General features: G+C 45.2%; 1 long non-coding RNA gene across 1 annotated transcript; it reads right to left on the bottom strand.

Moving 5' to 3' along the window:
• Positions 1-5,735: 5,735 nt before the first annotated feature.
• LOC143804191 (uncharacterized) lies at positions 5,736-29,628 on the bottom strand. Its single transcript, XR_013220992.1, has 3 exons — positions 29,547-29,628; positions 6,857-7,098; positions 5,736-6,278 (listed from the first exon to the last, which is right to left on the bottom strand). It is a non-coding gene; the product is annotated as an uncharacterized LOC143804191 (long non-coding RNA).
• Between the last annotated feature and the right edge of the window lie 42,461 nt (positions 29,629-72,089).

A 72,089-nucleotide genomic window follows, 5' to 3' on the forward strand; every position in this document is an offset into this window, starting at 1 on the left:
GAGGCTGGACAGACATCGGTCTGACATGGTTTAGTGACTCCTGCATTGAGCAGGGGGTTGGTCACGAAGATCCGAGAGGTCCCTTCCATCTCTAACATTCTAGGATTCTATGATTTGATTTGTTTTGCCGTTCTCAGGTGATTTCAGATGAAGACATGAATCCTAATGTGGATTGGCGGGGTTTTATTTGAAATAGCGCACAGGAAATAACACAACACACTGTGGAATTTATTCCATGATACATGCAATGAGTAGGATCATCTGATAGAAACATGTCTCCCCGCCATTTTAACCTTTTTATCATGAAGCTGCAACTTCTTCAAATCTAATTAATTTGTATCAGGAAAAATTTGATTTTTAAGAGGAGATTTTGAAAACTGGTTTCTACCTATTTTTCTACTATAATACTGCCTCCTATGTTCAAGAATATAACTATTATAATACTTCTCCCTATATACAAGAACATAACTACTATAATACTGCCCCTATGTACAAGAATATAACTACTATAATACTGCTCCCTATGTACAAGAATATAACTACTATAATACTGCTCCTATGTACAAGAATATAACTACTATAATACTGCTCCCTATGTACAAGAATATAACTACTATAACACTGCTCCTATACACAAGAATATAACTACTATAATACTGCCCCTATGTACAAGAATATAACTACTATAATACTGCCCCTATGTACAAGAATATAACTACTATAATACTGCTCCTATGTACAAGAATATAACTACTATAATACTGCCCCTATGTACAAGAATATTACTACTATAATACTGCCCCTATGTACGAGAATATAACTACTATAATACTGCTCCTATGTACAAGAATATAACTACTATAATACTGCTCCCTATGTACAAGAATATAACTACTATAACACTGCTCCTATACACAAGAATATAACTACTATAATACTGCCCCTATGTACAAGAATATAACTACTATAATACTGCCCCTATGTACAAGAATATAACTACTATAATACTGCTCCTATGTACAAGAATATAACTACTATAATACTGCTCCTATGTACAAGAATATAACTACTATAATACTGCTCCTATGTACAAGAATATAACTACTATAATACTGCTCCCTATGTACAAGAATATAACTACTATAATACTGCCCCCTATGTACAAGAATATAACTACTATAATACTGCCCCCTATGTACAAGAATATAACTACTATAACACTGCTCCTATACACAAGAATATAACTACTATAATACTGCCCCTATGTACAAGAATATAACTACTATAATATTGCTCCTATGTACAGGAATATAACTACTATAATACTGCCCTATGTACAAGAATATAACTACTATAATACTGCTCCTATGTACAAGAATATAACTACTATAATACTGCTCCTATGTACAAGAATATAACTACTATAATACTGCCCCTATGTACAAGAATATAACTACTATATTACTGCTCCTATGTACAAGAATATAACTACTATAATACTGCTCCTATGTACAAGAATATAACTACTATAATACTGCTCCTATGTACAAGAATATAACTACTATAATACTGCCCCTATATACAAGAATATAACTACTATAATACTGCCCCTATGTACAAGAATATAACTACTATAATACTGCTCCTATGTTCAAGAATATAACTACTATAATACTGCCCCTATGTACAAGAATATAACTACTATAATACTGCTCCTATGTTCAAGAATATAACTACTATAATACAGCTCCTATGTACAAGAATATAACTACTATAATACTGCTCCTATGTACAATAATATAACTACTATAATACTGCTCCTATGTACAAGAATATAACTACTATAATACTGCTCCTATGTACAAGAATATAACTACTATAATACTGCTCCTATGTTCAAGAATATAACTACTATAATACTGCTCCTATGTACAAGAATATAACTACTATAATACTGCTCCTATATACAAGAATATAACTACTATAATACAGCTCCTATGTACAAGAATATAACTACTATAATACTGCTCCTATGTTTAAGAATATAACTACTATAATACTGCCCCTATGTACAAGAATATAACTACTATAATACTGCCCCTATGTACAAGAATATAACTACTATAATACTGCTCCTATGTTCAAGAATATAACTACTATAATACTGCTCCTATGTACAAGAATATAACTACTATAATACTGCTCCTATATACAAGAATATAACTACTATAATACAGCTCCTATGTACAAGAATATAACTACTATAATACTGCTCCTATGTACAATAATATAACTACTATAATACTGCTCCTATGTACAAGAATATAACTACTATAATACTGCTCCTATGTACAAGAATATAACTACTATAATACTGCTCCTATGTTCAAGAATATAACTACTATAATACTGCTCCTATGTACAAGAATATAACTACTATAATACTGCTCCTATATACAAGAATATAACTACTATAATACAGCTCCTATGTACAAGAATATAACTACTATAATACTGCTCCTATGTTTAAGAATATAACTACTATAATACTGCCCCTATGTACAAGAATATAACTACTATAATACTGCTCCTATGTACAAGAATATGACTACTATAATACTGCCCCTATGTACAAGAATATAACTACTATAATACTGCTCCTATGTACAAGAATATAACAACTATAATACTGCTGCTATGTACAAGAATATAATTACTATAATACTGCTACAAGAATATAATTACTATAATACTGCTCCTATGTACAAGAATATAACTACTATAATACTGCCCCCTATGTACAAGAATATAACTACTATAATACTGCTCTTATGTACAAGAATATAACTACTATAATACTGCTCCTATGTACAAGAATATAACTACTATAATACTGCTCCTATGTACAAGAATATAACTACTATAATACTGCTCCTATGTACAAGAATATAACTACTATAATACTGCTCCTATGTACAAGAATATAACTACTATAATACTGCCCCCTATATACAAGAATATAACTACTATAATACTGCTCCTATGTACAAGAATATAACTACTATAATACTGCTCCTATACACAAGAATATAACTACTATAATACTGCTCCTATGTACAAGAATATAACTACTATAATACTGCCCCCTATATACAAGAATATAACTACTATAATACTGCTCCTATGTACAAGAATATAACTACTATAATACTGCCCCTATGTACAAGAATATAACTACTATAATACTGCTCCTATGTACAAGAATATAACTACTATAATACTGCTCCTATGTACAAGAATATAACTACTATAATACTGCCCCTATGTACAAGAATATAACTACTATAATACTGCTCCTATGTACAAGAATATAACTACTATAATACTGCCCCTATGTACAAGAATATAACTACTATAATACTGCTCCTATGTACCAGAATATAACTACTATAATACTGCCCCCTATATACAAGAATATAACTACTATAATACTGCCCCTATGTACAAGAATATAACTACTATAATACTGCCCCTATGTCCAAGAATATAAATACTATAATACTGCCCCTATGTACAAGAATATAACTACTATAATACTGCTCCTATGTACCAGAATATAACTACTATAATACTGCCCCCTATATACAAGAATATAACTACTATAATACTGCCCCTATGTACAAGAATATAACTACTATAATACTGCTCCTATGTCCAAGAATATAACTACTATAATACTGCCCCTATGTACAAGAATATAACTACTATAATACTGCTCCTATGTACAAGAATATAACTACTATAATACTGCTCCTATACACAAGAATATAACTACTATAATACTGCTCCTATGTACAAGAATATAACTACTATAATACTGCCCCTATGTACAAGAATATAACTACTATAATACTGCTCCTATGTACAAGAATATAACTACTATAATACTGCTCCTATGTAGAAGAATATAACTACTATAATACTGCTCCTATACACAAGAATATAACTACTATAATACTGCCTCTATGTACAAGAATATAACTACTATAATACTGCCCCTATGTACAAGAATATAACTACTATAATACTGCCCCCTATGTACAAGAATATAACTACTATAATACTGCCCCTATGTACAAGAATATAACTACTATAATACTGCCCCTATGTACAAGAATATAACTACTATAATACTGCTCCTATGTACAAGAATATAACTACTATAATAGTGCTCCTATGTAGAAGAATATAACTACTATAATACTGCCCCTATGTACAAGAATATAACTACTATAATACTGCTCCTATGTACAAGAATATAACTACTATAATACTGCTCCTATGTACAAGAATATAACTACTATAATACTGCCCCTATGTACAAGAATATAACTACTATAATACTGCCCCCTATATACAAGAATATAACTACTATAATACTGCCCCTATGTACAAGAATATAACTACTATAATACTGCTCCTATGTACAAGAATATAACTACTATAATACTGCTCCTATGTACAAGAATATAACTACTATAATACTGCCCCTATGTACAAGAATATAACTACTATAATACTGCTCCTATGTACAAGAATATAACTACTATAATACTGCTCCTATGTACAAGAATATAACTACTATAATACTGCTCTGTGTGGACAGGATTAGCGGTATGCGAGTATTTATTTTCCTAGGGGATACAGTGTTCTTTCAGGCTTTATTCCTCTTTCAGGACAGTTTGTGTTCATGTTCTTTTATTTGTTTTTTTCCCACTTCACTACATCGTGGTTATGAAAAATGTTGTGCAAATGACTTTATGTTCTTCTTATTGTTCCTGACCTCCTCTTTTCAAGGTTGCCCTCTGGCAGTCCATTCTTAATCTTTACATTCCTTTTTCCTCCAATGATCTGGGAATATCCTTCCAGATGCCGGCTAGATTGCAGAGAGAGGATGTCAGACGTACAATCTGCTTATCCGCATTGTTTCTAACTGTTATTTCAAAATATTTACATGTCCCTCATCGAGAATCGTCCGTCATATCTTCTGATCTTTTTTTCCCAAGTGAGCGCTCTGCAGGTTTTCGGTTGAGTTTTGCCTCATTTTCTTGTTTCTTCTTTTATGATCAATACATAGAAGAAATGACGGAATTAAGCCATTGCGAGATGATGACATGGGTGACATTGTGTCATATTTTGTGGGCATATCCAAGTTCGTACTTTTAGGAACCTCATTTTTTATGAGAATTTGTTCAGAGATCGCCATTGGGGAAAACATGCACAAGAGACCACAAAAATGCAGCAATAAAAACGCAGCAGAAAAAAACTTTTGTAAGCAGCTTTTTTACTGCCCAGAGAGCAGTGATGAGCGAATATACTCGTTGTTCGTGGTGGTCTCCGAGTATTTATGACTGCTCGGAGATTTAGTTTTCATCTCCCCAACTGGATGATTTGTGGCTACTAGACAGCTTGATTACATGTGGGAATTCCCTAGCAACCAGGCAACCCCCACATGTAATCAGGCTGGCTAGTAGCCGTAAATCATCCAGCTGGGGCGATGAAAACTAAGTCTCCGAGCAGTCACAAATACTCGGAGATCACCAGGGCGTGCTCATCACTAATTGCTATACAACAGTGAAGCTTTCTTTACACCAACATTTGGGTTTCAGTAATTGGGCATTCTAAGTCCCCCATATACAGCCCCTGGCAAAAATTATGGAGTCAGCAGCCTTGGAGGATGTTCATTCAGTTGTTTAATTTTGTAGAAAAAAAGCAGATCACAGACATGACACAAAACTAAAGTAATTTCAAATGGCAACTTTCTGGCTTTAAGAAACACTAAAAGAAATCAAGAACGAAAAATGTGGTAGTCAGTAATGGTTACTTTTTTTTAGCCAAGCAGAGGGGAAAAATTATGGAATCACTCAATTCTGAGGAAAAAATTATGGAATCACCCTGTAAATTTTCATACCCAAAAATAACACCTGCATCAAATTAGATCTGCTCGTTAGTCTGCATCTAAAAAGAAGTGATCACACCTTAGAGAGCTGTTGCACCAAGTGGACTTCAAAAAATTAGACTCCAGCACACAATAATAGTGAAAATAGTTCAGTCATGAATTTATTAGGAATTCCAATAACGTTTCAATGACGTTTTCCGTCTATATACACCGCATACGTAGAAGAAAAAAATTGTTTCAATAGTATTCAGCACTTTCGCAGGTAATTATTTCAACGTTTCGGCTAATTAGCCTTTTTCAAGTAAACCTGTACATGTATCTGTAATGATATTAGAATGAAGATATTAAATACGTAAACATCAAAAGAAGTATAGAAACATGGTAGGAGTAATTATGAACACAATAGATATCTCAATATCGTCACGAGAATGATCCCTTTAAATTATGTAAGACCACATATCGTATATTGGAATGAACCACAAAGTTACGACGAGACCGGGTAAGAACACTGAAACCATCGGTCAAAGCCGAAGACCATTACCAATGAAAGAAAAAAAAGGAAAGAAAGAAAAAAAATGAATGAAAAAATGAATGAAAAAATGAAAGAAATGAAAAAAATGAAAAAAGTGAAAAAAATCACAAAGATGGTGATAAAAGTATATCTCTCTCTGAAATAAACTGGCCAAAAAAAATACACCTATTAATGATGCAGAAATAAGTACACTGCCAAAAGTAAAATGCCAAAAGATAATAGCAAAAGATAATACCAAACCTGGTTGTAATGTCAGCAGGGTAAAAGTGAAAGTGAAACCAAAGGGGTAAGAGACCACAGCAAAGGGGAGAAAGGGGAAAACCAAGTATGAGTGCAAATACCATAGGGATGTAAAGAATAGTTACCAGTGCCATGAATCCAGCTGTACGTGGTCCGTAGTGCGGTGAAGTGAGGGGCGCAGAGCCGCGCTTATATGTGTCAGAACGCCACCGTGAGTGAGGGAAGGGGAAGGACTTCCGGGTGCCAGGAAGGTCGAGGTCCACAGTGCGCAGGCGCCGGAGGAGAATAAGGGCGCTGCGTGAGGACAAAAAGAACCAGGCGATGTGCGTCATTCGCGCATGCGCAGTTAGCGCAAATCGGAGCCGGCCTGCAGAAAGAAAAGCAGAGTACATATTAGAAGGAAGGAACCAAAAAAGGAATTAAAATAAGAAAGTAAGGACACTGATGGCCAGTAAAAGGAAACCCAGGGGACAAAAGAGGAATTAAAAAGGGAATTAAAACAAGAAGAGGGGAAAGAAACGGGAAAAAACGGGAAGAAAGGAAAAAAGAAAACAAATATAGATATCTGAAAATAAAAATGAACATGATAATAGATAAAGATAACAGACAATTACATTAATAGTGAACTCGATCAGGGATAACAAGCACAAGTCTATAATAATCATCAATAAGTGATATCATAGTCTCTGTTGAGGCCAAGGGGAAAAAGTGTCTGCAATTTATGAATCCAATATGATTCACGAGCCTTAAGCTTTTTAATCCTATCACCGCCTCTTCTGAGCAGGGGAACACAATCAATGACCTGAAAACGCAATTGTGCGATAGAATGTCTATACTCTAAGAAATGGGCAGGAATAGGAAGTAGGCTACGTGAACACCTAATGGTGGACTTATGCTTAGAAATGCGGTCCCGGATATGCTGGGTAGTCTCACCAACATATCCGAGACCGCACAGACATTTAATGAGGTACACCACGTATGTAGAATCGCATGTAAAATGACCCTTAATCTGAAATCTTTGTCCAGTACGTGGATGTGAGAAGAATTCTCCCTTAATAACATTGGAGCATTGTTGACAACCTAAACAGGGAAATGTCCCTTTGCGTGGAGTGCTCAGAGTACGTTGTCGCGGTGAAATTATTGCTGAACCGACATCTGCTCTAACGAGATGGTTCCTGAGATTGTCAGATCTCTTATTGCAAATCAATGGCAATGTTTTAAATTCAGGGATATCGGGGTAAGCAGTCTGTAAAATGTTCCAATGTCTAAATATACTCTGATGTATTGGTCGTTTAAAAGGATGAAACATATTGACAAAAGCCAACCTTGGGCTCCTACTTCTATCAGATATCACTGTATCGGTACTGTTTCTTACTCTAGAAATAGTTGAAGGGTAACCCCTGTCCCGAAATTTTAGGTCCATCTCAAGATGTCTGTGGGAACGAACTAATGGATCTGACACTATCCTCCTAATCCTCTCGTGTTGTGATTTAGGTAAAGCCGTCTTCACGTGCTGAGGATGGCTACTAGTGTAAAGAAGTAGGCTGTTTTTGTCAGTTGGCTTTACGTATAGGTCAGTCTCAATAGAACCATCTGCCTTTATCAGTACCAATGTGTCTAAAAAATTGATGGAATGACAGTCATGTTGAATGGAGAATGAAATATCTGGTGTACAGGTGTTTAGGTCACTATGGGAACCAAGTAGTGTCTCTACTTCGCCTGTCCAAATCATGAACACGTCGTCTATATATCGTTGCCAAAAAAGCACGTGAGATATAAACATGGGATGACAGTAGACAAACGTATTCTCGAAAAAATCCATAAATATGTTAGCATAAGGTGGCGCGACGTTAGATCCCATCGCGGTCCCCTTCTGCTGCATATAATACTGGTCCTCAAACAGAAAAAAGTTCTTAGTAAGAACTAGTTAAAGTAAATCCTGACAAAAGGACAATTGATCGGTTGTAAAGGTCGTATGTGTTTGTAAATATCTCATAACAGCCTCAATGCCTTGTTGATGCCCAATGCTGGTATATAGGCTTGTCACATCCATTGTGACTAGAAATGAATTGGGGGGCAGAGGGCCCAGGTCTCTTAGTAGTCTAAGGAAATGTGTAGTGTCCTTTAGGAAGGACTTCATATTGGGTACCAGTGGTAATAGAATTTTGTCCAATGTGATAGCCAAGGGGGACAGAAGAGAATTGGTGGACGCGACTATGGGTCTACCCGGAGGTCTCCATAAATTTTTGTGCACTTTCGGAAGCGTATACAAAACTGGCGTGACCGGATGCATGTTGACCAAAAAGTCGCCCAACTTGGAGTCAATGGTCCCCAACACTTGATAATGAGTAACAACTCGTTTGATCTGTTTCGCTATCTCAAAGGTAGGATTACATGATATTGGAATATAAGTTGTAGTATCACTTAATTGTGAACGTATCTCTTCGATATAGTAGGTCTTATCTAGCACCACTATTGCTCCCCCTTTATCGGCGGGCTTGATATCAGGAATAATAAAAATCTGGTTTTCAGAAAGAGACCTGTATTCTTCCTTCGATAGATTATTTGTAACCTTCATATGTCTCTTATCGATGGAGTCCAAGATTGATGTAACATCTCTCTGTACTACTGAGATGAACGTCTCGACAGGATGATATGAACGTGGTGGTTGGAAAGTGCTGCCCACTCTAAGACCCAGGGACTTAAGAGAAAAACTGGTTGGTATAACTGTGGATTCAATTGCTTGATCATAAGGACGAACAGCAAAATGGGCTTTCAATCTTAAGATCCTGAAGAACCGGTGTAATTCTTGATCAACCAGAAAGGAATCAAAACGGGGGACTGGACAGAATGTGAGGCCTTTTTGCAGGAGTGTCATGTCAGCTGGGGAGAGGATCTGTGACGAGATGTTATAGACGATGTTATTGGATGCAGTAGTCTCCTTACCTGGGATCTCGTAGTCATCCTTTGTCGATCTGCGTTGCCTCCTTCCCCTCCGCGTCTTCCTCTTTGGGATCGAACCCGGCGATTTGCTATATATGCACCAAGTGGACTGACACGAATCATGGCTTCAACACCAGAGAGGTCAATTGAAACAAAGGAGAGGATTATCAAACCCTTAAAAGAGGGTAAATCATCATCCAATGTTGCAAAAGATGTTGGTTGTTCACAGTCAGCTGTGTCTAAAATCTGGACCAAATACAAACAACATGGGAAGGTTGTTAAAGGCAAACATACTGGTAGACCAAGGAAGGCATCAAAGCGTCAAGACCGGAAACTTAAAGCAATATATGTCACCAAAACAGGAAATGCACAACAAAACAAATGAGGAACAAATGGGTGGAAACTGGAGTCAACGTCTGTGACCGAACTGTAAGAAACCGCCCAAAGGAAATGGGATTTACATACAGAAAAGCTAAACGAAAGCCATCATTAACACCTAAACAGAAAAAACAAGGTTACAGTGGGCTAAGGAAAAGCAATCGTGGACTGTGGATGACGGGATGAAAGTTATATTCAGTGATGAGTCGCGAATCTGCATTGGGCAAGGTGATGATGCTAAAACTTTTGTCTGGTGCCATTCCAATGAGATTTATAAAGATGACTGCCTGAAGAGAACATGCAAATTTCCACCGTCATTGATGATATGGGGCTGCATGTCCGGTAAAGACACTGGGGAGACGGCTGTCATTACATCTTCAGTAAATGCACAAGTTTATGTTGATATTTTGGACACTTTTCTTATCCCATTAATTGAAAGGATGTTTGGGGATGATGAAATAATTTCTCAAGATGATAATGCATCCTGCCATAGAGCAAAAATTGTGAAAACATTCCTTGAAAAAAGACACATAAGGTCAATGTCATGGCCTGCAAATAGTCCGGATCTCAATCCAATTGAGAATCTTTGGTGGAAGTTGAAGACAATGGTCCATGACAAGGCTCCAACCTGCAAAGCTGATCTGGCAACAGCAATCAGAGAAAGATGGAGCCAGATTGATGGAGAGTCCTGTGTGACCCTCACTAAGTCCAGGCCCCAGAGACTGCAAGCTGTTAGAAAAGCCAGAGGTGGTGCAACAAAATACTACTGATGGGTTGGAGGTTTTTTTGTTTGTTTGTTTTTCATGATTCCATAATTTTTTTCCTCAGAATTGAGTGATTCCATAATTTTTCCCCTCTGCTTGGTTAAAAAAAGTAACCATTACTGACTTACACATTTTTGTTCTTGATTTTTTTAGTGTTTCTTAAAGCCAGAAAGTTGCCATTTGAAATGACTTTAGTTTTGTGCCATGTCTGTGATCTGCTTTTTTTCTACAAAATTAAACAACTGAATGAACATCCTCCGAGGCCGGTGATTCCATAATTTTTACCAGGGGTTGTAGAAAAGATAGTTGTGGCGATACTTCTCTGTTCCCTCCAGACACTTCTGTTCACTATAGACACGTGTTTTCCTTCCAGACTCCTTAGTCCCCGGGAGATCCCGCTATTCTCCTCTAGGTTCCCCCATTCTCCTCCAGACTGCCCCGTTCTCCTCCAGGCTCCCCAGTTCTTCTCTAGGCTCCCCAGTTCTTGTTGAGGCTCCACTGTTCTCTTCGAGACTCCCTCATTCTCCTCCAGGCTCTCCCATTCTCCTCTAGTCTCCACCATTCTCCTCCAGACTCCCCCGTTCTCCTCCAGACTCCCCCGTTCTTCTCCAGATTCTCTTGTTCTCCTCCAGACTCCCCTGTTCTCCTCCAGACTCCCCTGTTCTCCTCCAGACTCCCCTGTACCCTCCAGACTCCCCTGTACCTTCCAGACTCCCCTGTACCCTCCAGACTCCCCTGTTCTCCTCCAGACTACCCCGTTCTTCTCCAGATTCTCTTGTTCTCCTCCAGACTCCCCTGTTCTCCTCCAGACTTCTCCGTTCTCCTCCAGACTCCCCCGTTCTCCTCCAGAGACTTCTCCTTTCTCCTCCAGACTCCCCCTTTCTCCTCCAGACTCCCCCTTTCTCCTCCAGACTCCCCCTTTCTCCTCCAGACTCCCCCTTTCTCCTCCTGGCTCACCCACTCTCCTCCAGACTCTGATGTTCTCCTCCAGACTTTGATGTTCTCCTCCAGACTCTGATGTTCTCCTCCAGACTCTGATGTTCTCCTCCAGACTCTGATGTTCTCCTCCAGACTCTGATGTTCTCCTCCTGTCATGAATCCCAATGGCTAGGGATAGCACAGGACAAGCAAAGTACAAATATATTACGGACGAGCTCTAGGGTGATGGAACCTGGGCTGACCGCTGCCCTACGCCTGACAAAACGCAACTAGAGATAGCCAGGGAGCGTGCCTACGTTGGTTCTAGACGCCACGCACCAGCCTAAGAGCTAACTAGCACAGCAGAGAAAATAAAGACCTCACTTGCCTCCAGCGGAATGAACCCCAAAAGATATAGTTGCCCCCCACATGTATTGACGGTGAAATGAGAGGAAGGCACACACATAGAGATGATATATATAGTTTTAGCAAATTGATTCCCGCTGTAAACTAGAAAGCAGAACGATACAAAAGGGGACTGAGCGGTCAGCAAAAAACCCTAATCAAAAAAACCATCCTGAGATTACAAGAACCCATGTGCCAACTCATGGCACATGGGGAGAACCTCAGTCCACTAGAGCTACCAGCTAGCATAGAGACATAATAAGCAAGCTGGACAAAAAAACCAAACAACTGAAAATCAGCACTTAGCTTATCCTGAAAGATCTGGGAGCAGGTAGGCAGGAACCAAACAGAAAAAAGCAAGAACATGGAGTACAAAAATCCCAAAATTCATAATAAAAAATTACTTTATTAATACAATATAAAAAAATTCTTTTATAACAAACAACATAGAAATTCAATTATAAATAATTAATTAAAGACACAAATGCACCAATAAATATGCATATATGCACCAAACAGATGAAGGCTAAGGAGAAATACTGAAGCAGTACAGGTGAACATGGGGAGCAAAGCATGTATCCGGTAGGTAAGAATAACAATAATGGTATGTGGCCATCAATATAATCACTTACACGCTTACCAATTGCGTGCTTTCACCACTGACAACGCATATGGGATGAATGCTCGGTCGCTACATACATATACAATGGCCACTGCAGTGCTTACCCATGAATGTGCCGGACAGCTCACCCACAGCGCACCAGGAACCCCTTGACGCGCGTTTCGCCGCCAAGCTTTTTCGAAAGGGGATGCTGATCAGCTGTTCTAATGCCTTAATGTAGTGTCAGCGCCGGAAATGCCACTGGGCTGCCGACGCATGCGCTCCTGGATCCGGGCACCGTATCAGCAGCGGCCGTCACCGATGTGTGAGCATTAAGGCGGAAGTCCGCCATATGACGTCATGACATGCGCACACATCGGTTCGAGATAGCCCTAGGGGAGGCGGAGATAACCAAACCAAAGGAGCGCATGCGTGCCCAGAATAGCCTTACAGGTAGAAATAACAATTGTAGTCCCGCTATGAGGGACCCATCTATAGACCTACAATGAGTGTGATAAAAGCGGCTGATATAGAATCAAAAAACAACAATCATTCATACCGCAGATAACAGGTTAATCAATAACCCGAAAGTGATACAAACAAAAAATAATGATGATAAAGTGACACAGTGAAGACACAATGAATATAATGTAATAATATACTACAGTATCAATTATAACTGTCTAATACAGACAGAAATACATCACTAAACATAAACAATAAACATGATAAAAAAATATATATAACACATAATTTATTGTGCAATTGATGTGAGAGGTGAAGTGACAGAATTCAGTATGATGGTACCATAGGGGCAACTCCTCAATAGCGGAACAGAAGGGTGATCTCTACCAAGTTCTATTATCCAGCAAGGCAAAAACTAATAAAAAACAAGGAAAAAAGAACAAAATTAGTACATAAAATCATGTTAAAAACAAAGCGGGAATAGACCCAAAATAAACATTTGGAGAGGATGAGGACTCAAACTACACAGCCCAATACCCCAACTGTGTCCATACCAACACCTAGGATAGGACCAGAAAGGGTAAAAAACTCATAAGAATGGGGCAAAACTAATAGACTCATTTAAGCCCTTGGGGGTTATGGTGTCAAGGGTGACAATCCACTTACATTCGCGTTGTGCCAATATTCGGCCTAGATTGCCACCCCTGATACCACCATGTATTTTATCAATACCCCTAACTTTAAGGCCACTGGGATCAGAACGATGAAACTTCCTGAAGTGCTTCGGCAAGGTCTTAAGTAGTGTCACATCCACGACATCTTTACCAGCTATAATGTCGCGGACGTGTTCGCGCGTCCTAACCTTAAGTTCCCTAGACGTGAGACCTACGTAAATGAGGGAGCAGGGACATGTAGCATAGTAAACAACATGGGTAGTGCTACACGAGATATAGTCTCGGATTTTATATTCCCTGCTCCCATCAGATGTAGTAAAGGTCCCACATCTAAGGATGTTAGGACACGCGACACATGAACCACATGGGAAACATCCAACGCGGGGAGGGCAGTTAGTCAGTAGGGGTTTTCTTGCAGCCACATAGTGGCTATGCACCAAATTATCCCTAAGGTTCCTCCCTCTACGTTGTGTAACCAATGGGACCTGTGGTAGTTGAGCCGCGAGCACGCTGTCAGTTTTCAAAACTGACCAATGTCTAGTCAAAATTTTACGCATCCGATCCCAGTGGCAGTTGGAGGTGGATATAAATCTAATTTCAGATCCACCCGTCACCCTCTTCCTTGTGGACTTGTTGAGGAGATCCTCCCTTGCTGTGGCTCTTGCCCTTCTGTAACCCGCCTTAATACATCTCCGACTATATCCTCTATTCCTGAATCTCTCAGCAAGGGCCAGCGACTGTCCCTCGAAGCGGGCACTGGTAGAACAGACCCGCCTCCCCCTCAAGAACTGACCAACCGGGATGGCTTTAATGACAGAGTAGTTGTGTGCCGAGGAGGCATGCAACAATGAGTTGACAGATGTCTCTTTTCGGTATAAGTCCGTTTCGATGGAGCCGTCCTCCGCGACACACAACGTAATGTCAAGGAAATTAATTTCCTTCTGATGCCAGCAATAAGTAAACTTTAAATTAAAACAATTATCATTAAGGCACCGCATAAATGTGGATAGGCTGGTCTCGTCGCCGTTCCAAATCATCAATACGTCATCGATGTATCGAAACCAGCCCACCACTTGGTCCGCGGCATGTGCCCCGTCATCCTGGAAGATAGTTCTCTCCCAGTATCCAAGAAATAGATTTGCATAAGCCGGGGCACATGCCGCGCCCATTGCGGTGCCTTGTAACTGTAAAAAAAAAAAAAAAAAAAACACCTATCTTTAAAAACAAAATAATTATGAGTTAACACAAATTGAATCAAATCCAAAATAAACTCAGAAAAATGACCATCCCAGTTAGTCATCTCAAGGAAGAAGCGGGCCGCCCTAAGACCATCCTCATGCTTAATAGAGGTGTACAATGACTCAATATCTATGGTCACCAATAACATGCCCGCCTCGAGGGACAAACCATTGACCCGAGTCAGCACGTCAGTAGTGTCTCTGACATAGGAGGGGAGGGTTTCAACCAATGGTTTAAGATAATAGTCAATAAACTTACACACCCCATCACTCAACCCTCCTATGCCAGAGACAATAGGACGCCCAGGAGGATTAACAATATCCTTGTGTACCTTTGGTAAAAGGTAAAAAGTCGGGATTTTTGGAAACTTGGGCAAGAGACCATTCAGGACCTTTCTAGGAACAATACCAGACTCGCCAGCATAGGACAAAATTGAATCCAACTCCCTAAGAAAAGTTTGTGTGGGATCATACGATAAATTCTGATAAGTGGTTTTATTTCTCAATTGCCGGAAGGCCTCTCTCTCATACTTATCAGTTGGCCAGATCACCACATTCCCCCCCTTGTCCGCCGGTTTAATAACCACATATTCAAGTGCCTGCAGTTCCCTCAAGGCCCTCCTCTGTGGGCCTGTGAGGTTCTCGTTACATCTGTGTCCAGGGATTTTTTTCAAATCCTCCGTCACGAGCCTGCAAAAAATCTCCACCTGTGGACACAGGGACAAGGGGGGGAAGGTAAGAGATCTGGACCCAACGGGAGTAGGAAAGTTACCTATACCTTCAGTGTCTTGTTCCTTCAATAAGTCCTCCAATGCTTTAAGAGCCTCCTGTTCCATGTCATTAGAGAGATGTACATCTCCATTCTTTTGATGATGCAACTTCTTTAAAATAAGTTTACGACAAAAAAGATGTGTATCTTTCACAGCTGTGAAAAAATCAAAAGCAGTGCATGGAACAAAATTAAGACCCAATCTCAATACCTCTAGTTGTGTTTCTGATAATTTATGTGAGGAAAGGTTTATTACCTCCAAATTTGTGTTAGTAGTTTTACGGTCATAACTAGGGGAAGGTTTCCTCTTGTTGTTATATTTCTCCTTGGCAAATCTTCCTGGCTGTTGTTTTCTTTTTTTAGGACCACCTGCTGTCACAGATACATCGGAGGCTATACTCGATTCGTCTACAGATGTTAGTGATGATGTAGAACCTGACCTTGTCTGGAATTGAGTCGGGCGGGTCTTTTTAATGGCCCTCCAACGATATACTTTATTTTCTTTATAGTCCATATTATCTCTTTGCAACTTCTTAGTTTTCACAGCTCCTATATCTTGCTCCCACTTAGAGAAATCTTTCTCCAACTCCCCGTTAAGTTTATCTAATGCCTCTACTGTCAAGTCATTTTTAACTGTTAGCTGGATATTATCTATCTCCTTTTCGATATCCACCAGTCTTGTCTCGTCAAATTTGATCAATAATTCCATAAACCCACGGGAGCATTTAGTAGCCAAGTCCTCCCATTCCTTTTTAAAAACCTCATCCTCTACTGGGAATGACGGGAAAATTTGGATCCTTAGACCCCTTGGGATTAAGCTGCGAGTCAGATACTGTCCCAGAAAGGCCCTATTCCACCATAATTTCGTCCGCTTATATAGTAAAGTTTTGAGTCTCTCAATCCTCTCTCTTGAGTCTCCACCGCTTAGTGTTAAAATACCACCAGAATCCTCCTTAAAGACCTCCTGTAATCGAGATAACCAAGTTTGGTCTCGGGTGCGATAATCCATTTGCCTCACTTCAGAAGCTGTGGAAAACACAGATATATAACTATTCAACAAACAATCATGAAGCACATAGACAGTATATGGCCGAGAGCATTGAAGTGTAGCTCTCCCAAACGTAATGCCCAGATATACTGGTTTGCTAGGGCTACTCCAAAATACATAGAAAAAAGCAAGAACATGGAGTACAAAAATCCCAAAATTCATAATAAAAAATTACTTTATTAATACAATATAAAAAAATTCTTTTATAACAAACAACATAGAAATTCAATTATAAATAATTAATTAAAGACACAAATGCACCAATAAATATGCATATATGCACCAAACAGATGAAGGCTAAGGAGAAATACTGAAGCAGTACAGGTGAACATGGGGAGCAAAGCATGTATCCGGTAGGTAAGAATAACAATAATGGTATGTGGCCATCAATATAATCACTTACACGCTTACCAATTGCGTGCTTTCACCACTGACAACGCATATGGGATGAATGCTCGGTCGCTACATACATATACAATGGCCACTGAAGTGCTTACCCATGAATGTGCCGGACAGCTCACCCACAGCGCACCAGGAACCCCTTGACGCGCGTTTCGCCGCCAAGCTTTTTCGAAAGGGGATGCTGATCAGCTGTTCTAATGCCTTAATGTAGTGTCAGCGCCGGAAATGCCACTGGGCTGCCGACGCATGCGCTCCTGGATCCGGGCACCGTATCAGCAGCGGCCGTCACCGATGTGTGAGCATTAAGGCGGAAGTCCGCCATATGACGTCATGACATGCGCACACATCGGTTCGAGATAGCCCTAGGGGAGGCGGAGATAACCAAACCAAAGGAGCGCATGCGTGCCCAGAATAGCCTTACAGGTAGAAATAACAATTGTAGTCCCGCTATGAGGGACCCATCTATAGACCTACAATGAGTGTGATAAAAGCGGCTGATATAGAATCAAAAAACAACAATCATTCATACCGCAGATAACAGGTTAATCAATAACCCGAAAGTGATACAAACAAAAAATAATGATGATAAAGTGACACAGTGAAGACACAATGAATATAATGTAATAATATACTACAGTATCAATTATAACTGTCTAATACAGACAGAAATACATCACTAAACATAAACAATAAACATGATAAAAAAATATATATAACACATAATTTATTGTGCAATTGATGTGAGAGGTGAAGTGACAGAATTCAGTATGATGGTACCATAGGGGCAACTCCTCAATAGCGGAACAGAAGGGTGATCTCTACCAAGTTCTATTATCCAGCAAGGCAAAAACTAATAAAAAACAAGGAAAAAAGAACAAAATTAGTACATAAAATCATGTTAAAAACAAAGCGGGAATAGACCCAAAATAAACATTTGGAGAGGATGAGGACTCAAACTACACAGCCCAATACCCCAACTGTGTCCATACCAACACCTAGGATAGGACCAGAAAGGGTAAAAAACTCATAAGAATGGGGCAAAACTAATAGACTCATTTAAGCCCTTGGGGGTTATGGTGTCAAGGGTGACAATCCACTTACATTCGCGTTGTGCCAATATTCGGCCTAGATTGCCACCCCTGATACCACCATGTATTTTATCAATACCCCTAACTTTAAGGCCACTGGGATCAGAACGATGAAACTTCCTGAAGTGCTTCGGCAAGGTCTTAAGTAGTGTCACATCCACGACATCTTTACCAGCTATAATGTCGCGGACGTGTTCGCGCGTCCTAACCTTAAGTTCCCTAGACGTGAGACCTACGTAAATGAGGGAGCAGGGACATGTAGCATAGTAAACAACATGGGTAGTGCTACACGAGATATAGTCTCGGATTTTATATTCCCTGCTCCCATCAGATGTAGTAAAGGTCCCACATCTAAGGATGTTAGGACACGCGACACATGAACCACATGGGAAACATCCAACGCGGGGAGGGCAGTTAGTCAGTAGGGGTTTTCTTGCAGCCACATAGTGGCTATGCACCAAATTATCCCTAAGGTTCCTCCCTCTACGTTGTGTAACCAATGGGACCTGTGGTAGTTGAGCCGCGAGCACGCTGTCAGTTTTCAAAACTGACCAATGTCTAGTCAAAATTTTACGCATCCGATCCCAGTGGCAGTTGGAGGTGGATATAAATCTAATTTCAGATCCACCCGTCACCCTCTTCCTTGTGGACTTGTTGAGGAGATCCTCCCTTGCTGTGGCTCTTGCCCTTCTGTAACCCGCCTTAATACATCTCCGACTATATCCTCTATTCCTGAATCTCTCAGCAAGGGCCAGCGACTGTCCCTCGAAGCGGGCACTGGTAGAACAGACCCGCCTCCCCCTCAAGAACTGACCAACCGGGATGGCTTTAATGACAGAGTAGTTGTGTGCCGAGGAGGCATGCAACAATGAGTTGACAGATGTCTCTTTTCGGTATAAGTCCGTTTCGATGGAGCCGTCCTCCGCGACACACAACGTAATGTCAAGGAAATTAATTTCCTTCTGATGCCAGCAATAAGTAAACTTTAAATTAAAACAATTATCATTAAGGCACCGCATAAATGTGGATAGGCTGGTCTCGTCGCCGTTCCAAATCATCAATACGTCATCGATGTATCGAAACCAGCCCACCACTTGGTCCGCGGCATGTGCCCCGTCATCCTGGAACAGATGACACAGAGCACATCTGAATACATTGATAGCCGGCAAGGGAATGACAGAAAGGCCAGGTAAAATAGGAAACACCCAGCCACTGATGGACAGGTGGAAACCAAAGGCCGCAACCCACCAAAGTCACCCAGTACCAGCAGTAACCACCAGAGGGAGCCCACAAACAGAATCCACAACAGTACCCCCCCCTTGAGGAGGGGTCACCGAACCCTCACGAGAACCCCCAGGGCAATCAGGGTGAGCTCTATGGAAGGCGCGGACCAAATCAGTCGCATGAACATCGGAGGCGACCACCCAGGAATTATCCTCCTGACCATAACCCTTCCACTTAACCAAATACTGGAGTTTGCGTCTGGAAACACGAGAATCCAAGATCTTCTCAACATACTCCAATTCTCCCTCCACCAGCACCGGAGCAGGAGGCTCAACCGAAGGAACAACGGGCACCTCATACCTCCGCAACAACGACCGATGGAACACATTATGAATAGCAAACGATGCTGGGAGATCCAAACGAAAAGATACAGGGTTAAGAATCTCCGAGATCCTATAAGGACCGATGAACCGAGGCTTGAACTTAGGAGAAGAGACCTTCATGGGGACAAAACGAGAAGACAACCACACCAAATCCCCAACAAGAAGTCGGGGACCCACGCGGCGACGGCGATTAGCAAACTGCTGAGTCTTCTCCTGAGATAACTTCAAATTGTTCACCACCTGATTCCAAATCTGATGTAGCCTGTCCACCACCACGTCCACTCCAGGACAATCCGAAGGCTCCACCTGACCAGAGGAAAAACGAGGATGAAACCCCGAATTACAAAAAAAAGGAGAGACCAACGTGGCCGAACTAGCCCGATTATTAAGAGCAAATTCGGCCAGTGGCAAAAAAGCAACCCAGTCATCTTGATCAGCAGAAACAAAACACCTCAAATAAGTTTCCAAGGTCTGATTAGTTCGCTCCGTCTGGCCATTCGTCTGAGGATGGAATGCAGACGAGAAAGACAAATCAATGCCCATCTTGGCACAAAACGTCCGCCAAAATCTAGACACAAACTGGGATCCCCTGTCAGAAACGATATTCTCCGGAATCCCATGCAAACGAACCACGTTCTGAAAAAATAAAGGGACCAACTCAGAGGAGGAAGGAAACTTAGGCAAGGGCACCAAATGAACCATCTTAGAAAAGCGGTCACACACAACCCAGATAACGGACATTTTCTGTGAAACCGGGAGATCAGAAATAAAATCCATGGAAATGTGCGTCCAAGGCCTCTTCGGGATGGGCAAGGATAACAACAACCCACTGGCCCGAGAACAGCAAGGCTTAGCTCGAGCACACACTTCACAAGACTGCACAAAGGTACGCACATCCCTAGACAAGGAAGGCCACCAAAAAGACCTGGCCACCAAGTCTCTAGTACCAAATATTCCAGGATGACCAGCCAACACAGAAGAATGGACCTCGGAGATGACTCTACTGGTCCAATCATCCGGAACAAACAGTCTTTCTGGTGGACAACGATCCGGTTTATCCACCTGAAACTCCTGCAATGCACGTCGCAAGTCTGGGGATACGGCGGACAATATTACCCCATCCCTAAGGATACCAGTAGGCCCAGAGTCTCCAGGAGAGTCAGGCACAAAACTCCTGGAAAGAGCATCTGCCTTCACATTCTTTGAACCTGGCAGGTATGAAACCACGAAATTGAAACGAGAAAAAAACAACGACCAACGAGCCTGTCTAGGATTCAAACGCCTGGCAGACTCAAGGTAAATGAGATTCTTGTGATCAGTCAAGACCACCACACGATGTTTAGCACCCTCAAGCCAATGACGCCACTCCTCAAATGCCCACTTCATGGCCAAAAGCTCCCGATTACCCACATCATAATTGCGCTCGGCGGGCGAGAATTTTCTAGAGAAGAATGCACATGGCTTCATCACCGAGCCATTAGAACTTCTCTGTGACAAAACCGCCCCCGCTCCAATCTCGGAAGCATCAACCTCAACCTGAAAAGGAAGTGAAACATCTGGTTGACACAACACAGGAGCAGAAGAAAACCGGCGCTTAAGTTCCTGAAAGGCCTCCACGGCCGCAGGAGACCAATCAGCAACATCAGCACCCTTTTTAGTCAAATCAGTCAAAGGTTTAACAATACTGGAAAAATTAGCAATGAACCGACGATAAAAATTAGCAAACCCCAAGAACTTCTGAAGGCTCTTAACAGATGTAGGCTGTGTCCAGTCACAAATCGCCTGAACCTTGACGGGATCCATCTCAATAGTAGAAGGAGAAAAAATGTACCCCAAAAAAGAAATCTTCTGGACTCCGAAGAGACACTTTGAGTCCTTCACAAACAGAGAATTGGCCCGCAGAACCTGAAACACCTTCCTGACCTGTAGAACATGAGACTCCCAGTCATCAGAAAACACCAAAATATCATCCAAATACACAATCATAAACTTATCCAGATATTCACGGAAAATATTGTGCATAAAGGACTGAAAGACTGACGGAGCATTGGAGAGTCCAAAAGGCATTACCAAATACTCAAAATGACCCTCAGGCGTATTAAATGCGGTTTTCCACTCATCACCCTGTTTTATCCGCACCAGATTATACGCACCACGAAGATCTATCTTAGTGAACCACCTAGCCCCGTTAATGCGAGCAAACAAATCAGTCAATAATGGCAATGGATACTGATACTTGACTGTAATCTTATTCAGAAGGCGATAATCTATACAAGGCCTCAGGGAACCATCTTTTTTTGCCACAAAAAAAAAAAACCTGCTCCCAGAGGGGACGAAGATGGACGAATATGTCCCTTTTCCAAGGACTCCTTAATATAATTCCGCATAGCAGTATGCTCTGGCAGTGACAGATTAAATAAACGACCCTTAGGGAACTTACTGCCAGGAATCAATTCTATAGCACAGTCACAATCTCTATGCGGAGGGAGCGAATTGAGCTTAGGCTCCTCAAAAACATCCCTATAGTCAGACAAAAACGCAGGGATCTCAGAAGGAGTAGATGAAGCGATAGAAATCGGAGGTGCATAATCATGAACCCCCTGACATCCCCAGCTTAACACAGACATTGTTTTCCAGTCCAGGACAGGATTATGAGTTTGTAACCATGGCAGACCAAGCACTAGTACATCATGTAAATTATAAAGTACAAGGAAGCGAATCACCTCCTGATGAACGGGAGTCATGCGCATGGTCACTTGTGTCCAATACTGCGGTTTATTCATAGCCAATGGTGTAGAGTCAATTCCCTTCAGAGGAATAGGAACTTCCAGAGGCTCTAGACTAAAACCGCAGCGTTTAGCAAATGACCAATCCATAAGACTCAGGGCAGCGCCCGAATCCACATAGGCATCGACGGAAATGGAAGACAGTGAAAAAATCAGAGTCACAGACAAAATGAACTTAGGCTGCAGAGTACCAATGGCAAAAGATTTATCAACCCTTTTTGTGCGTTTAGAGCATGCTGATATAACATGAGCTGAATCACCACAATAGAAACACAATCCATTTTTCCGCCTATAATTTTGCCGTTCACTTCTGGACTGAATTCTATCACATTGCATAGTCTCAGGTGCCTGTTCAGAAGACACCGCCAACTGGTGTACGGGTTTGCGCTCCCGTAAATGCCGATCAATCTGAATGGCCATAGCCATAGACTCATTCAGACCTGTAGGCGTAGGGAACCCCACCATAATATCCTTAATGGCCTCAGAAAGACCATTTCTGAAGTTTGCAGCCAGGGCGCACTCATTCCACTGAGTAAGCACCGACCATTTCCGAAACTTCTGACAATATATCTCCGCTTCATCATGCCCCTGAGAGAGGGCTAATAAAGCCTTTTCAGCCTGAATCTCCAGGTTAGGTTCCTCATAGAGCAATCCCAATGCCAGAAAAAACGCATCCACACTGAGCAATGCAGGATCCCCTGGTGCCAATGCAAATGCCCAATTCTGAGGGTCGCCCCGCAGGAAAGATATTACAATCTTGACCTGTTGAGCAGGGTCTCCAGAGGAGCGAGATTTTAAAGAAAGAAACAATTTACAATTGTTCCTGAAATTCAGGAAGGTAGATCTATCTCCAGAAAAGAACTCTGGAATAGGAATTCTAGGTTCAGACATGGGAGTGTGAACAACAAAATCCTGTATGTTTTGAACTTTTGCCGCGAGATTACTCAGGCTGGAAGCCAAACTCTGGACATCCATGTTAAACAGCTAAGATCAGAGCCATTCAAGGGTTAAGAGGAGGTAAGAAGCAGCTAGACAGCAATTAAGGGCTAGGCAGCAAAACTCTGAAGGGGAAAAAAAAAAAAAAAAAAATTTCCCTTAAACACTTCTCTTTCTCCTGCTTCAGCCTAAACAATTAACACTTTGTGGCCGGCTATACTGTCATGAATCCCAATGGCTAGGGATAGCACAGGACAAGCAAAGTACAAATATATTACGGACGAGCTCTAGGGTGATGGAACCTGGGCTGACCGCTGCCCTACGCCTGACAAACGCAACTAGAGATAGCCAGGGAGCGTGCCTACGTTGGTTCTAGACGCCACGCACCAGCCTAAGAGCTAACTAGCACTGCAGAGAAAATAAAGACCTCACTTGCCTCCAGCGGAATGAACCCCAAAAGATATAGTTGCCCCCCACATGTATTGACGGTGAAATGAGAGGAAGGCACACACATAGAGATGATATATATAGTTTTAGCAAATTGAGGCCCGCTGTAAACTAGAAAGCAGAACGATACAAAAGGGGACTGAGCGGTCAGCAAAAAACCCTAATCAAAAAAACCATCCTGAGATTACAAGAACCCATGTGCCAACTCATGGCACATGGGGAGAACCTCAGTCCACTAGAGCTACCAGCTAGCATAGAGACATAATAAGCAAGCTGGACAAAAAACCAAACAACTGAAAATCAGCACTTAGCTTATCCTGAAAGATCTGGGAGCAGGTAGGCAGGAACCAAACAGAGCACATCTGAATACATTGATAGCCGGCAAGGGAAATGACAGAAAGGCCAGGTAAAATAGGAAACACCCAGCCACTGATGGACAGGTGGAAACCAAAGGCCGCAACCCACCAAAGTCACCCAGTACCAGCAGTAACCACCAGAGGGAGCCCACAAACAGAATCCACAACACCTCCAGACTCTGATGTTCTCCTCAAGGCTCTCCTGTTCTCCTGCAGACACTCCCGTTCTCCTCCAGGCTCCCCCTTTCTCCTCCAGGCTCCCCCTTTCTCCTCCAGGCTCCCCCTTTCTTCTCCAGACTCCCCTGTTCCCTCCGGTCACCTCTTTCCTCTCTTTTTCTATGGCAGCGGTTTATCTCCCAGAGATAACAAAAATTCAATTGTAGAAACTGAGGGTGCTTGAGTCTCCCGTACTGACTAGGCTCTGTTCACATGTCCAGTAATGATCTTTTTTTTTTTTGATTGCTTGATTCGATAAAAATGGAAGACAACAGATGACTAATTAATGGCTTTGTTTTCCACAGCCTTCAGTGTTAAAAATGACGATGCAGTTGAAATCAGTATTTTTCTGAGGATTACTGGACGTGTGAACAGAGCCTTACATTGTCTGCCGATCCCAGCGATACTGTCGGGATCCGCTGACACTGCCGTGTGTACGGCCGTCCCTTGTCTTGTATGGTAACGTTTATCGTGTGCTCTCAGAAACCTCCTTCTATTAGTGATGCCGCTGATCAATCCCGAATTCTTAGGAAATATTCACACATCGCATTTTTGCCTCAAAAAAATGCTGCATTTTACTGTCCCAGCAAAGTGGATGAGATTTCTGAACTCCCAGGCACTTGTTGCTTACTTTTTCCTTGCAGATTTGAAGCAGTTTTTTAATCAATTTGTTTAGTATTTTTGCAGCGTTTTTCACCCATATTAATGAATAATAAAAAAACACATTAAAAAAATGGATAAAAAACGTTGCAAAAACGCATGTATTTATGTAGAGTTTTTCCTGCCAAGAAACCTGTTTTTGATACAGAAATTTCTGGACATTCACACAGAAAGGAAAATGATTTCCAGCGTTTGGCATGGACGTCCATCATTTCTTCCAGTAGACGTCATGTTACCCAGATAATCATGGTTCTCGTCTTCCCCATGATTTCATACCAATTAATCAGCCCTCAGCTTCTGTAAGCGCCGCGCCGCTCGTACAGTCCTTCCCTTTCATGTGTGCGGCGGTCCAGTCCTCTTATCTTATGGTGACAATAGGGGCCCTGTCTGCGAGCGCGCCGCCATGCAATGTCATTTACGTGTCTGCAATTATATATATTATAGGGCCGTCTAATAACCTGGAGTTACAGACAACGTGGGCGCTTTTATTAAAGGGATACAACGTGACCCAGCGGTGCTGATGGCCGGCTGCTGGACGCGCGCTGGGCTGTTCTGTTCTATCGCTGAGGCTTCGGGAGAGATGGCGGTAACGTCTCTGCTTGTATGTAACATGAAAAACTGTCCTTGTGCAGGGGGCTTTTTGTGTCTGTGTCCGCTCCTGGGGATTTCAATATATTTCTCAGGGTGTCCAAAGACTTTAATTTGAAGTTCAGGAGAGAATAGTTTTGGCCACAGCCGACCGCGCAGCATCGCAGCCGAGAACAGAACCGCTTACTGCACACAACAGTTTACATTGCAGTGAATGTTTGATGTGGGCAAAGGTGAAGATTTTACTTAGCAAATAATTTTTTTTGTTTTTTTAATCTCTTTTCAAAGAAAAAAATACATTTTATTTCTCCCCATTTCACTCTCGCTTTATGGATTATATCAAGATACAACGTTTTAATATGAAAAAATGTTTCTGTAAAGTTTTCTTTTCAAACAACAGTAACATATACAGTAAGAAAAAATGAATAAATATAGAAGCAAAAAAGTATCCTTGTTATCCTGAAGCCACTTTGTTACCATTTTGTCAGTATGCTTCGGGTCATTGTCCATGTGGAAGAGCCATTTCCTCCCAAGCTTTACTTCCCGGCTGATGTCTTGGGAGCCCATGTTGATACAGTATTCGTTTCACTGTGGATATTGACACTATCTTACCAGCTTCCGCCATCATCTTCACAAGGTCTTTTGCTTTTGTCCTTGGGTTGATGTGCAAATGTCTTATCAAAGCACGTTCATCTCTGGGACACAGAACCCATCTCCTTCCTGAGCGGTATGATGGATGGACACTCCTATCTTGTTTGTACTTGCATATAATTGTTTGTACAAATAAACGAGGCACAATCAGGTATCTTGAAATTGTAGCCAAGGATGAGCCAGACTTGTGCAAGTCCGCAATTCCGCAATTTGCTCCCTGATATCTTGGCTGATTTCTTGAGACTTTCCCATGATGCTACACAAAGAAGCAGTGTGTTTCAGGTGTGCAGTAAAATTCATCCACAGGTGTGTCTCTAATTAACTCAGATGTTGCCAAAAAAACCTATCAAAAGCTTCTAAACACATGAGCTCATCATATGGGCAGTCCAGAATTGTGTAGAGGCATAGTAATCTTAGTGTATGGAAACTTTTGACTTTGCAGTAAGTAATAAAAATGCCTTAAAACCTTATCTCTCTCTCTCATTATTCTGGCATTTGGCAAATATTAATAATTATGGTAATCCTAATTGTCCTAAAGCGGGAAAGGTTTATTCTGATTTCATGTCAGATATTGAGAAAAACCTGCAGGTTCATCGCCTGAGCTACAAGGTAGCCTAAATAATTGCACAGGACATTAGGTGTGACTTGCTGACTTTGTTCTTTGCGGCGATACGCGCGGGGGACTAACTCTACCTGTGGGTGACCCCCATATGGTACTTTGATATTCTTCGCAAATAAGATGATATACTCACATTGGTGGTGCCGGTACTGTATATTGTCATTGTATATGCAATAATTCAGCTTATAGTGGTTCACTTATGACCTACAGGAGTTTCTCACAATATTAGAATATCATCAAAAAGTGAATTTATTTCAGTTCTTCAATACAAAAACTGAATCTCCTATATTCTATAGAGTCATTACACACAGAGTGATCTATTTCACGGGTTTATTTCTGTTAATGTTGATGATTATGGCTTACAGTCAATGAAGACCCAAAAGTCATTATCTCAGTAAATTAGAATACTTTATAACACCAGATGGAAAAATGATTGTAAAATCTGAAATGTTCCCTACTGAAATGTGTGATCAGTAAATGCCCTCAGTACTTGGCTGGGGCTCTTTATAGTGTATGAAATCATGTACTAATGATCTGTATTAATATGTGTCATCAATTATACCCATAATATATAGGATTATTTGTATAATTGTATCTGGTGTCTGCATATGGCACCTTGTATATATGCATTGTATATATACAATGTATATAGATACACTGCCTGTAATATACTCAGCGCTTCATGCTCTACGTCTCATGCTTTGTGAGACACGTGGACACCACCCAGGTCCTATATAGACCGGGATGATTTTCTTTCCATCATGTTGTGCTTTTTAATTCTTTTTATGCCTTGTTCAATACAATTATTTGCAGGTGGTCACTAGTATCTTATACATCTCCACCTTCTTTTGTGCGTCAAAGAAAAAATTTGCAGCGTGCACAATCTGCCTCCGAGGATCTGATGGTACGTCCCCCATTCAGCTGTATGGGTTGGATTTTCGCGGACTCACATAATAGAGAAGGTGGAAAATCTTTTTTTTTTCTCTCTATCTCCCGAGAAAATTGGATGACACTCCGATCAGAGTCTCGGGTGGAGTCTTTTCTCCATCCATCAGTTATCTGCATCTGTCCTGAATGAGCTTTGAATAAGTTTTTTGCGTATTTTCAAGAAAATGCTAGTAATCTATTTTACTTAATGGCTGCAGAAAAATCTGCAACCTCAGAAGCTCCTGGTGTGAACGCAGCCTAAGAGATGGGGAAGCGTCAGCGCTGCCGTCCTCGTGATTACATGTAACAGATCCGGACGACCATCGCTACAGTCTCACTTAAAAATACTTGTTTTTTCAGTTTCCGAAGAAGTCGTGAAGTTTCCTGGAGCGTAATCTGCAGCCCACTGATAGGACGGCGCCTGATGAAGGGCAGTTACCATTAGTCGTCCCCTCACTGACGTGACGCTCGCACCTTTCTCCCACCAATCATTTGTATATCTGAAGCAGCAAAAAATATCAACAGCAAAGTTTCCTTAAGAATGAAATGGAAGAGTTTTCCAAGCTTTTAAAAGTGTTTTCTTTCTTTAAGGAGGATTTTGCGATGGATTGGCTCCAAAAATGCCTTTAAGAAACTGTGTGTGGACAAGCCCCAGGGCTCAGCCTACTTGAGGGGGTCCGTACTAGACCCTGTCAAATACAAAAACTGCCTCGGGAAAAAAAGCAGCTTCAGGAAAAAGAAAAACTTCTCCAAAAAAGCAGCATTTATATTAGTGGATTCTGCTTCAAAAACTCAACATTTTTGAGTCCCCCAAAGACTCCGGCTCAGGACTCCATTTAGTTCCCGCTGCCGTGGGACTTGGCTGCAGCTGATTGCTGGGGGTGCCAGGTGTCAGACCCCCACTGATCTGACATTGATGATCTATCAAGGCCCTGGAGACCCCCTTATTTCCAGGCATGGCTTTGTGCAGACCGGACCCTGCCGTGCCGTGGTACCGGGAGCACGTGGACTCTTCTGACGGACCGTAATACTGAAGAGCTGACTGGTGTCCGAACACGTGATAAGAAGAGAAGAAGCGGCTCATAATCACATGCCGCACATTCCTGGCCGAGGACGACGCTTCCCGTGAAGAACAGTTTCCACTTAAATCGACCCAGAAGAATTGCAGAATGTAAGAAGGAATTGATGGAGTCGGGAAACGTGAGTGTCTGGAAACCCAGGGATGGAGGGCGGCAGCGAGCGCGGCGGCACGGAATGGAAACTGCACTATGGAGCCACGGAGAGGGCCCCACATTATTAGAGGGGCTCTGAGGGTCCAGAACCTCTTACCGTCCAGTGTAAACCCCGGGAAATGCTGCATTCTGGGACTGCACGATACTCCGGGGGTCCTCATGTCATCGACCATCTGTGCAAAGAAAATAATAATCGGAATGCGAAGTATATTCACTGCGGAACGAGCAGAAAACAATAACAGGGAAGTAGGAAACTGAAATATCTGACGCCCGTGGCGCTTGTTTTCTTACCCTTCTAACAGACCGCAGATAGAGCAGAGCTGCAGTGTAAAGCAGCAGAGAGGAATGTCAGGGCACCATCGCTCCTTCACAGTCTCAGACACGATAACAAAGTGCGGCAGTGCAGGGATTTCAGAAAGAAACGTCAGACATGGCGGACGACGCTAGAGCTGTTACAGGTCCTTCAGCCTAAGCCTCTGGTCAGACCAACAGTGAGTTTCACACTTCACTAGACTTCCACTGACCGAGGCCGTGTTCAGACCTGCAGTGTAAAGCATGAGGGACAGAGCCGCAGTCTGAGTCTGTGATGACTTTGCCGGTCCGCCCTGGATCATGGAGCAGACAATCCCAGAAATATCTGCACACGCTCCGTCCCAGCAGGGGATTGGACATTTCTGCCAAGGGTCCGTCAGTATGACAAGAAATATGACATTGCACGCAGCCCTGTTCATTCTGCGGAGCCATCAGACGGCATCACTCGGGGGTCAATCTGTAGGTTTTACATTCAGTAATATGATGAAGATGATGGCGGAGAAGACACTGGCAGACCCATCGAGGCTGCGCAAGATCCATCCTCCTTAGAAACATTACTGGAACTGAAGCCGAACTGCTGAAAATCTGCTGGGAAACATGGTCTCACCTCGGGGGCACAGATGTGGTGCCCCAGGGTCCTGGTCGTTGCAGTTGCATTGCTTTCCTCCAGGGGAGAGTGATGCTACGTTCGTAGGCAAGGAAGGATAACTGCATCCAGGAACCACAAGCATGCAACACATTCATACTCCAGGCCACCAGGGGAAGCTTTTAATCCTATTTACTAGGTGACTCCCCATATATATATATATAACTGGTAGTCTGTAGGGAAAGTGAGTTCCGGACAGAGTCAGTTCTGGAAGGAGTGAGTTCCAGACAGCCATCTGAGAAGGATAGAGGGTTCACGGAGCTGTGCATGCCCTAAGAGCTGCAGCTCCCAGAAAGAGACACATAGAAAGCCGAATATGTTGCAGTGAGCATGCAGGAAAGCAAAGCACATTAGAGGATATCAGAAGGGGACCAGCCCCGAGCAGGCTGCCTCCTTCTGAGGCGCAGAACACCGGTAGCCGGAACACCGAGGTAGTAAGGACCTCTACGCCTTACATCAGAGACTGGCAGAACAGCTAATTTCACGTTACCTGTCCACACCTACACCCAGGAGGCACAGTGACACCCCACAGAGCCGGGTTATCTAAGCGACCCTATAAACAGGCTCAAGTCACCAGTCATACGGGTTTTGTCCTATCCTATACGGGGGACAGAGAGAGTGAGAGAAACACCACATCTGTGAGGACCTTATGAGAGGCTTAGCAGTAAGGGACTACACCACTACAGCACAAGGGAAGGCTATTGATTTCCACCTGGTCAAGGCGACTCTGGATTTGCCTCCAAACCAGCCGGACCCTACCTGCCCTGTCATCTGGTGCCCTGGACTGTGGATGCTGAAACCAATAGTAAACAAGGTAAAGAGACTGCAATCCTGTGTCCTCGTTCTTCACTGTACCCCTCACTATTCTACTATCTACATACTGGGAAGCCCTGGGGATATACTTCACCTGTGGGAAGGTATACCATCTTGCTGCCATAACATCACCCCAGTGGACCCCTTAAAGCAGCGTCGGTCCCCACTGACCGAACCCCACAGCTGGCATCACGAACAATAGACTTTATCCATTTAAAGACCTTTCCCTTTTACATAGGTGCCCTGGGCCATGGACTGGGTCACAGCCACCGTGATATCCCCCTGTGAACACCGGACCCGGTACCGAGTACCCCACGGCCCTGGCAGGCGACTCACAGGCATGACCTCAACTTGGGGGCACACACCTGACCTAACCTCAGGGGCACACACATGGCCTCACCTCAGGGGCACACACATGACCTCACCTCGGGGGCACACACATGGCCTTACCTTGGGGGAACACATGGCCTCCTCTCGGGGGGAGCACACGTGGCCTCACCTCAGGGGCACACACGTGGCCTCACCTCGGGGGCACACACATGGCCTCACCCCAGGGGCGCACATGTGGCCTCATCTCGGGGCGCACACGTGGCCTTGCAGCGCCCCAGAGTCCTGGTCGTTGCAGTACTGTGGCTCCGCCACTAAGGGGAGCTGTGGTACGTCCGATGGCACTGAAGGAGTTCATCTGATCAGGTATCACAGACACCAATACATTTCACAGTCGGGCCTCCAGGGGGAGCTAAGGGTTCTATTCATTAGGCCACTCCCCACCATAGTGGGTAAACTGGGGGTCAGGCAGGAAGTTAGAGGAGAAAGCTGACTGGGTTGGAACCAGGCAACACCTTGTGGCAGAGGGTGTTGTGGGGGAAGATACAGTAGGGTCTCTGTCAGGGGTGGGATCCTGACAGAGGCTTGGCAACTTGAACGAACGTAACGGGACCGTGCCTGCTCAGGATAGCGGCGGTGCCCAAGGAAGGATTAGAAGCGAGATAGATTGTGCTGAGTGAGAAACGAGATCACGCAAAAGGAGAAATACCAGTAGGAGTCATGCTGTAAGACCGAAGCAACATCCTACTGAGGCGCACTACCGGTGGCCGGAACGCCGAGGGAGTATCATAACATTCAGCTTCAAGCAATACTCCAAACAGCAGCAGGACAGTCAGTCTAAGGCGGGCTGTCTAACTTTAATCACCTATGCAGTCTTGGGGGGCAACTTGTGGAGAGGGGCGACTCTAGGGTCCCGGAAGAGCTCCGAGCCTACCCGTCAAACGGGTGCCGTCCCAACCAGAACACCAGGGAGGGACGGAGGATTAGCAGAACATCATCTAATCGAGTTGTGAGGGAATTTAAGAAACAGACACAACAGTTGTGGGGACTTTCTGTAAGCACAGCAGGGAAGGACCACAACACATAGCGCTAGAAGGAAGGCACAGATTTCCACCTGCTAAGAGAACTCCGGAGGTGCCATTGGGCCGGCCGGACTTGCGCAGCCTGGTTATCCGGATTCCGGACTGAGGACCCAGAGATCTTCAGTAAAGAGGTAAAGAGAATGCAACCTGGTGAACTCGTTATTTACTGCACCGCACCACCACAGCCTCACCACCACCATCATCCGTCACATCTTTCACTGTGCGCCCCTCGGTAGGGTCACGGACTGGGCCTAGCCACCGTGACAACCCCAGAGCAGAGACTCAGAGGCCCGGTACCGGGTACTCCTCGGCCCTGCGGCAGTGGGGGCGCTACAATTTTGGCGTCACGAACAGGATCTACTTAAGCCTGAAGAATCAGGTCATGTGTGCCTTGGAACTGTGATTTGTTGTGCTTGGACTGTACTTTATTACAAAGACTGTGCTGCGCCATTTACCGCCAAAATCCGCCGCCATTACAGCGCTGAGGAGAGCGCAGGAGAAGAAGAGGGGCGTGGAGTGGGCGTAGGCAAGCTGAAGAGCGCGAAAAACAATGGCCGCCCAGTCTAAATATTTCTGCACCGTGAGGACGTGTCCGTCAGCAGCAGAGATCCGCCTCCTAATCCTCAATGGAGGGCGGAGACCGAGAAAACGACACCGCCCACGAAGGAGAGAGCGGGAAAAAGACCAGGAAGTGACCCACGTGGAGGACGCTATGGCCAGCAGCTCCGAACCCGACAGTGGGGTTGAAGTGGAAGTCTCCCCCAACTACCCGGATGAGCACAGCAGCCCGTTCTCCGTGGACAGCACTGAACTTCTGCGGGTCGAGATGGAGAGCCTGATCGACCAACTCCTCCAACTGAACATGAAGGCCCAGGCTCCGCACCAGGCAGCGCCGGAAGAAGGTCCTCAGGCGTCGGATCCTGCACCGTTACCGGAGCAACCGCTGAGATCCTCGTCGACACCGCCGGAGGAATCGGCCGCGGAGGAGGCCCCTGCATCGGCTGGTGAGTCCGCCGACCCCGTCCCACCGGCCGAGGGCTTACTAGTAGGCCCCGTTGCGGCACCCCCTCTCCCTGGAACCCATAGACTCCAACGCCTGTTACCCTGGGAGGAGGCCACGGGCATGGAACACCGCATGAAGGCCCCGATCGCGCCAACCACCCTGCTGTGTGAAGTCCGTGCAGAGCGCACAGTGTGTCGCTGGGTGAACCCAGGATCTAACCTTATGGGGTTCCCCGGGGTGAAGACCCAAGAGGGGGAGATGGTACAGGCCCTAAGCTGGGAGGAATACCGGGTCCAGCTAGAACAACAGTGGAAAGAGGAGGAGAAAACATACCAGGCCGGGCTGGAGGCCCACCATCAAAAAGACTTGGCGGTCAAGGACCGGGCCCGCAAGGATCCCACTGCTCAGCAGGCCCCGCGCAGGCAGGGCACCGTCATTGACTTTAAGCTCCGTGGCGGCTGGGGCTTTATAAAGGAGCCGGGTCTATATGCCGAAGTTTTTGTTAACCGGCGGGATGTAGAGTCGCATCTTAGAGAGGGCCACCCAGGCCGGGATCTTTATCCAGGGGATGATGTCATTTACACCCGGCACCTTGGAGAGAAGGGGTGGTTTGCCCTGAACGTCCACAAGAGGCACAGTCCCATGACCCCCTTGCCTAGGGTGTCCGAAAAGTTGTCCCCCGTGGCCAGGGTGCCCCCTTGTGACCGGCCCACGATTACCACTGAGACCACCGTGGTCACCCCAACAGGCACAATTGTGAAGACCACGACTTGCCGCGTCATGACCTCCACCGCTGTCGTGGCCACGCAGGCACCTCCTCAGGTGACCAGCGTGTCTACTGCCCAAGGACTGAAGACTGTGGGTACACAGACCCCCAGATGGGACGACAGACCCCCTTATGCAGTACCAGGCGGCTCGCAATACCCAAAGGGGTTGCCCCCGCCGGTGCTGCCCCCTGGGTGGTTTGAGTAGATGTTCCCGTATTCTGAATATGTACATAGTTTCTTAACTGTTTGTTTGTTTCCTGATTTTGCTGCTAAAACCCGTTTAGGGTTAACTCTTAAGGGGATCCCTATTGTTTTGTTTGTTTTTTCTAAGTTTTGCACAAGTTTCCAGAACTGCCGCAATCATGAACAGTGCATGATACAAACTTTTTGTACATAGTTTGCACCTTATTAAAGGTGCTCCCTACTGGTTTTACTTCAAAAAGGACTCTTTGTGAAGATACCACACTGGAACCTTTGCTGAGTATGGACTGGTAGCTTGAGAAGATATGCTACCTCATAGAGACTTGGTTCCCTCTTAAAGGGGATGTTCATTTGTTGCACATAAAAGGTGATATTGCTTTAAAGGCTAAGAGATAGCAATAATGTTTGATGAAAGAAAGTGATGATAATGTTTATATGAGAAAGTTATATGTATCCAACTAGTTAATTGAAAAGAAATGCTGATGATGTTCTCCGAAAGAAAGTGAAAGATAGAAGAAGGATGCAGTGGGCCCGTAGGGATAGATGTGGTGTCCAGCATGCATGTTAGTGAGAAAGATAATGAGAAGGTTTAATGTTCGATAGAAAATGTTTTTGATAATGTTGATAGATAATGGGGATAGAAGGTGAACCCTGAGTCCTCAGAGGAGTCCTGTAAAAATGGCTCGGTGCTCTTAAACTGAAAGTAATGTTATGCTCTATACTGTGTATAGTAGTTGAAAAGGCAGTAGGCCCGGGCTGAACGGGGCGGTCCTGCATAGAAAGGAGAGGCAGTAGGTCTGGTGCCGATAGGACAGGCGGTCCTGCAGATTTAAAGAAGGAGAATGAAAAAGTTAAATTGCCTTATAATGTGATTATAAGAAGGTCTTTAGTGGATGCAGAGTGTATGTCCTTAAAGGCAATGTTAAATTATTGTTCAACAATTTTGCACTTAGTAGAATACCCGGTTGGGTAAAAGGAAAGTTAATTATAGCATGTTGCTATGATATCTAACCATGTTTGTAACGTTCAAGTGTCCTCACCTCCCATAAAGGGAAGCTCTGTTTAAGTATACTTATTGTTATTGCACTCAACAAAACTGTATGTCTTTTTGCTGACTTGTATTGTTGTTTTCTTCTCAGTCCCGGAGTACTGTGTTTAACCAGGGGGGAGTGCAGCGCCCCAGAGTCCTGGTCGTTGCAGTACTGTGGCTCCGCCACTATGGGGAGCTATGGTGCGTCTGATGGCACTGAAGGAGTTCATCTGATCAGGTATCACAGACACCAATACATTTCACAGTCGGGCCTCCGGGGGGAGCTAAGGGTTCTATTCACTAGGCCACTCCCCACCATAGTGGGTAAACTGGGGGTCAGGCAGGAAGTTAGAGGAGAAAGCTGACTGGGTTGGAACCAGGCAACACCTTGTGGCAGAGGGTGTTGTGGGGGAAGATACAGTAGGGTCTCTGTCAGGGGTGGGATCCTGACAGAGGCTTGGCAACTTGAACAAACGTAACGGGACCGTGCCTGCTCAGGATAGCGGCGGTGCCCAAGGAAGGATTAGAAGCGAGATAGATTGTGCTGAGTGAGAAACGAGATCACGCAAAAGGAGAAATACCAGTAGGGGTCGTGCTGTAAGACCGAAGCAACACCCTACTGAGGCGCACTACCGGTGGCCGGAACGCCGAGGGAGTATCATAACATTCTGCTTCAAGCAATACTCCAAACAGCGGCAGGACAGTCAGTCTAAGGCGGGCTGTCTAACTTTAATCACCTATGCAGTCTTGGGGGGCAACTTGTGGAGAGGGGTGACTCTAGGGTCCCGGAAGAGCTCCGAGCCTACCCGTCAAACGGGTGCCGTCCCAACCAGAACACCAGGGAGGGACGGAGGATTAGCAGAACATCATCTAATCGAGTTGTGAGGGAACTTAAGAAACAGACACAACAGTTGTGGGGACTTTCCGTAAGCACAGCAGGGGAGGACCACAACACATAGCGCTAGCAGGAAGGCACAGATTTCCACCTGCTAAGAGAACTCCGGAGGTGCCATTGGGCTGGCCGGACTTGCGCAGCCTGGTTATCCGGATTCCGGACTGAGGACCCAGAGATCTTCAGTAAAGAGGTAAAGAGACTGCAACCTGGTGTCCTCGTTATTTACTGCACCGCACCACCACAGCCTCACCACCACCATCATCCGTCACATCTTTCACTGTGCGCCCCTCGGCAGGGTCACGGACTGGGCCTAGCCACCGTGACAACCCCAGAGCTGAGACTCAGAGGCCCGGTACCGGGTACTCCTCGGCCCTGCGGCAGTGGGGGCGCTACAGCCTCACCTCAGGGGCACACAAGGCCTCAACTCGGGGGTGCACACGTGACCTCATCTCGGGGCGCACACGTGGCCTATCCTCGGGGCGCACACGTGGCCTCACCTCAGGGGCACACATATGGCCTCACCTCAGGGGCACACAAGGCCTCAAATCGGGGGCGCATACGTGACCTCACATCGGGGGCGCACACGTGGCCTCACCTTAGGGGCACACAAGGCCTCATCTCAAGGGCGCACACGTGACCTCAACTTGGGAGCGCACACCCGGCCTCACCTCAGGGGGAGCACATGTGACGCCCCAGGGTCCGGGTCATCACAGTGGCATTGCTTTTCTCACAGGGAGAGTGATGTCACGCTTGGAAGCAAAAGAAGATCTCTTTCACCAGGTAATCACCATACACACAACACGTTCACACTCCAGGCCAGAAGGGGGAGCTCTGAACCCAGATTAAGGGGAACTTCACTATATTCTGGTCTAGAGGGAAAGGAGGTCAGTCAGTCTGTCAGAGGACAGAGAAGAGAGCAGTCAGACCTTGAGTGTCGGAAGGACTGAAGGGGCCGTGCAGCCAGAGTTGCTGCAGCTCCTGGAGAAAAAGAGAGAATACGAAAAGAAGAATATTGTTTAGTGAGCGTGCAGGAGAAGGAAGCACAGGAGAGTGACTCCCTGGCTGAGCGCAGATTCCGGTAGCTGGAAGACCGAGGTTGTGTCGGACTCTAAGAGGCACAGCAGAAACCGGCGGTGGCAGGACACCTGGATTATTACACATCACCTGTCCGCCCTAATACCCAGGAAGCACAGTGGCGCATAAAGCCCGGGTTGTGTAGAGACCCTATAAAAAGGCTCAAGCCATCTGTCATATGGGTTTGTGTCCTAACCTATATGGAGGACAGAGAGAACTTGAGGACCTTGCCAGAAGCCATAGGCTGTAAGGGACTAAAACACCACTGCGCTATGAGCAAGGCTTTCATCTCCACCTGGTAGAGGGGACTCTGAATTCACTTCCAAGCCGGCCGGACCCTGCCTGTCCTGTGATCTGGTGCCCTGGACTGTGGCTGCCTGAAGCCATTAGTAAACAAGGTAAAGAGACTGCAAACCTGTGTCCTCGTTCTTTACTGCACCATTCACCATCCTCATCTACACACTGGGAGCCCAGGGGACCTACTTCACCTGTGGGAACTTATACCATCTAGCTGCCATAACATCACCCTAGAGGACCCCTTTAAGCAGCGTCGGTCCACACTGCCCGAATACCACAGGTGGCGTCACAAACACGAACTCTATTCACCAATTCCCTTGAAGACCTTTCCCTTTAATTGGGCGCCAAGGGCCACGGACTGGGTCGCAGCCACCGTGACATCCCCTTTAAGTGCCGGACCCGGGACCTAGTACCCCACGGCCCTGGTGGGTGACTCACACACGTGACCTCGCTGGTGCTGTATCTGGCAGTCTGGCTGCATTCTGTCAATAAATGACCACTGTCTATCAACAGCTGTGCAGAAAGGCGGATACTGAACGTCGGCTCCAGGGGGGAAATCTGCAGGACAGATGAAGGGGAAACATGCTCACTCCCTCCCGATAATAAACTCCCCCCTTGTTAATTCCCTTCCTGTATGTCCCTTACTCATCACTCAAGTCAAGATCTTCCTGCAGATACAGCGCCCCCTTTTTTTTTCAACCAGCTATAGCGCCATTCTCATGGTAGTGGCCATGCCTGGTACTGCAACCTACTGGGCACAGTCACTATCAAAAGTTCAAAGCTCGACCAGGTAAACATAAAAACGGGCACAACGCTCAAGTTAGACCATCACCGATCTAAAGCTGATAGCCTATCCTAACAAACCAATGGCAAATCTGGCGTAGTTGTTTTTAGGTCTTAAGGTTTTTTTTACATTGTTCCCTAAATTGTATGACTTTTTTGTGTGATAATGTTTTATTATTCTTGCATAATTTATTGTGTGCTGTTTTACTGTTCTATTTCTCCTGTTCCTTTTGTATCTGCATTTTATTTCTTTTTTATATATATATTTTTTTTACCCCACTACTATGCACTTGGTTAATGAAATGTTTCTAATGTTTGAATTTAGGAGGAAACAATGTAATACATCAAGAGAAAAGATAACAGTATAAAAGTCTCCTGTCATTGCCAAGAATTTATCTATGTGTCTAAAGACTTAACGTAATAGAACTCTTAATTTCTTGGTTTTGTTGCTTTTTTTTGTGGCAGAATTAGGGTTAAAGGCAGAGGATCGGTTTATAGATGAAATGTGACCAGTGTGGGAAGCAGTAGATGTAGCAGCTGTTAACATGTGTCAGTGTGAGCGTGAAAGCCTCGTCCGGCACAGGATCGGTGACACCGCCGTAGCCGGGCACAGAGACGCCATACTGTAACACTACATGAAGCTTCTCGCCGTGCTGGAGCTGGCGGGTTTCTAGGGTCACAATGGGGCCCTTACTGCTGGGGGCCAAGATTAAGCCCTCAGTGCTGCAGAGATCATCATACGCTGGCGGTATATGGGCACAATGACTTGGGACGACCACATTTGGGTCAGATGATTGGGACACACAACGAGCCGCCATGAGCGTCCAACTAGTGACCGATTAGTCACTGACAAAAGCGCCAGCAGGTGACCGTCAGCCCTAGAAATTAATGTGTTGGGAACGAGCTTCCCTAACGACAGCGCATATGATAATGGTTGTTCAGGAACGGTCTGAAGAACATGACAAAGAGATGAAGATGATGGATGAATTGTCTCCAAATTCCGAGAGCTCAATCAGTTCGATCGCCTTTGGGACATGTTGGAAAATAAAATAAAAACAACTCGCCGGATCTGCTTCCTATGGTGCAGGTATCACAGGACACCTTCACAGTTCTTGTAAAGTCTCAAAGGGTCAGAGGCTGAGCATAGTGGGATATTTAATGAAGAACTTCTACACAATTTTGCATATTTTACTATACAGGTGCGAAATCCATTTATGATTCAGAGCTTCAAATTCCATATAGCTTGACTCATGCATAGCATAACATCAATAAACTCAGCCTTCCTACAGCAACTTCTACAGAGATACATGATAAGATCCTGTCTGCAGCCACCACTAGGGGGAGCTCCCTGTATACAGAGATACATGATAAGATCCTGTCTGCAGTCACCACTAGGGGGAGCTCCCTGTATACAGAGATACATGATAAGATCCTGTCTGCAACCACCACTAGAAGAAGCTCCCTGTGTACAGAGATACATGATAAGATCCTGTCTGCAGCCACCACTAGGGGGAGCTCCCTGTATACAGAGATACATGATAAGATCCTGTCTGCAGCCACCACTAGGGGGAGCTCCCTGTATACAGAGATATATGATAAGATCCTGTCTGCAGCCACCACTAGGGGGAGCTCCCTGTATACAGAGATACATGATAAGATCCTGTCTGCAACCACCACTAGAAGAAGCTCCCTGTGTACAGAGATACATGATAAGATCCTGTCTGCAGCCACCACTAGGGGGAGCTCCCTGTATACAGAGATACATGATAAGATCCTGTCTGCAGCCACCACTAGGGGGAGCTCCCTGTATACAGAGATATATGATAAGATCCTGTCTGCAGCCACCACTAGGGGGAGCTCCCTGTGTACAGAGATACATGATAAGATCCTGTCTGCAGCCACCACTAGGGGGAGCTCCCTGTATACAGATATACATGATAAGATCCTGTCTGCAGCTACCACTAGGGGGAGCTCCCTGTATACAGAGATACATGATAAGATCCTGTCTGCTGCCACCACTAGGGGGAGCTCCCTGTATACAGAGATACATGATAAGATCCTGTCTGCAGCCACCACTAGGGGGAGCTCCCTGTATACAGAGATACATGATAAGATCCTGTCTGCAGCTACCACTAGGGGGAGCTCCCTGTATACAGAGATACATGATAAGATCCTGTCTGCAGTCACCACTAGGGGGAGCTCCCTGTATACAGAGATACATGATAAGATCCTGTCTGCAGCTACCACTAGGGGGAGCTCCCTGTATACAGAGATACATGATAAGATTCTGTCTGCAGCCACCACTAGGGGGAGCTCCCTGTATACAGAGATACATGATAAGATCCTGTCTGCAGCCACCACTAGGGGGAGCTCCCTGTATACAGAGATACATGATAAGATCCTGTCTGCAACCACCACTAGAAGAAGCTCCCTGTATACAGAGACACATGATAAGATCCTGTCTGCAGCCACCACTAGGTGGAGCTCCCTGTATACAGAGATACATTATAAGATCCTGTCTGCAGCCTCCACTAGAAGAAGCTCCCTGTATACAGAGACACATGATAAGATCCTGTCTGCAGCCACCACTAGGGGGAGCTCCCTGTATACAGAGATACATGATAAGATCCTGTCTGCAGTCACCACTAGGGGGAGGTCCCTGTATACAGAGATACATGATAAGATTCTGTCTGCAGTCACCACTAGGGGGAGCTCCCTGTATACAGAGATACATGATAAGATCCTGTCTGCAGCCACCACTAGGGGGAGCTCCCTGTATATAGAGATACATGATAAGATTCTGTCTGCAGTCACCACTAGGGGGAGCTCCCTGTATACAGAGACACATGATAAGATCCTGTCTGCAGCCACCACTAGGGGGAGCTCCCTGTATACAGAGATACATGATAAGATCCTGTCTGCAGTCACCACTAGGGGGAGGTCCCTGTATACAGAGATACATGATAAGATTCTGTCTGCAGCCACCACTAGGGGGAGCTCCCTGTATACAGAGATACATGATAAGATCCTGTCTGCAACCACCACTAGGGGGAGCTCCCTGTATACAGAGATACATGATAAGATCCTGTCTGCAACCACCACTAGGGGCAGCTCCCTGTATACAGAGATATATGATAAGATCCTGTCTGCAGTCACCACTAGGGGGAGCTCCCTGTATACAGAGATACATAAGATTCTTTCTGCATCCACCACTAGGGGGAGCTCCCTGTATACAGAGATACAGGATAAGATCCTGTCTGCAGCCACCACTAGGGGGAGCTCCCTGTATACAGAGATACATGATAAGATCCTGTCTGCAGTCACCACTAGGGGGAGCTCCCTGTATACAGAGATACATGATAAGATCCTGTCTGCAGTCACCACTAGGGGGAGCTCCCTGTATACAGAGATACATGATAAGATCCTGCCTGCAGCCACCACTAGGGGGAGCTCCCTGTTTACAGAGATACATGATAAGATCCTGCCTGTAGTCACCACTAGGGGGAGCTCCCTGTATACAGAGATACATGATAAGATGCTGTCTGCAGCCGCCACTAGGGGGAGCTCCCTGTATACAGAGATACATGATAAGATCCTGTCTGCAGCCATCACTAGGGGGAGCTCCCTGTATACAGAGATACATGATAAGATCCTGTCTGCAGCCATCACTAGGGGGAGCTCCCTGTATACAGAGATACATAAGATCCTGTCTGCAGCCACCACTAGGGGGAGCTCCCTGTATACAGAGATACATGATAAGATCCTGTCTGCTCTGCTGCCGAGAGCTTCCCGCACTGAATGTGTCAGCGCCGTCCGTAAAGCAGAGCACAGCGGTGACGTCACCGCTGTTACTGCCGGCGCTGACACATTCAGTGCAGGGAAGCTCTCGGCGGCAGCGCGTGCATATTAGCAGCGCTCTTGCCGAAAGCAGTTTTAACCCTGTGGACGCCGGCGGGGGACGTGACAGACATCAGAATGTGAGTATGTAGTGTTTTTTTTTTTTTACTTTTACAATGGTAACCAGGGTAAATATCGGGTTACTAAGCGCGGCCCTGCACTTAGTAACCCGACGTTTACCCTGGTTACCCGGGTGCTGCAGGGGGATTTCGGCATCGTTGAAGACAGTTTCAAAGATGCCGAAGTCGTTCCCCTGATCGTTGGTCGCTGGAGAGAGCGGTCCGTGTGACAGCTCCCCAGCGACCACACAACGACTTACCAACGATCACTGCCAGGTCGTATCGCTGGTTGTGATCGTTGGTAAGTCGTTTAGTGTAACGGTACCTTTAGGCTATGTGCACATGTTGCGGATTGGGGTGCAGAATTTTCTGCACAAAATCGCATCTCCTGGCAGAGAACGCTGGTGCGGATTTTACGCGTTTTTTATGCGGATTTTGTGCGTTTTTGTTGTGGATTTGATGCGGATTTTCTGTGTTTTTTACCCCTGCGGATTTGTATAATGGAAGGGTTCAGAAACGCTGCAGTTCCGCACAAAAGAAGTGACATGCTCCTTCTTTTGATCCGAAGTGGTTTTCATGCAGATTTTTCCGCACCATTAGCACAGCTTTTTTTTTTTCTATTGGTTTACATTGTACTGTAAATCACTTGCGGATCTGCAGCGTTTCTGCGCGGAATAAATCCGCACTAAATCCGCATCGTGTGCACATACCCTTACACTCCCCTGTTAGATTTACATTGAGTTTTGCTGTCGTTTGCTGCCGGTCAGGAGCCCCCAGTTCCCATGATACGTGCCCCCCATCCAGTGGAGCGGTGACTGCCAGCGATTAGCCCTCCGCAGGGAGGGATCTCATGAATCCGCTCTCATTACATGTTTGCGTTGGGCAATTTCCATTGAGGATTAAGCAGAATCAACACTTAATCTCCATTACTGTGTCTTATGTGCGGAACGTACGGAAGCAGCGATTCTTCACCATTAACCCTTGTGGCGCTGACCGCACAGACGAGCTGTGGATTAATTTTCCATGTCATCCATCCTCACACACGACGGCTTTCTGCAGTTTATTTTTAATACATATTTATTTCTTTTTAATCTGAGAAAACAGAATGGAAAAATACAAGTTTCCAGTCACTCGGGGACAGGTTGTCTTTTTCAGTCATGTTAAATATTGTAAAATCTAAAATGAACTAAAATATAAATCATGCCGAAAACGATGAAATGTATCAAAGGCGTTTTCCAACGTCACGTAAAAGAAGTTTCATTTTTGCATGAAAAGTCCTGGACTTTCTAAAAGATTTTGGGCTCCATTCATCAAAGAAATCTGCCTGAAATGCTGCAGAAATGTTAGCGGAACACGTAGCTGTGCAAAAATGTTTAGGATCTTGGCTTGTGGACAGTGAAAGGAGACCTTCATTTTATGACCTGAGAAGTGGAAATCACCGCTGTCAGTGATTGGTTACAATAGATTCACCAGCACAATTCTCTCTTCTGTCCTGTTACAATGTATCAATGCAGGTAAGGATGAGTTCCCACTAGGCGCTTCTATAGCGTTACTTACACCACCGCTCGTTTTTTACTATGATGCTGAATGTCAATTATTTCAGCATTTCTGCAAAAAAACAAAGAAAACACTGCTAAAACTGAATGAGTGAAGATTCCCTAATGCCAGGGTCAGACGAGCATGGGAGAAATCATCCAAATTGTATCCAGAAAATGATTTTTGTCCATTTTGACATTTGTGTGTCCATCTTTAAACACCAACTTTTTAAAGTGAAACATAGTCTCCTGCGTTAATAATTGCAATGTATCCATAAAACTTAGATGCTACACAGAGGATCCAGTTTGTTGAGAACCCGTAGATTTCTTTAGGCGATTCTCATCTGATCTTTGGGAGTGAATAGCAGAAAATGCCGCATGTGAAAAAAACGGTCCCCGGAGCAGTCCGTCTGATTTACCTGTCACTGTGCGGTCAGATCATTACAGGTCTGTAGAACACACTCGTCTGAACGAGCCCTAAAGCACAAGAGTCATGGTTTACCTACTGGAGCATCTGTCACCAGAAAGCCAAGGCTGGATGAGGATTTCTGCCACCACCGTGGTTTGAGCCCCAGCGTCATTCAGGGGTGCAAATAAGTGGAAGTGAAATAAGTGGCAGCAGCGGGACATGTTCTGCTGCATCCAAAATCTCACCCTAAGCTTCCTGAGGTTGCAAAATCCCCTTTTAGGGTAAGTTCACACTGGGAGTTTTTGCAGCATCTTTTTCTGCAGCATCTTTTTCTGCACGTTTTGCTTGTTTTTTCTTGCACTTTTTTCTGCGTTTTTGCTGTGTTTTTCACATGCTAGGTTTGTCTCTTGTATGCTGATAACAATTAGTGTTGCGGATTTTCAGCATTTTTTTACCACCCGTACATATCAATGGGTGAAAAATGCTGAAAGAAGTGACTCGCTCAATTGTGCAAAAAAAACAAGCAAAGCAAAAATCCTGATGACAAAAAAAAAACAATGTGTGTGTGCAGGAGATTTCTGAAATCTCATAGACTTTTCATGGTGCTATGAAACGCAGCTTGAAATTTGCATAAAAAATCGCCAGTGTGAACTTACCCTCCTTACGTGTGTGGGACGCAGATTGTTGTGACAAATTGAAACCTGAAGTCTAAACCTGTAAAACATTTATTTAATGATTAGAGGAAGCTGGTGAGATTGTGAATGTCCTAGTACTGCTCCTCCGATGTGCCACATTAGTATGGCGTGGCATTGGGGCGTGTCGATAATCTCAGCGCACACTGCCACACCTATAATGCACTTCCTGTCTAATTTGCATGAGGTTCAAACCTGGATTTTTTGTCACTGACTTGTTGGATTAGATTAGGATAGGTTTCACTTCATGGCTGTAGCACAGTTGTCCCCTCAGGTTCCCTTTCAGCCTCATTAACCCTCCGCCAGTTATGAGACAGCAATGCTGCACCTGATTGCTCTGGATGAGCATTTTTTTAATGGATGCTTTCATCGCTCTTACATAATGGGACCCAACCGCCTTGTAAAACCTGTGTCAGGCTAATGAAGGGAAAACTCTGTACCAGACGGAGTCATGTTTTGCTTTAAACTGTGGATAAAAGTCAGGTTTATATTCTTCTCATGTCTGATCACAGCCTGTCAGGACGGCAGCGCTGCAGATACACAGTGTTACATTGTATGAGGTGTAAACAGGGAACATGTTCACATATATATAATAATATCTGCCGTCACACCAGCCACAGTCTTCATCACTGTGGAGGAAGGTGCACCCGACGCAGCACGATCAGGAGTTGGAAAGCGTTGTATGGAGCAGCCTCAGGAGCTGCACCCGCTTGATGTGTCATGGCTGCTGGTCGTATTATGGAGCTGACACTGCCTGCAACTGCTGCGAGTATACGTCTGTGATCCCAGTCATTTACAGAAGCACTCCTCCTCTTCCTCCTCCTCTTCATTGTCCTCCTCCTCTCCCTCCTCCTCTTCTTCCTGCTCCTCCTCCTCTCTTCCTTCTCCTCTTCCTCTCTTCCTCCTCTCTTCTTCTCCTCTTCCTGCTCCTCCTCCTCTCTTCTCCTCTTCCTCTCTTCCTCCTCCTCTCTTCCTCCTCCTCCTCTTCCTCCTCCTCCTCCTCCTCTTCCTCTTCCTCTCTTCCTCCTCCTCCTTCTCTTCCTTCTCCTCTTCCTCTCTTCCTTCTCGTCTTCCTCTCTTCCTTCTCCTCTTCCTCTCTTCCTCTCTTCCTTCTCCTCTTCTTTCTCCTCTTCCTTCTCCTCTTCCTCCTCTGTTATGATCCTAGTGGCTGAGGATCACAAAACGGACTAGCTAAGTTTATGAATATAGACACGAGCTCTAGGGAGGTGGTAACTAGACTGACCGCAAACCTGATCCTAACCAACACACTAAAGGAAGCCGGTGAACGTGCCTAAAATCCTGGACGTCTCGACGCAGCCTGAGAAACTATCTACTCCTGGAGGGAAAGTAAGACCTCACTTGCCTCAAGAGAAATCACCCCAAAGATATAGGAAGCCCCCAACAAATAATAACGGTGAGGTAAGGGGAAAACACAAACGTAGAAATGAAAACAGATTAAGCAAATGAGGCCCGCTAATACTAGATAGCAGAAGACAGATAGGGAACTGTGCGGTCAGTAAAAAACCCTACAAAATATCCACGCTGAGAATACAAGAACCCCCACACCAACTAACGGTGTGAGGGGAGAAACTCAGCCCCCTAGAGCTACCAGCAAGCAAGGAAATCACATATTAGCAAGCTGGACAAAAATAAACCAAGAAACATGTGACCACTGATGGTCAAAAAATGAACCAAGCAAAACTTAGCTTCTCTTGAAGAGACTGATAACGAAGGACTGCAGGAGAGCTCCAAAATAGCACTGAAGACATTGACAGCAGGCAACAACTGAGAGTCCAGGTGAACTAAATAGGAAACCAGCTAAGAGATAACGAGACAGCTGATCCTGCCTCAGACCTGCAGAATGACACAAAGAACCACCAGAGGGAGCCCAAAGACAGCACTCACACAGTACCAGTTGTGACCACAAGAGGGAGCCCAAAAACAGAGTTCACAACACTCCTCCTCATCTTACTCTTCCTCATCTTCCTCTTCATCCTGCTCCTCCTCTTCCTCCTCCTCTCTTCCTTCTCCTCTTCCTCTCTTCCTTCTCTTCCTCTCTTCCTTCTCCTCTTCCTCCTCCTCTTCCTCTCTTCCTCCTCCTCTTCCTGCTCCTCCTCTTCTCTTCCTTCTCCTCTTCCTCCTCCTCCTCTCTTCCTTCTCTTCTTCCTCCTCTCTTCCTTCTCTTCATCTTACTCTTCCTCTTCATCTTCCTCTTCCTGCTGCTCCTCCTCCTCCTTCTATCAAAGTGTTCATTCTCTTAATATATTGTAGTCATCATATTATACAGCACTGTGCAGTTACAATTGCTCATTTTTCCTTTCTACCCGGCTAATTGTTCTGTTTTCCATTAGGTCTGTGACGTCACACGACTAATAACTGACGAGCTGAATACTTCTAAGCTCTATGTGCAGACTGGTCTCTTCTCCCTGCATGAGTCATCAGTCACTGCAAAAATCCTGGTGTGAGGAGAGAGAGCAGCTGGGTCAGGAGCTGAAGGGGGAATGATTTCTACAGGGACAGGAGACTTCCTGATTCTATACAAAGCAGAGAAAAGAGAAGAATTAACGGGGTAGAAAGGAGAAATTATTTAATACTTTAAAGCCATGATCAATAGTGACTGCGGCATCTAAGCGGTAGACAAAGAGCAATGACACATCCACAGAGGGGCGGTAGGTGAATATGGCAGCCGGACGCCTCACAAAGACTCACCGCTCTGTTAACCCCTTATCATGCTCCATAGATGGTGGGTGCCAGCTGTTATAAAGCCTGAACGGCAGAATAATAAGTAGCCACCGTAGCATCACCAGTGCCCGGTAATTATGGGATGGCCATGGGTTGTCAGGGCACACGGCTTAGGAAGCTGATGATATGAATACACTGTGATACTGAAGTATTCTGCAGCCTTGGAGACGCGTTTCTCTGAATTGAAGCTGTGAACACAAAAAGATTTTTTTTAATCAATTCTTTATTTTACATTTTTTTTTATTAATCTTTATAGCATAAGTTTACTCTGTTATATCGAGCGTCGACCTCTCGCTGCTTCTGTTCTCTTTCCTCTCTGCGTTCTAACGTCTTTTATGAAGTAAATGAAAGATGAAAGGATTCACTAACCCTGAAGACGGGAAAAGTCAAAATAACAGAATTATCGAAATAAATAGAAATGTAACAAATTAGAATATTAGCGCAAAAGGAATGAAGAGGTGAAAATACGAAGCTGCCGAAAATAAACTGACCTCATTTATGTCTCACATCTAAATTGGAACATTCGTGAAGGACAAGTCAGCTCCTCTGTGCGGCCAGAGATTTACCGGACGTGTGCTCACCTGGGACTGTAGGAAAGCCAAATAAACTGCCAAAAAACCTGTGGGACTTGTGCGTCTTCCTCCACCGACCGGTAACTACATGTTCCTTACAGCTCAGACGTTGGGGCTGATTACTGAACAAATGGGCGCCATGTTTATAGCGCAAAATACGCAAAAAAGGGACACATGGTAAAGTATTAATAAAGGGTTCTCTCTCCTCCTGTTCCGATCGCTGACTTGTATTCTTCATGATTATTGCACTTGTCTTTATTATGTATACCCCCTCACATGTAGAGCAGCATGGAATAAATGGCGCTATAATAAATAGTAATAATAATATTTGCTCTGTTTTATGTGCTCGACACTTTGCTCCTGAAAGCTCATCAGTGGTTGTGACTTAGAAGATTGAATCCCGGCATTGAGCTTCGCTTCTAGTTCTTATAGAAAATCTACTTATCTTCGTACACACGCCGCCCCGTTACGATCCCCTTCTTCCCCTTCTCTTGTAAGTTCAGAGGCAGCATAGCGCCAGAATATTCTATCGTTATTTTATTTTATGAGCTTATTTTATGAGCTTTGTTCATGGTTTTTGTTGCATTTGAATTATTAATTTTGGTGCATAGTACAAATGTTGATGAAAGTGTATTTATATGTAAATTGGTCAGAAGAAGTAAAGCATTTCTTACTTTTAGACTTTAGTTCACAGTGTGAACAGAGACACTTTTCCTAACTCTTCCCCATTGTTCCCCACTTCCTGCCACAATGTTACTTCTGTTATTTCCATGTTTAGCGCCTCCATCCTTTCCTCTTCTTTATTTAGTGCTGTTATCTTTTTTTCCTTCCTTCCATTTCTTCGGCATCTTGGCCATTTTTGTTTTTTTACCACCCCTCTTTTTTCCTTTCCATCCTTTCCTCTCTTCCCCTTGTTTTTCCCCATCCTTGTGTTTTCATCCTCTGCCACGTGACTTGTCAGAAATCCAAATAAACAGCAGACATCGGCGCGTCTCCACCTGTAGATGCTGTCATTTCCGTGGCACAAGGTTAAGCCACCATTGTTTGCATGTGAGAATAGGAGATTTCCATGGGAAGATGATTGTGGCAAAGTTTTCTTGATGAAAAGTTCCCAATGTCACATCTGGAAACGATGTACAAAGTCCCAGTGTGAAGCGTCAGCTCCCAGTCAGGAGCGCAAAATGCTCTGGAGAGGCCGAAGATGTGCGGATTCTCCGTAGCTCTGGCTCTGATGGACGTGATCCTCGGTGGCCCCTGCTCTGATGGATGTGATCCTCGGTGGCTCCATCTCTGATGGACGTGATCCTCGGTAGCTCTGGCTCTGATGGATATGATCCTCGGTGGCTCCGGCTCTGATGGACGTGATCCTCGGTGGCTCCGGCTCTGATGGACGTGATCCTCGGTAGCTCTGGCTCTGATGGACATGATCCTCGGTGGCACTGGCTCTGATGGACATGATTCTCAGTGGCTCCGGCTCTGATGGACGTGATCCTCGGTGGCTCCGGCTCTGATGGACGTGATCCTCGGTGGCTCCGGCTCTGATGGACGTGATCCTCGGTGGCTCCGGCTCTGATGGACGTGATCCTCGGTGGCTCCGGCTCTGATGGACGTGATCCTCGGTGGCTCTGGCTCTGATGGACGTGATCCTCGGTGGCTCCGGCTCTGATGGACGTGATCCTTGGTGGCTCCGACTCTGATGGACGTGATCCTCGGTGGCTCCGGCTCTGATGGTTGTGATCCTTGGTGGCTCCGGCTCTGATGGACGTGATCCTTGGTGGCTCCGGCTCTGATGGACGTGATCCTCGGTTGCTCCAGATCTGATGGATATGATCCTTGGTTGCTCCTGCTCTGATGGATGTGATCCTCAGTGGCTCCAGCTCTGATGGACGTGATCCTTGGTGGCTCCGGCTCTGATGGACATGATCCTCGGTGGCTCCGGCTCTTTTGGACGTGATCCTCGGTACCTGCACCTATTAACGGCTCCTCCAATTTATTGTAGCAAATCAAAGTCTGGAAACTTTGTGTCTTTGTTCCTCCTTTCTGGTGATCCTTTTCACGTTCACACAGATGGGGGTCTAATACAATTATGTGCAGTCTGGCATTGCAAAAATGTCACATCCTTATGAGATCAAGTCTCTCTCTAGGTTCCTCCCGGTTCCAGTGGTGAATCTCCAGATTAAAGGGTCCTCTGCTATAGCCAGTCTCGACTTGTAGGCTAGATCCTTCTATTACAAACTGTTCCCCTTTTGGGACCCCCAGTGGTAAACATTAATCTGTGGGGACACCTAGTAGTAAATGTTCAGTTTCCCCACAGTGCCCCCACAGGGGAAATGAAGCACTACACAGTGCCCAATCACTTCCATGTAATACAATGCTGGACAGGACAGGTCATCATATCCTCCCTTGATTTAGGACCCCTTATGTTGCCTAAAAAGATATTACAAAATGGGTTTCTGACGTTGGGGACCCCCTTCACTCCACATTTTGTATTGTTCCCTGTTTGCTGTTCATCTCTGGTTACATCCATGGTCTATAACATCCTGACTGCTCTGCTAGCGCCGCGTCCTTGGCTATGCTCCTCACTAGGCTTCAGGTTCATCAGTGACTATTCTGAGGACCCCAATCTTGGAAACCTACAGGAAACTCCATACCTCCTTGGAGAGATAAAGGATGAGATATGGGGCGCCTCTTTTGTCTCTGCACCCCAATCTAGCCAGCACTAAGCCCTTTGTGACTTTTGCGCCACCATGATGATTTTCCGATATATTACCGTTATTGATCCTCAGCAGCGGAAACTTCACTCGTTACTGACTATTTCTATGATTCAGGATTCGGCTGCGAAGAATGTAAAAGAATAAGAGAAAACATCTGTGTGATTCTGCGCTGATTCAGAGGAACGACTCGTCCCCGGAGGTCTCTGTGACCGCGATCTGATGGCTCCCACCTCTCAGCAGCCTCACCTCCCGGATGGACGTCATCATCTGCCGCTGTCACATAAAAAGTCCGGTCCATCTATCAAGAGAACTAAAGCAGGAAAATCATCTTGTGCTGCAGAAAGTCTTCCCATGTTTTGTCACATCCTGGGCCGCCCCCTGTAGGTGTAAGCCGCCCAGACCACTACGACAACTTCTGGTGACCGCAGCGTTCACTTCCGCAGCTTAGCATACCGATTTATAACATTTACACCCCAGACTCTTAAAGGGATAATCTCACTCCCCACTTTTTTGCACTGTTGGTGCTGAAATAGCCCTTTAAATCATTTCAGACCACACAAACCGGACTTTAGACCCGACCTCAAAATGGATTTGGTTCATAATAATTTGTTCATTAATTAAGATTCTAAACCTTCTGGATACATTTAAAGCCCCCGACCAGAACCATGAGTACAAATTCAGTCCCCAGACCAGACCCTAAATAAACCCAGACCCCACACCGGACCCCTAGAGAAAGACTTATGAGCAGTCCTCGCCTAAAGAAAGATCTCAACCTGAATCTAAACCCCAGACAAAACCTCTGAATAAATTAAGACACTTCAAAACTATTTTTTAATCCAGACAAGACCCCAAAATATTTTTTTTCTGCTGTGATGTCAGGGGCAAGTAGATGTCCCCCTGCTGCTCACCATCTTCTCTCTGTAATAAGACTGAGTGAGAAGCTGCAGCTGCATCCCCCTCCTCCCTGCCAACCATTGACAGAGCTTCTGCAGACAATTGAGGAGGACGATCGATTCCCCTAATAACTTACTCATGTGCAACAACGTTTCTTATAAACTTCAGATTTATGAAAAAAATAAAAGCTATAACCTCCAAGTGTTCACCTGGCACATCCTCCCCCATCGGCCCACTGTAGACGCTGCTAAAGCATCATTCCCGCTCCAAGTCTCATCAGAATTCTATACGGCCCATCCGATGTGGAGCAAAGGTGCACAATGTAAAGTTTGGTGACTTTGGAAAATAGTAAAGAAGTCACAAAGTTTCTAATCTCTGCTTGCTGTTGGTGCATCAGATCCTTTTTATTTTCTATTGTTTATAGAGCGGTGACATAGTCTGTAGCGCAGCTCAGCGACTACCAGCAATAGGTGGGCACCAGGATATCTAATGTCCTTCTAGACCCCACCAAAAAAAATGTTACCCAGACAGTGATGAGAATGGATCATAAAAGCGGGATCATAAAACTTCTGTCCATTATAATCCCAAACCGTCCCGCTAACATCACTGCGAGCGCTGAACATCCTGGACCCGGACGATAAGGCTACATCTGCAGGAGACCCCTGCGCTTGTCATCACCGCTCTGCTATGAGCACCGCCCTGTGGCTACACAGAGCCGGGCTGAAACAACACTATGTATAACACAAGCGATCGGATGATCGCAGCCTCTAGTCTCTTAAGGAGAATATTGAAGCAAATAAAAAGTGTAAAAAAAAAGGTTTTTTTAAATTTTTTTAAAAATTTTAAAAAATATAAAAAGTTCAAATCACCCCCATTTTGCCACATTCAAAATAAAGCAATAAAAAAATACACATATTTGGTATCCTCAATATCAGAATCACCCAAACTATCAAAATGTAAAAACAATTAATCAGATTGGTAAACGGCGTAAGGAGAAAAAAAATCAAAACTGTTTTGATGATATTTTGTGGAATATTCAATGTTTTTCCAATTTTACACTGAGAACATTTTTCTGAAATTCTTCCACAATTTTTAAGTACCATTTGATCACAGATTGGTGACCTCCGACCATGTTTGATTCGGAGAGACTCTGCCTTTCTCACTCGCTCTTTTTATACACAGTCTTGTGACTTAGGTAAAAACTGACCCTCCAGCTGTTTTGCTGGAAAATGGAAAAATGTCCAACGTCCAGCATCTGATTTGTTTTATGTTATTTTATGAATTAAATATGGTGATGAGAGATTTCCAGATCATTGCTTCTTGTTTTCATTACATGTTACACCACAGCTCAACATTAGTCAATTAAGCCCTATACAGGCAATAATATCAATAGCACGCTTCATGTCTTATGCGTCAGTGTAGGGCTTAGTCAACGGTGGCATCACAAGGTCCAGAAGACTGAAAAATAGTGATCGGAGGCCCAGGCAGGGAGCTGTGGCAGTAGGACTAGTGAGGGCATGGAGCTGTGGCAGTGGGGCAGGTGACACCAGGAAGCTGTGTTGTACATGAAATCCCCTTTAAAACTTAGCTTTTAATAATATAAGAATAAAACCCTGACCCAAAACAAACCTTGGTTAAATAACCAATATTAAAATACCACCATTAGGTAACCTGTTGAGGTGCTACAATAAAGCCTACTACTCACCACTGCCTTGCTGTGGAGGTTGGCACCCTAAGAGTCGATTATTTGGCGCCCCCACTCTACGTAGGCTCTCCCTGACTTCCCTAATAAATCCCTATCACTGTAGGTGGGAAAACAAAATAGTGGAGAGAAGTGGTGAAATAAAAGTGGAACCAAGCAACCCCAACAAAAATTAACAAGCACCTCCACTTATGATATAAATAATAATGATAATGCAGCACATCACTTGATAGCGAACTCCGTCACAACAACCATTTGGGTCCAACAATAACCATATAAGTCACCTATTTGTCCCAGCTTGTAATAATAGCGTACATAGACACAATAGAGACCGGAATAACGGACCAAAAAAACGGATGCATGCTATTCATCTCCATGGCATGAGGCAACATCGGTCACCATATATTTCCTCCTGATGAACCGTGCAAACGGGGAAACGCGTCGGGGTGACGCCAGCACACGCTAAGTGACCTTCTGTCTTTTGTATATTTTTTTCACCGTTTTTTTGGTCCGTTATTCCGGTCTCTATTGTGTCTATGTACGCTATTATTACAAGCTGGGACAAATAGGTGACTTATATGGTTATTGTTGGACCCAAATGGTTGTTGTGACGGAGTTCGCTATCAAGTGATGTGCTGCATTATCATTATTATTTATATCATAAGTGGAGGTGCTTGTTAATTTTTGTTGGGGTTGCTTGGTTCCACTTTTATTTCACCACTTCTCTCCACTATTTTGTTTTCCCACCTACAGTGATAGGGATTTATTAGGGAAGTCAGGGAGAGCCTACGTAGAGTGGGGGCGCCAAATAATCGACTCTTAGGGTGCCAACCTCCACAGCAAGGCAGTGGTGAGTAGTAGGCTTTATTGTAGCACCTCAACAGGTTACCTAATGGTGGTATTTTAATATTGGTTATTTAACCAAGGTTTGTTTTGGGTCAGGGTTTTATTCTTATATTATTAAAAGCTAAGTTTTAAAGGGGATTTCATGTACAACACTGGTCTATATTAATCCCCAACACAATTGTAACTGATTTTTTCTGACACCAGGAAGCTGCAGCATTGGAACAGGTAAGGGCAGGGAGCTGCAGCATTGGAACAGGTAAGGGCAGGGAGCTGCGGCAGTGGGACAGGTGACGCCAGGGAGCTGTGGCAGTGGGACAAGCAAGGGAAGGGAGCTGTAGCAGTGGGACAGGTGAGGGCAGGGAGCTGAAGAAGTGGGACAGGTGACGCCAGGGAGCTGCAGCATTGGGACAGGTGAGGCCAAGGAGCTGCAGCATTGGGACAGGTGAGGCCAAGGAGCTGCGGCAGTGGGACAGGTGAGGGCAAGGAGCTGCGGCAGTGGGACAGGTGAGGGCAAGGAGCTGCGGCAGTGGGACAGGCGAGGGCAGGGAGCTGTGGCAGTGGGGTTGGTGAGGGCAGGGAGCTGTGGTAGTGGGACAGGTGACACCAGGGAGTTGCAGCATTGGGACAGGTGAGGCCAGGGAGCTGCAGCATTGGGACAGGTGAGGGCAAGGAGCTGCGGCAGTGGGACAGGCGAGGGCAGGGAGCTGCTGCAGTGGGACAGGTGAGAGCAAGGAGCTGCGGCAGTGGGACAGATGAGGGGAGGGAGCTGCAGCAGTGGGACAGGTGAGAACAAGGAGCTGCGGGAGTGGGACAGGTGACAGCAGGGAGCTGCGGCAGTGGGACAAATGAGGGGAGGGAGCAGCAGAAGGCCAACGTTATGTGCAAGTAAAATTATTTTTTTCTTTACCCCTTTCTTAGCCCTCCAAATCTAATTTTTTGGAATGTTATAAATCAAATTCCCCAAATTCTTTTTTTGCCAAATTTATACCCATATCGATTCCATTTGAGCCTCTCTATTGGAGACTGTTGGGCGACTTGTGGAACTTCAGAGGAGGAGCGGCCGTGATCAGTAGGGAGAGGATTCTTTATTCTTGTGTTCAGGACCTTGCAGGATGGGTTATGGGAAGATTTGAATGTGTGGACAGCCCCTTTAAGCATGTATAATCGCAGTATAGGTCTCCCTTTATCCGGCGCTTTTCCCGGCATCTTGTCCTCACGTATGTTCAGATTATGAAGCATAAACAATTCACAATGATAAGAACGGAAACACTGATCTAAATAGAAGAAATGGAAGAATTGGAAATAAACTTGGCCGGGAGACGACAATCTTTATTGGGTCAATGTGACATGAATTTATATTAGCGGCCGTGTAAGACATTTCCTACAAATTGTTTGTAGAGAGAATCCAATGCAAATGACTTATTTGTGCGGACGGCTCCATCTGGTTCTAATACGGCTGCGGCTCCCACTACGGTTTTATTAAAATATTAATCCGTAACACCCCCTGCTTTCCATTGTGCGCTTTCCTTCTCATATATACAAGGGGTCAAGGCTCGTCCTCTCAGGAGAGGGCAGGAATTTGTAATTTTGCTCTCAGCGGAGGATTCCGCCGGCTGAAATCGTAAGTTTGCTTCTGTTAATCCCTCATTAAATCCGGGATCACTTACATTCTCCACCGGCTCTCGGAGGCTTCACGCTGGCATCCAGGGAGTGGATTAGTCTTGCTGTGGATTCTTAAGTGCATAGTGCTAAAGAGCCACTAATAAACCATGGTGGGGCCAGGTATCTGCAGGAAATGACAATGCTTCGCGAGGCTCCTCGCTCGTCCTGGGCGCGCTGCCTTGGGCTGGCACGACGTCGCTGCGTTTCACAGCCAAGTGCACAAGGACGTAAGCTGATGCATCTCGGTGAAAACAACTCGACCGCAAACAGATGTGGAAATCAACACTCCTCGAAGCTATTACCGCGTAATTCCAGCAGCCTTGGACCGTCTGGAAAACGTGCAGGCCGAGATCGATTTCAGCTCTTCAAATAATGCCAAATTTTATAGACCCTTCCAGACAGACCACCTCTCCTGTACCGGCGGGTTATGGCTAGAGCCAGATATCCACACACTTATTTTCACTGGGTTTAATATACGATTCATTTTCAATTTGGGCGGAAGATTAGCTCTCGTGTTCTTAACCCCTTCATTATGGGCACTTTTTTGTTTTTGTGGAAATAAAGCTACTATAAATTTATTATTATTATTAGTATTATCATATAAATTTAAAGTAAAGTTACTGATCGGTGACTTGGCAGAAAAGATGGCAGACTTCATGTACAAGAGGCTCAAGGAGGAGAAGCCGATAGCTGGAGGACAACCGGGCGACCCTAATACAACGCTTGGCCGACTGGGACCGTGAACACCCACAGGAGGAGGTCAGTTCAGACGTGGAGGAGGGCATCTCCGTGGAGGAGGGACCACAGCCCAGGCTGTCATACAAATGGAGGAGGATCAACCAACTGAGTTGACATTGATGCTGGATTAACCAGGAGAGCGGGCCACAGAGATAGAGCGGGCGGCTGTGGTATCAAACATCTGAGTGTGCATGTAACAGTACCCCACCAGCCCCCTCACAGAGGACAGTGGATGACAGGACAGGTGGGCCCCATCTTTAAGGTACCGGGATATACCACAGTCAATGAGGACACCTCAGATATTGATGAACATCTCTGGTTATTTGAGAACCTCTGCCGGCTGCATGAGGTGTCAGTCAGTGACTGGCCCAGATTTTTGAGCGTTGGCTTGACCGGAAAAGCAGGAGAAGCTTTTAATAACTGGTCTTCTGGGGATCAGAGATGTTACTCTACCATTCGCAGAGCATTACTAGAGAGGTGTCGTTACGCCTGAAACCTACCGGAGGAAGTTTCGGGAGACTGACAAGCCCGATGAACACACACACACACCAGGAGTTTGCTAACACTCTACATACGGCATGCACTCGGTGGATAGAAGGACTGGGGACTCGGGGAGCAGAACATGTCTTGGATATATTTATGGTGGGACAATTTATGTCCAAGCTCCCAGGTGACTTAAAAGAATGGGTGGCGGATAGAAAACCACTCAGCCTGGATGAAGCTGCAAGATTGGCAGATGATTGGTCTGCTAATCAACCCAGGCTACGTGAAATGACAGCCCAGCAAGTTGGGAACCGGAGCTTACATGGAGGCCAGCGAGACACATGAACCGGAAAGAGGAGGAACAGAGGGGATTTTAGGCTGTCACAAAGAGGGGGAGGTTTCCCCAGCCACCCAAGTACGGCCCGCGTCAGGGCAAGGGGGATTAAACTTCTGTGGACACACTGGACACTTTGCTAGGGAATGTTGGGAACTTTCTAGCCCACATCATCCACGTCCCCAACCGGTGATGGGGCTTGAAAGCTGAGGGAGAGAGGATCCCGCTACCCCGACCGGAAGAGGAAGAGACATGTGTGGTACAAGGAAAATGTCCCAGACTAGATGGGACACCTCAGCAACCATGAACCAGCATCTGCATCCAGTCTGGGTAGAGGGCGTGGAGGCTGCGGGGCTCCGTGACTCCGGAGCCTCTGTTGCATTAATCAAAGAACATCTAGTACCAGACCAGTGTATTGTTCCCAGCAGCCGGATGTTAGTCAATGTAGTTGAAGGAGGATCTTTGAACATTGGGAGGGCCGACTACATTTATACTGGGGTCACAGTCATGGAATGATGGACGTAGGAGTAGTGCAGCACCTACCAGTAAATGTGTTGCTGGGATACAATCTAGGAGCAGGATTGGTGTGCCACTGGGCCAATGTCATTACCCGAAGCCAAGGATCGGTTCACACTGCGTCAGCTGAGAGGGAACAGAGCGATCTCAACATGCCGACTACCCCCCGTCTCACCCCGTGGTGAGTAATGTACAAAATACAATGACTGCTACCATGAAGGAATGTGACCTTGAGGTAGGTAAATGACACCAGGGAGGAGGTACAGGGAGATCCATTGCTAAGAGGGTTGAGAAGTTCAGCAGTCATAGAATGGTCAGAGGAAGTGAGGGTCCACATTATATGGGAAAGAGGACTGATGTATCGGGTGACATGAGATACAGTGGGGCAGGATACCAAGCAGTTGGTGGTGCAAGAGAAATACGGAAAGGAGAACCTGTCCTTAGCTCACGAAAGTCCATTAGGTGAACATCTAGGAGTGAGGAAGAACCAACAGGGTTATAAACAGGTTCTTCTGGCCTGGGGTGACCCTTGAAATAAAAAAAATTATAAGATCTGTCCACAGGTGGGAGACCCCCTCGCACAAAGCCCCTTTACAACCCATGCTGTTATTTGCAGAACCTTTTCAACAGGTGGAGGTGGATTTCATAGGCCCCCTGCCCCGACCCAGTCACACAGGGATGAGACACATAGTAATGGTTGTGGATTTTGTCACCAGATACCCTGATGCGGCAGTTCCCTGTGGAATAGATGCAAAGAGGGTGGCCCATATAATAATTGAGATTTTTAGCCGGGTGGGTTTTCCCAAGTAGTTTGTTTCAGATCAGGGAACGCCATTCACGGGGAGGTATTGCGTACCCTGTGGAGACGGTCTGGGGTCCAACCAGTGTGTACCTCTGCATACCACCAACAGACGAAAGGACTTTGCAAGCAGTCCAATGGGACCCTGAAACGGTTGATCTGTGCCTACTTAGAGGCTTAGACTGGGAAGAAGCTCTGCCACAGCTCCTGTTTGTCTACAGAGAGGTGTCGCAGGCTTCTACCGGTTTTTCTCCATTTGAAATCTTCTACTGCAGGCAGCCTAGGGACTTGCTAGACTTGGTGCAAGAACACTGGGAAGACCGGTCCAGTTCTAGGGGTAGGGGGGGGGGGGTGCCAGTGCTCTGCTACATGAGGCAGTTGTGAGAGAGGATATATCACCTTGGGCGGCTTGCACGGGTACACTTAGGGGGGTTGCAAGGGCAACAGAAAATCTACTGTTATAGGAGCACCCAGCCGCAAGAGTTCACAGTGGGCCATCAAGTGCGGCTACTAACTCCCATCTGCCACGAGAAGTTGCAGGCCAACTGGGAGGGTCCCTACACCGTAATCGACAAAAAAGGGGCAGTCACCTATCAGGTAGCGCTCTACCCCCACAACACCCAAACCAAGAGGATTCATATTAACCAATTAAAAGCGTACCGGGCCAGAGATACATGTGCTGTCGCTATATGCTGTTCCCCTCCAGATGCCTCAGAACCCGACCCCCTCCTGGATTTGTTACAGCACACCAAAGAAAAGGAGCAAGTCACCTTAGGGGGATCACCTCACCCCTGCCCAATCCAGGTAACTATGGAGGATATTAGACCAGTATCGTGGGCTCTACTCTAACCAACCTGACAAACCACTCTGACTGGCCATCAAGTGGACACAGGGGCAGCAAGGCTAATGCAACAGTAGCTGTATAGAGTGGCACCAGAGGTTCAGCAGAAGATTCAGAAGGCAATAGATGAAATATTAGAATTGTGAGTGGTGGTCCCCTTGTACAGTCCCTGGGTGGCCATCGCAGTCCTTGTCCCAAAAATGGACCAGAGCACAAAGCTCTGCATAGACTACTGGAGGCTGAACGAGATAATCATCACCAAATCACCGATGCCTACCCCATACTCTGAATAAATGATCTGTTAAACAAGAATGACTATGGGTTGTGCATTATACTACATGGATGACTATGGGCTGTGTAGTATACTACATGGATGACTATGGGTTCTGCAATATACTACATGGATGACTATGGGTTGTGCATTATACTACATGGATGACTATGGCTTGTGTAGTATACTACATGGATGATTCTGGGCTGTGCATTATACTACATGGATGACTATGGGCTGTGCATTATACTACATGGATGACTATGGGCTGTGCATTATACTACATGGATGACTATGGGCTGTGCATTATACTACATGGATGACTATAGGATGTGCATTGTACTACATGTATGACGATGAGCTGTGCATTGTACTACATGGATGACTATGGGCTGTGTATTATACTACATGGATGACTATGGGATGTGCATTATACCACATGGATGACTATGGGATGTGCATTGTAATACATGGATGACTGTTGTGAAATTGGATTTTGGGCTCCCCCGGTGGCCACTGGTGGAATTGAACTTGTGTGCATTATCCCCTCTGTTCACCTGTTCCCATCAGGATGTGGGAGTCGCTATTTAACCTTGCTCCTCTGTCACTTCCATGCCGGTCAACATTGTAATCAGAAGCCTTTCTGTGCATGTTCCTGCTACTAGACAACTTCCAGCTAAGTCGGACTTTTGTCCTTGTTTGTTTTTTGCATTTTGTTCCAGTTCACAGCTGCAGTTTCGTTTCTGTGTCTGGAAAGCTCTTGTGATCTGAAATTGCCACTCTGATGTTATGAGTTAATACTAGAGTCTTAAAGTAATTTCAGGATGGTGTGTTGATAGGGTTTTCAGCTGACCATGAAAGTACCCTTTCTGTCTTCCTGCTATCTAGTAAGCGGACCTCGATTTTGCTAAACCTATTTTCATACTACGTTTGTCATTTTCATCTTAAATCACCGCCAATATATGTGGGGGCCTCTGTCTGCCTTTCGGGGAAATTTCTCTAGAGGTGAGCCAGGACTATATTTTCCTCTGCCAGGATTAGTTAGTCCTCCGGCCGGCGCTGGGCGTCTAGGGATAAAACGCAGGCTACGCTACCCGGCTACTGTTAGTTGTGCGGCAGGTTTAGTTCATGGTCAGTTTAAGTTTCCATCCTTCCAAGAGCTAGTTCCTATGTATGCTGGGCTATGTTCTCTTGCCATTGAGAACCATAACAGTTTGACCGGCCCACAAAGGGTTAAATTAATTGGCAGAGAAAGGAGAGAAAAAAGAAGTCTGCTGAAAAATTTTTTTTTTTTTTTTTTTTCCTTCAGTTCTGAGTGTGCTTTCAATTGAATCACTTGCAAGTCTGCCTATATTGCAGCCTTCCTCTCTCTCTCTCCTTCTAATCCTGGAATGGCTCTGTGTTCACCTGTTTAAAATGGATATTCAGAGTTTAGCTGCAGGTTTGAATAATCTCACCACGAAAGTTCAAAATTTACAAGATTTTGTTGTTCATGTTCCTATATCTGAACCTAGAATTCCTTTGCCTGAATTTTTCTCGGGGAATAGATCTTGCTTTCAAAATTTCAAAAATAATTGCAAGTTGTTTTTGTCCCTGAAATCTCGCTCTGCTGGAGATCCTGCTCAGCAGGTCAGGATTGTGATTTCCTTGCTCCGGGGCGACCCTCAAGATTGGGCTTTTGCATTGGCTCCAGGGGATCCTGCGTTGCTCAATGTGGATGCGTTTTTTCTGGCCTTGGGGTTGCTTTATGAGGAACCTCATTTAGAGCTTCAGGCGGAAAAAGCCTTGATGTCCCTATCTCAGGGGCAAGATGAAGTTGAAATATACTGCCAAAAATTCCGTAAATGGTCTGTGCTTACTCAGTGGAATGAGTGCGCCCTGGCGGCGAATTTCAGAGAGGGTCTCTCTGATGCCGTTAAGGATGTTATGGTGGGGTTCCCTGTGCCTGCGGGTCTGAATGAGTCCATGACAATGGCTATCCAGATCGATAGACGTGTGCGGGAGCGCAAACCTGTGCACCATTTGGCGGTGTCTACTGAGAAGACGCCAGAGAATATGCAATGTGATAGAATTCTGTCCAGAAGCGAACGGCAGAATTTTAGACGAAAAAATGGGTTGTGCTTTTATTGTGGTGATTCAACTCATGTTATATCAGCATGCTCTAAGCGTACTAAGAAGCTTGATAAGTCAGTTTCAATTGGCACTTTTCAGTCTAAGTTTATTCTATCTGTGACCCTGATTTGTTCTTTATCATCTATTACCGCGGATGCCTATGTCGACTCTGGCGCCGCTTTGAGTCTTATGGATTGGTCCTTTGCCAAACGCTGTGGGTATGATTTAGAGCCTCTTGAAACTCCTATACCTCTGAAGGGGATTGACTCCACCCCATTGGCTAGTAATAAACCACAATACTGGACACAAGTAACTATGCGAATTAATCCGGATCATCAGGAGATTATTCGCTTTCTTGTGCTGTATAATCTACATGATGTGTTGGTGCTTGGATTGCCATGGCTGCAATCTCATAACCCAGTCCTCGACTGTAACGCTATGTCTGTGTTAAGCTGGGGATGTAAGGGGATGCATGGGGACGTACCTTTGGTTTCCATTTCGTCATCTATTCCCTCTGAGATTCCTGAATTCTTGTCTGACTATCGTGACGTTTTTGAAGAACCTAAGCTTGGTTCATTACCTCCGCACCGGGAGTGCGATTGTGCCATAGATTTGATTCCGGGTAGTAAATACCCTAAGGGTCGTTTATTTAATCTGTCTGTGCCTGAACATGCTGCTATGCGAGAATATATAAAAGAGTCCTTGGAAAAGGGACATATTCGTCCTTCGTCATCTCCCTTAGGAGCCGGTTTTTTCTTTCTGTCTAAGAAAGATGGCTCTTTGAGGCCGTGTATTGATTATCGGCTTTTGAATAAAATCACGGTTAAATTTCAATATCCGTTGCCACTGCTGACTGATTTGTTTGCTCGCATAAAGGGGGCCAAGTGGTTCTCTAAGATAGATCTCCGTGGGGCGTATAATTTGGTGCGAATTAAGCAGGGGGATGAGTGGAAAACCGCATTTAATACGCCCGAGGGCCACTTTGAGTATTTGGTGATGCCTTTTGGCCTTTCAAATGCCCCTTCAGTCTTTCAGTCCTTTATGCATGACATTTTCCGCGATTATTTGGATAAATTTATGATCGTGTATCTGGATGATATTCTGATTTTTTCGGATGACTGGGACTCTCATGTCCAGCAGGTCAGGAGGGTTTTTCAGGTTTTGCGGTCTAATTCCTTGTGTGTGAAGGGTTCTAAGTGCGTTTTTGGGGTTCAAAAGATTTCCTTCTTGGGATACATTTTTTCCCCCTCTTCCATCGAGATGGATCCTGTCAAGGTTCGGGCTATTTGTGATTGGACGCAACCCTCTTCTCTTAAGAGTCTTCAGAAATTTTTGGGCTTTGCTAACTTTTATCGTCGATTTATTGCTGGTTTTTCTGATGTTGTAAAACCATTGACTGATTTGACTAAGAAGGGTGCTGATGTTGCTGATTGGTCCCCTGCTGCTGTGGAGGCCTTTCGGGAGCTTAAGCGCCGCTTTTCTTCCGCCCCTGTGTTGCGTCAGCCTGATGTTGCTCTTCCTTTTCAGGTTGAGGTCGACGCTTCTGAAATCGGAGCTGGGGCGGTTTTGTCGCAAAGAAGTTCCGACTGCTCCGTGATGAAACCTTGTGCTTTTTTTTCTCGTAAATTTTCGCCCGCCGAGCGGAATTATGATATTGGGAATCGGGAGCTTTTGGCCATGAAGTGGGCTTTTGAGGAGTGGCGTCATTGGCTTGAGGGGGCTAGACATCAGGTGGTGGTATTGACCGACCACAAAAATTTAATTTATCTTGAGTCCGCCAGACGCCTGAATCCTAGACAGGCGCGCTGGTCGTTGTTTTTCTCTCGGTTTAATTTTGTGGTGTCATACCTACCGGGTTCTAAGAATGTTAAGGCGGATGCCCTTTCTAGGAGTTTTGAGCCTGACTCCCCTGGTAATTCTGAACCTACAGGTATCCTTAAGGATGGAGTGATATTGTCTGCCGTTTCTCCAGACCTGCGGCGGGCCTTGCAGGATTTTCAGGCGGATAGACCTGATCGTTGCCCACCTGGTAGACTGTTTGTTCCTGATGATTGGACCAGTAAAGTCATTTCTGAGGTTCATTCTTCTGCGTTGGCAGGTCATCCTGGAATCTTTGGTACCAGGGATTTGGTGGCAAGGTCCTTCTGGTGGCCTTCCCTGTCACGAGATGTACGAGGCTTTGTGCAGTCTTGTGACGTTTGTGCTCGGGCCAAGCCTTGTTGTTCTCGGGCTAGTGGATTGTTGTTGCCCTTGCCTATCCCGAAGAGGCCTTGGACGCACATCTCGATGGATTTTATTTCGGATCTTCCTGTTTCTCAGAAGATGTCTGTCATCTGGGTGGTGTGTGACCGTTTCTCTAAGATGGTCCATTTGGTTCCCCTGCCTAAGTTGCCTTCTTCTTCCGAGTTGGTTCCTCTGTTTTTTCAAAATGTGGTTCGTTTGCATGGTATTCCGGAGAATATCGTTTCTGACAGAGGAACCCAATTCGTGTCTAGATTTTGGCGGGCATTCTGTGCTAGGATGGGCATAGATTTGTCTTTCTCGTCTGCTTTCCATCCTCAGACTAATGGCCAGACCGAGCGGACGAATCAGACTTTGGAGACATATTTGAGGTGTTTTGTGTCTGCAGATCAGGATGATTGGGTTGCTTTTTTGCCTTTAGCGGAGTTTGCCCTCAATAATCGGGCCAGCTCTGCCACCTTGGTGTCTCCTTTTTTCTGTAATTCGGGGTTTCATCCTCGATTTTCCTCCAGTCAGGTGGAATCTTCGGATTGTCCTGGAGTGGATGCTGTGGTGGAGAGGTTGCATCAGATTTGGGGGCAGGTGGTGGACAATTTGAAGTTGTCCCAGGAGAAGACTCAGCTTTTTGCCAACCGCCGGCGTCGGGTTGGTCCTCGGCTTTGTGTCGGGGACTTGGTGTGGTTGTCTTCTCGTTTTGTCCCTATGAGGGTTTCTTCTCCTAAGTTTAAGCCTCGGTTCATCGGCCCGTACAAGATATTGGAGATTCTTAACCCTGTGTCCTTCCGTTTGGACCTCCCTGCATCTTTTTCTATTCATAATGTTTTTCATCGGTCATTGTTGCGCAGGTATGAGGTACCGGTTGTGCCTTCCGTTGAGCCTCCTGCTCCGGTGTTGGTTGAGGGCGAGTTGGAGTACGTTGTGGAAAAAATCTTGGACTCCCGTGTTTCCAGACGGAAACTCCAGTATCTGGTCAAATGGAAGGGATACGGTCAGGAGGATAATTCTTGGGTGACTGCCTCTGATGTTCATGCCTCCGATCTGGTCCGTGCCTTTCATAGGGCTCATCCTGATCGCCCTGGTGGTTCTGGTGAGGGTTCGGTGCCCCCTCCTTGAGGGGGGGGTACTGTTGTGAAATTGGATTTTGGGCTCCCCCGGTGGCCACTGGTGGAATTGAACTTGTGTGCATTATCCCCTCTGTTCACCTGTTCCCATCAGGATGTGGGAGTCGCTATTTAACCTTGCTCCTCTGTCACTTCCATGCCGGTCAACATTGTAATCAGAAGCCTTTCTGTGCATGTTCCTGCTACCAGACAACTTCCAGCTAAGTCGGACTTTTGTCCTTGTTTGTTTTTTGCATTTTGTTCCAGTTCACAGCTGCAGTTTCGTTTCTGTGTCTGGAAAGCTCTTGTGATCTGAAATTGCCACTCTGATGTTATGAGTTAATACTAGAGTCTTAAAGTAATTTCAGGATGGTGTATTGATAGGGTTTTCAGCTGACCATGAAAGTACCCTTTCTGTCTTCCTGCTATCTAGTAAGCGGACCTCGATTTTGCTAAACCTATTTTCATACTACGTTTGTCATTTTCATCTTAAATCACCGCCAATATATGTGGGGGCCTCTGTCTGCCTTTCGGGGAAATTTCTCTAGAGGTGAGCCAGGACTATATTTTCCTCTGCCAGGATTAGTTAGTCCTCCGGCCGGCGCTGGGCGTCTAGGGATAAAACGCAGGCTACGCTACCCGGCTACTGTTAGTTGTGCGGCAGGTTTAGTTCATGGTCAATTTAAGTTTCCATCCTTCCAAGAGCTAGTTCCTATGTATGCTGGGCTATGTTCTCTTGCCATTGAGAACCATAACAGATGACTATGGAATGTGCATTGTACTACATGGATGACTATGGGCTGTGCATTATACTACATGGATGACTATGGGATGTGTTATGGACCTGGTGGTTAGGAGCACCCGGAATGACCTGAAGGTTAAACTAGAAATAGAGACAAGCTCTGGGGAAGTGGGAACTCTGCTGACCGCAAACCCTACTCCTATCACACACACTAGAAATAGCCGTGGAGCGTACCTAACTCTCCCTAGACGCCTCTTCACAGCCTAAGAGCTAACTACCCCTAAAGATAGAAATAGAAGCCCTACCTTGCCTCAGAGAAATTCCCCAAAGGAAAAGGCAGCCCCCACATATATTGACTGTGAGTTAAGAGGAAAGTCACAAACACAGGAATGAAACAGGTTTAAGCAAAGGAGGCCAGTCTTCACTAAATAGTCAGAGGATAGAAAAGGGAACTATGCGGTCAGCACAAAAAACTACAAAAACCACGCAGAGTATGCAAAAAGACCTCCACACCGACTCACGGTGTGGAGGTGCAACCCTGCACCCCCAGAGCTTCCAGCTAGCAAGGAAATATCATGATAGCAAGCTGGACTAGAATTTAGCAGTACTAAGAAATATATTCAGGCAGCAGTAACAACAAATGAACTCGCAGGGACTTAGCTTCTGCTGGAGTAGACAGGTCATCAGAGAAGTCCAAGAGAGATCTGAACCAATACTGAGACATTGACAGCTGGCATGAAGTAACGATCTGAGTGGAGTTAAATAGGGAAGCCAGCATAGAAATAAACGAGGGCAGCTGAGAAAGCCAACCTCAAGGACCAGCAGTTCCACTCAAGGCCACCAGAGGGAGTCCAAGAACAGAACTCACCAAAGTACCATTCATGACCACAGGAGGGAGTCCGAGAACGGAATTCACAACAGTACCCCCCCCCTTGGGGAGGGGTCACTGAACCCTCACCAGGGCCCCCAGGCCGATCAGGACGAGCCAAATGAAAGGCACAAACTAAATCGGCAGCATGGACATTGGAGGCAACAACCCAGGAATTATCCTCCTGACGATACCCTTCCATTTAACCAGGTACTGAAGCTTCCGTCTTGAAATACGAGAATCCAAAATTTTTTCCACCATATACTCCAACTCCCCCTCAACCAACACCGGAGCAGGAGGATCAACAGAAGGAACCATAGGCGCCACATATCTCCGCAACAACGACCTATGGAACACATTATGGATGGCAAAAGAGGCTGGAAGGACCAAACGAAATGACACAGGATTGAGAATTTCAGAAATCTTATAAGGACCAATAAAACGAGGCTTAAACTTAGGAGAAGAAACCTTCATAGGAACATAACGAGAAGACAACCAAACCAAATCCCCAACACGAAGTCGGGGACCAACACAGCGACGGCGGTTAGCGAAACGTTGAGCCTTCTCCTGGGACAACGCCAAATTGTCCACTACGTGAGTCCAAATTTGCTGTAACCTGTCCACCACAGAATCCACACCAGGACAGTCAGAAGGCTCAACCTGCCCCGAAGAAAAACGAGGATGAAAACCAGAATTGCAAAAAAAAGGCAAAACCAAAGTAGCCGAACTAGCCCGATTATTAAGGGCGAACTCAGCCAATGGCAAGAAGGTCACCCAATCATCCTGATCGGCAGAAACAAAGCATCTCAGATAGGTTTCCAAAGTCTGATTGGTTCGTTCGGTTTGGCCATTTGTCTGAGGATGGAAAGCCGAAGAAAAAGACAAATCAATGCCCATCTTAGCACAAAAGGACCGCCAAATCCTAGAGACAAACTGGGAACCTCTGTCCGACACAATGTTCTCCGGAATACCATGCAAACGAACCACATGCTGAAAGAATAATGGCACCAAATCAGAGGAGGAAGGCAATTTAGGTAAGGGTACCAAATGGACCATCTTAGAAAAGCGATCACAAACCACCCAGATGACAGACATCCTTTGAGAGACAGGAAGATCTGAAATAAAATCCATGGAAACATGCGTCCAGGGCCTTTTTGGGATCGGCAAGGGCAAAAGTAACCCACTGGCATGAGAACAGCAAGGCTTGGCCCGAGCACAAGTCCCACAGGACTGCACAAAAGAACGCACATCCCGTGACAAGGAAGGCCACCAAAACGACCTAGCCACCAAATCTCTGGTACCAAAAATCCCAGGATGACCAGCCAACACCGAACAATGAACCTCAGAAATAACTCTACTAGTCCATCTATCGGAGACAAACAGTCTCTCCGCTGGACAACGGTCAGGTCTATCAGCCTGAAACTCCTGCAGCACCCGCCGCAAATCAGGGGAGATGGCAGACAGAATTACCCCCTCTTTGAGAATACCAGCCGGCTCAGGGACTCCCGGAGAATCAGGCACAAAACTCCTAGAAAGGGCATCAGCCTTCACATTCTTAGAACCAGGAAGGCATGAGACCACAAAATCGAAACGGGAGAAAAACAGCGACCATCGAGCCTGTCTAGGATTCAACCGCTTGGCAGACTCGAGATAAGTCAGATTCTTGTGATCCGTCAAGACCACCACGCGGTGCTTGGCTCCCTCAAGCCAATGTCGCCACTCCTCGAATGCCCACTTCATAGCCAGCAACTCCCAATTGCCAACATCATAATTACGCTCAGCAGGCGAAAACTTTCTAGAAAAGAAAGCACATGGCTTCATCACAGAGCCATCAGAACTTCTTTGAGACAAAACAGCCCCTGCTCCAATTTCAGAAGCATCCACCTCGACCTGAAAAGGGAGCGAAACATCTGGCTGACGCAACACAGGGGCCGAAGAAAAACGACGTTTCAGCTCCTGAAAAGCCTCCACGGCCGCAGAGGACCAATTCACCACATCAGCACCTTTCTTTGTCAAATCAGTCAGAGGTTTAACGACACTAGAAAAATTAGCGATGAAGCGACGGTAAAAATTAGCAAAGCCCAGGAATTTCTGAAGGCTCTTCACAGATGTAGGTTGAGTCCAATCATAAATGGCCTGAACTTTAACAGGATCCATCTCAATAGTAGAAGGGGAAAAAATGAAGCCCAAAAAGGAAACCTTCTGAACTCCGAAGAGACATTTAGACCCCTTCACAAACAAGGAATTAGCACGAAGGACCTGGAATACCATTCTGACCTGCTTCACATGAGACTCCCAATCATCCGAAAAGACCAAAATATCATCCAAATATACAATCATGAATCTATCCAGATACTTTTGGAAGATGTCATGCATAAAGGATTGAAACACAGATGGAGCATTAGAAAGCCCGAATGGCATCACCAGATACTCAAAATGGCCCTCGGGCTTATTAAATGCTGTTTTCCATTCATCGCCCTGTTTAATACGCACAAGATTATACGCCCCTCGAAGATCTATCTTGGTGAACCAACTAGCCCACTTAATCTGAGCAAACAAATCAGACAGCAGAGGCAAAGGGTACTTCTTTTATTAAGAAGGCGGTAATCTATACAGGGTCTCAGAGAACCATCCTTCTTGGCCACAAAAAAGAACCTTGCTCCCAACGGTGACGAAGACGGGCGAATATGCCCTTTCTCCAAGGACTCCTTTATATAACTCCGCATAGCGGCGTGTTCTGGCACAGATAAATTGAAAAGTCGGCCCTTAGGAAACTTGCTACCAGGAATCAAATTAATAGCACAATCACAATCCCTATGAGGAGGTAGAACACTGGATTTGGGTTCATCAAATACATCCCGGTAATCTGACAAAAACTCAGGGACTTCAGAAGGAGTGGAAGAAGAAATTGACATCAACGGAACATCGCCATGTACCCCTTGACAACCCCAACTTGACACAGCATTGATTTCCAATCCAATACTGGATTATGAACCTGTAGCCATGGCAAACCCAACACGACCACATCATGCAAATTATGCAACACCAAAAAGCGAACATCCTCCTGATGTGCAGGAGCCATGCACATGGTCAACTGAGTCCAGTTCTGAGGTTTATTCTTGGCCAAAGGCGTAGCATCAATTCCCCTTAATGGAATAGGATACTGCAAAGGCTCCAAGGAAAAACCACAGCGCCTGGCAAACTCCAAGTCCACAAATGCCATAACAGAGTAGGATGACAAAGAGCAAATCAGATTAACAGACAAAAGAAATTTAGGCTGTACAGTACCAATGGTGACAGACCTAGCGAACCGCTTAGTGCGCTTAGGACAATCAGAGATAGCATGAGTGGAGTCACCACAGTAAAAACACAGCCCATTCTGACGTCTGTGTTCTTGCCATTCAGTTCTGGTCAAAGTCCTATCAAATTGCATAAGCTCAGGCCTCTGCTCAGAGGACACCACCAAATGGTGCACAACTTTGCGCTCACGCAAACGCCGATCAATTTGTATGGCCAAGGACATTGATTCATTCAGACCAGCAGGCGTAGGAAACCCCACCATAACATCCTTAAGGGCTTCAGAAAGACCCTTTCTAAAAATTGCTGCCAGGGCACACTCATTCCATTGAGTAAGCACAGACCATTTTCTAAACTTCTGGCAATATACCTCCGCTTCATCCTGACCCTGACACAAAGCCAGCAAGATTTTCTCTGCCTGATCCACTGAATTCGGTTCGTCATAAAGCAATCCAAGCGCCAGCAAAAACGCATCTACATTACGCAATGCAGGATCTCCTGGCGCAAGGGAAAATGCCCAGTCTTGAGGGTCGCCACGTAACAAAGAAATAATGATTTTTACTTGCTGAATAGTGTCACCAGAAGAGCGGGGTTTCAGAGCAAAAAACAGTCTGCAATTATTTTTGAAATTCAGAAACTTAGATCTATCCCCAGAAAACAAATCAGGAATTGGAATTCTAGGTTCTAACATCGGATTCTGAACTACATAATCTTGAATGCTTTGTACCCTTGCAGTGATTTGATCCACACAAGAGGACAGACCCTGAAAATCCATATCTACACCTGAGTCCTGAACCACCCAGAGGTTAAGGGGAAAAGAAAGACAAAACACACTGCATAGAAAAAAAATGGTCTCAGAACTTCTCTTATCCCTCTATTGAGATGCATTAACACTATGTGGGCCAGCTGTACTATTATGGACCTGGTGGTTAGGAGCACCCGGAATGACCTGATGGTTAAACCAGAAATAGGGACAAGCTCTGGGGAAGTGGGAACTCTGCTGACCGCAAACCCAACTCCTATCACACACACTAGAAATAGCCGTGGAGCGTACCTAACTCTCCCTAGACGCCTCTTCACAGCCTAAGAGCTAACTACCCCTAAAGATAGAAATAGAAGCCTTACCTTGCCTCAGAGAAATTCCCCAAAGGAAAAGGCAGCCCCCACATATATTGACTGTGAGTTAAGAGGAAAGTCACAAACACAGGAATGAAACAGGTTTAAGCAAAGGAGGCCAGTCTTCACTAAATAGTCAGAGGATAGAAAAGGGAACTATGCGGTCAGCACAAAAAACTACAAAAACCACGCAGAGTATGCAAAAAGACCTCCACACCGACTCACGGT

The sequence above is a fragment of the Ranitomeya variabilis genome, chromosome 2 (assembly GCF_051348905.1).
Source record: "Ranitomeya variabilis isolate aRanVar5 chromosome 2, aRanVar5.hap1, whole genome shotgun sequence".
In the NCBI taxonomy this organism is placed as follows: domain Eukaryota; kingdom Metazoa; phylum Chordata; class Amphibia; order Anura; family Dendrobatidae; genus Ranitomeya; species Ranitomeya variabilis.